General features: G+C 41.4%; 2 protein-coding genes and 1 long non-coding RNA gene across 6 annotated transcripts; 2 read left to right on the top strand and 1 right to left on the bottom strand.

Moving 5' to 3' along the window:
- The first annotated feature begins 9,044 nt into the window (after nucleotides 1–9,044).
- LOC149316938 (uncharacterized) lies at nucleotides 9,045–20,241 on the top strand. 2 transcript variants are annotated; one of them, XR_016280550.1, is made up of 6 exons: nucleotides 9,045–9,154; nucleotides 10,201–10,247; nucleotides 12,653–12,711; nucleotides 13,234–13,365; nucleotides 15,454–15,530; nucleotides 20,064–20,241. It is a non-coding gene; the product is annotated as an uncharacterized LOC149316938 (long non-coding RNA). The 2 variants fall into 2 exon arrangements; XR_016280551.1 differs by lacking the exon at nucleotides 9,045–9,154 and adding an exon at nucleotides 9,169–9,513.
- Nucleotides 20,242–24,654: 4,413 nt separating this feature from the next.
- LOC149316937 (pancreatic alpha-amylase-like) lies at nucleotides 24,655–50,792 on the top strand. Of its 3 annotated transcripts, none has more exons than XM_089516566.1 (12): nucleotides 24,655–24,756; nucleotides 29,558–29,664; nucleotides 31,716–31,937; nucleotides 34,281–34,427; nucleotides 35,560–35,757; nucleotides 38,592–38,822; nucleotides 40,670–40,803; nucleotides 41,077–41,199; nucleotides 43,686–43,785; nucleotides 47,132–47,253; nucleotides 47,387–47,509; nucleotides 50,657–50,792. In XM_089516566.1, the coding sequence occupies exons 2-12, from the start codon at nucleotides 29,575–29,577 to the stop codon at nucleotides 50,703–50,705; spliced, it is 1,539 nt and encodes a 512-aa protein (XP_089372692.1). In that variant the 5' UTR covers nucleotides 24,655–24,756; nucleotides 29,558–29,574; the 3' UTR covers nucleotides 50,706–50,792. The 3 variants fall into 3 exon arrangements, with proteins under 3 accessions (XP_089372692.1, XP_089372691.1, XP_089372693.1); XM_089516565.1 differs by lacking the exon at nucleotides 50,657–50,792 and adding an exon at nucleotides 49,620–49,892; XM_089516567.1 differs by lacking the exons at nucleotides 35,560–35,757; nucleotides 50,657–50,792 and adding an exon at nucleotides 49,620–49,892.
- Nucleotides 50,793–52,599: 1,807 nt separating this feature from the next.
- On the bottom strand, nucleotides 52,600–56,390 carry LOC149316936 (uncharacterized). Its single transcript, XM_089518341.1, has 7 exons — nucleotides 56,365–56,390; nucleotides 55,233–55,316; nucleotides 54,681–54,746; nucleotides 54,522–54,585; nucleotides 54,343–54,404; nucleotides 54,107–54,188; nucleotides 52,600–52,733 (listed from the first exon to the last, which is right to left on the bottom strand). Exons 1-7 carry the CDS (start codon nucleotides 56,388–56,390, stop codon nucleotides 52,668–52,670), a joined length of 450 nt encoding a protein of 149 aa, XP_089374467.1. The 3' UTR covers nucleotides 52,600–52,667.
- Between the last annotated feature and the right edge of the window lie 1,133 nt (nucleotides 56,391–57,523).

The following is a 57,523-nucleotide window of genomic DNA, read 5'->3' as shown; positions in this document are numbered from 1 at the left end:
CTTAATTTAAAACGGAACAGAGTTAATCCATACACTGCATCAACAATAACCCTCCCATAAAGAAATAATATTATATGAATATTATAAGATTGTTTCAGTGTCTAACATTGTTACTATTCTCTTTTCAATGGCAAGTAATTACCTTCTTCTTTAAACAAGATTTCAGCTTTAAAATGGTTGCAGTAAAGCAACAGGTGTGCTGTTTCTTAATATGTGATATATTTTAATGTTTTAAACTGTTTTAATGTGTTTTCAACTGTTGTAAGTTAAAATTTTTTTAATTGAATTGTTGTTTAATGCTTTTTAAAATTCTGTATACACATTATTCTAGCTATTTTCTTTTAACCTAGAACAAAAGCTTGTCTGGGTCCCATATGGGAGACAAATAGAATAGAAAGGAAATTAATTAATTAAAGTGGCCTTAGAGGAACAGATGAGCCTATCTTATGTGAAACTACATGAAGTCCAAACGTCTACAGTTGTTGACCCTTTTACTCATTCTTATCATTTTAGGATTTTGGTTTTTGGTTTGTGTGCCAAGGGTAAATGTGTATGTAACCTCTGCCTGTCACCTTTGGGCAATGGTAACTCTTAAATGGTCAGGGAGATGAGAACAATGGAGTTGCATACATAGAACAAATGTATACAAATTTACCCTCTTTCGGATCTAAATAGGATTGGCCAATCCAGACTCTCTTGTCCTACTCTTCCAGCATGCCTTCTTATAATGTAGTGCAAACTATGGCAAGAGGCATCTCCCTACCTCAGCATCAAATGTAACAATTCATATTTATTGAGCATAACACATAAAAATAGATGATGGAAACAGGAGTCAAGCAACATCGTGTGTGTGTGTGTGTGTGTGAGAGAGAGAGAGAGAGAGAGAGAGTGACAAAGATTATGGGACAGAAACAGCTTTGGTCGCCTTGGTCGATGATCTACGCAGAGAACTGGACAGGGGGAGTGTGTCCCTGTTGGTTTTGCTGGATCTCTCAGCAGCTTTTGATACCTTCGACCATGATCTCCTTCTGACTCGCCTCTCTGGGATGGGGCTTGGAGGTTCTGTTCTACCGTGGCTCTGCTCTTTCCTGGAGGGGCACTCTCAGAAGGTGGTGCTGGGGGATACCTGCTCAACTCCTTGGCCAATGGCCTTTGGGGTCCCTCAGGGCTCAGTCCTGTCCCCTATGCTTTTTAACATCTACATGAACCACCTGGAGAGGTCAACCAGAGTTTTGGAGTAAGGTGCCATCTATATGCAGATGATATCTAGCTCTATCACTCCTTTCCACCTAATTCCAGGGAAGCTGTTTCTGTCCTAAACCAGTGTCTGGCTGCTGTAATGGACTGGATGATGGCAAACAAACTTCAAGCTCAATCCATGGAAGCTCAATCCATACAAGATGGAGGTGCTCCTGGTCAGTTGAAAGATAGATCAGAGAACTGGGAATCACCCTGTGTTAGATGGGGTTACACTCCACCTGAAAATTCAGGTTTGTAGTTTGGGGGTACTTCTGGATTCAGCGCTGAGCCTGGAAACCAAGGTATCAGCAGTGAAAAGGAATGCCTTTGCACAGCTAAAACTTGTGCGCCAACTGTGCCAGTTCCTGGAGAAGTCAGACCTGGCTACGGTAGTATATGCCTTTGTTACATCCCATTTGGATTACTGGAATGAGCTCTATATGAGGCTACCTTTGAAAAGTGCTCATAAAGTCCAGCTGGTCCAACGAGCTGCTGCCAGGCTGTTAACTAGAACTGGCTACAGGGAGCACACAACTCCTTTGTTGCAACAGCTCCATTGGCTGCCAGTCTGTTTCCAGGCACAATTCAAAGTGCTGGTTTTGACCTATAAAGCCCTATACGGCTTGAGTCCAGGCAATTTGAAGGACCTTATCTCCATTTATGAGCCCTCCAGAGCATTGAGATCATCGGGAGAGGCCCTTCTCTCTGTTTCACTACCCTCTCAGGCATGTTTTATGGGAACAACAGAAAGGGCCTTTTGAGTGGCTGCTCCCAAGCTTTGGAACTCCCTCCATAGGTAAAGACGTTTCTTTGCCACTAGGCTTTTGCATGACAGGGATGCTGTTTGTTTGTTTTTAAAGAGTTTTTAAACTGTAAATTTTAACAATGTGATGTTCTTAACTGTTTGTATTGTTTAATTGTTTTTTAAACTTGTATTTTGCATATTTATAGTGTTTTAATGTGGACTGTTTTAGATTTGTAAACCACCTTGAGTCCCTGTACTGGGAGGAAGGTGGGGTGGTAATAATAATAATAATAATTCATGCCCCTGCTATGGAAGACAAATGATACTTCCTTTTTAATATCAAAAACATCATATGCTTTAGATACAAGGTTTTATTCTGAATTCATGTGTAGACATATATTTGGTTAATGTAATTTAATCAAGAATTGAAACAACCTAGAGATTCAATAGAATTCCACTGTCACACCTATTTGAATGAGTGTTCCTTAATGCAATGGCTATTGACACCTAAGAACTGTGGTGTTTTACTGGCACTGGTAAATATATTGTAAGGATGCTATGATGTGCCACATTCCCCTTCCCCCCCCCCCCCCCAAAGATAAACTGTTGGCCTGTAATCAAGAGCTAAGCTGTTCCATAAGCTCACTGTGGCACCATGGCTATTTTAACAATATCTCCACATCCCATTCTGTGTGTGCCTTTAAGAAACGGATAAAGTTATATTGAGGGAGGTGAATAGAAAAAAAAATGAGGCGAGAAAGACAGGGTAGAAGAAGGGCAGAGGAAGAGAGAGATGATGAGAGAAATTAAAATATATCACTACTAACTGGCCTCATATGTTGGTTGGGATTTAAGGTAGATGCCTTATGAGAATATTCATGACTACTGACATTAATATAATCACAAGAGAACTGATCTTTCACAAGTTTTTTTTTTAATGCACAATTTTCTATGGGATAGACTAAAGCCTAACTCATGTGTTTAGTGATAATATACTTACACATCATATGCATCGTGGGTATTCAAATGTGCCATCTATACATTGTATTATGAATGGAGGGGAAGATGGAGCTGGATCATAAGGCCACCTACAGGTGAATTCTATTCGTTCTCCCGATTCAAAATACATTTTTTCATTTCTTGACCACTTGAACCTTATATTGTTACGTTGCATGTCTTCTTGACTTGCTATACATAGAACTGCAGAAAGATTATTTAATCTTTTAAAAATAGTAAATACATGGGTCTGAAGTCAGAAATGCAAGATAACATAAGGACAGAGTTATTCTTGTAAAATATGAGACCATTCATGGTCTTCAAGAGATGAAAAATGAGAGTCCAACCTCTGAATATATTGTACTGTGAAATAACAGCCCCCAGAAGTTGTGGTATAATTGGCCGTGTTAATAACAGCTAATTAAAGCTTCTATACAGCCTATGTCCTCCTTCTTCCAGTCCACTGAGACCTAGAGAGCCTGGTCGGAAGGCAATGGTGGGCAGTAGGCCCTTTGGGCCTGCTACACCTGGCTTTTTTTTTTTTTTTTAAATCCTGTCTTAAGGACTGGAACACTGATTTGGCATGGCTTTTACAGCTGCTTTGGAAGTGTGTATTGTCTAAACACCATGTCTCCAAAGTGGCTGGAAGCTGCTTCATTTTGACTGTCTGTTTCACCTATAAATTTCAGACTTGAACCAGTGCTGTTGTGATTATTTTCAGTTCCCAGGCCTAGCTGTTTGATGCTGAAGCCATGAAGAATAGTTGCATTTAAAAATTCTTTCAGAGGTATGACTGCTTTACTAAGTGGCAAGTAATGCAAACTAACAGTCCTTAAACATATCTCACATTTAACTAATATCAAATATAAGCCCTATTCTACATAGTCCAAGTTGTGCTAAATCAATACATAAAGCAAGGGAATGTGCTAGCCCTCCCTCTCATTTCAGTTCAGTTGCTCTCCTCATGTAGTGTCTGAACAGGAGATCATCATTAAAATAAACCAGGGTTTCTAATGGAGCTGAAAGTGTCATGTGTAGGATAAACATTCCTATCCAGTCTCTTTTTTCTTCCTATAAGAATGGAAACTAAAACCAAACAGGGGGAGGGGAGGAATCAAGAGATTCTTTCCCCTTTGGATATGGATTGAACAGGTTTTGTAATCAAATGAACAGGGCTGCAGTTAGGGTACAGTTCAGTGATCACTGAAGTCCAAAACCTGAATCCTATAAACTCAAAAAGTACTTAAAAGAAAGCCCCTTGTTGCTGTCTATCCTTTTGTGCATTCCTCCCTATGGAGAAATATAAATTTGCTGCAGATTTTATTTCCCCAGGATTACAATTGTAACCATAACATTCTGTGGAAAATGTAGAAACCATAAGAAGGAGATTGGACTATATGAACTGCAAGGGCTTTTCTAATTCTCTCTTTCTGTGTGGATGATATTAGTTGTTCATTGAGTTCTTGCAACATGGACATGGTGGCTCAGTGGTTAAGCTGTTGATTCTGATGATCGCTAGGTTGGCAGTTTGAGACCCAAGTGCCACATAATGGAGTGAACTCTGGTCACTATTCTGAGCTTCTGCCAACCCAGCAGCACAAAAGCATGTAAAAGTGCAAGAAAATAAATAAGTACCACTTCAGTGGGACGGTAAGATCATTTCATGTAGTCATGCTGGCCACATGAGCATGGAGTCATCTTTGACAACACTGGCTTCCTCCCCCTACAGTAGGACACAACTGGGCATCTTGTCAATGGGGAAATATTTACCATTTTATATCATGGGGTGGTTACTTAAAAGTTTATGTTTCAGTTATGTAGAATCCATAAACTTTTTTGAGTGAATAGATAAAACTGAAACATCTCAGCTATCAAAACCATGACTCACACATTAACTCCCCCCCTAGTTATTTAATTGTTTACTAGCCCCCTAGTTATTTAATTTGTATATAAATGACCTACCAGTACAATTGAAGAACCCAGCACTCCATATGCCCCGTGTTCTACATACTTCCTGTAACATCTTGCTCTATGCTGATGATATGATAATGTTATCATATTCACAAGTTGGCATACGAAGGTTGTTAAGAAGACTTAGCTGTTATTGCCAGAATAACTCTCTGACCATTAATAAATCTAAGTCAAACATAATGGTTTTTGGTAAAAGACAGCAGAGACACAGATGGCAACTAGAGGGTGAACCAAGTAAAACAAGTAAAGTCCTTTTCTTACCTCGGTGTAATATTCAATGAGAATGGATCCTGGTCATGCCATCACCACAGAAGCTCACTTAGAGCAAAGGCTTGTATGAATCTCATTCTTAAACTAAAAGTCAACAAGTACCCAGGCTCCTTAGCCCCAATAATTAATGTATACAAAGCTAAGGTTACACCTATGCTTTTATATGCAGCAGAAGTATGGGGTCTAAATTCCACCGCAGTTGTAGAACTAGCCCAGTCTCAACATTTGAGAAGTATTCTGGGAGTAGATAAAAGGACCTCAGCAGCTGCTGTTAGAGCCCAATTAGAAATTTACTCTCTCCACTCTCAAGCTAAAATCAGAGTGTTTAATTATTGGTGCAAAATTAATGAAATGGAGCCAGACAGACTCCCTAGATTATGCCTATTAGAACAGTTGCACTCTCATCTGTAATCTTCATGGTCTGTACAACTGTTAAACTTTATAAAGAGCTGTGGCCTCCCCGTAGCCTGCACTACAAAAGATCAAGCAAGAAACGGTTCAAGACAGAGAGTCTTGGACATTGTGGCCCAAGAAGATATAGCCACCCTCAGTAGGGTAGGCAATTTAAAATGGTTGAGCCGATACAAACGGTCCTTTCAAATGCCACCTTATCTAAAAATACAGATCCCAAAACATCTCAGAGAGGCATTCACCCAAGCAAGGTTTGACCAACTTGATATCATGTTAAGACATGGGAGATTCCAGGGTATCCCTTATAATGAACGAACTTGTATTTGTGGTGACCATGAAATTGAGGATCTAGCCCACATTTTGTTTCAATGTAATCTGTACCAACAGGAAAGGGACCAATACCTTGATCCCTATATTAAATGAACAACATTCTGGGATACTCACATCAGAATATCATACTTTATGAGTGGACAAGATTCAAAAATATCTATTGCCACAGCTCAGTTCCTTTATAAAGCATCACTGTTGAGATCTAGATATGTGGGGATGATGGGTGTTAATTGTAAGGGTGATGAAGAGATTTGACATATGATGAAGGATGTTTAATGTTGTTTCTACCTCCCATTTTAATTCTATTTTACTTCCCATGGTAACTATCTTACACATTACTGTTTGATTGTGTAAACATTTTATTCTTACCTGTTTATTTGTATATCTTTTAGTACATACTGTATATTTTTAGATTTGTATAGTATGTATATAAGCTGTGCATGTTCAGGCTATTCATACGTATCTATATTGTACTGTGGTTTATTGCACTTAGTGCACTATAATAACATTATATGTGTGTGTGTGTGTGTGTATGTGTGTGTGTGTGTGGCATTGCTTGTATTACTATGTTTTGAGTATTTTGAAACGGCCCTCGGGCTATTCAATAAACTTGTTTATGTTATGCATAGAATATGCTGTTTTTGTACAGAAAGAAACCAGGATGGATGACCAAAGAAATTTCAACTGAGCTAAGTTTTAAACGGAACATGTATAAGAAATGGAAAAATGGGGAAATCACCAAAGAGGAATTCAAACAAATAGCGAGCCTGTGTAGAGATAAAGTCAGAAAAGCTAAAGCACAGAATGAACTCAGGCTTGCCAGAGAGGTTAAGAACAACAAAAAGGGCTTTTTTAGATATGTCCGCAGCAAAAGGAAGAAGAAGGAAATGGTAGGGCCACTGTGTGCAGAAGATGGCAAAATGCTAACAGGGGACAGAGAAAAGGCAGAATTACTCAACACCTTCTTTGCCTCAGTCTTCTCAGAAAAGGCAAAGGGTGCTCAACCTGAGGATAATGGAGCTGAGGACAGATTAGGGGAATTTCAGTACAGAATAAGTAAAGAGATAGTAGAGGAATACCTTGTTAATCTAAATGAATTTAAGTCTCCAGGACCAGATGAACTACATCCAAGGGTATTAAAAGAACTGGCAAATGTAATATCGGAGCCATTGGCAATAATCTTTGAGAACTCCTGGAAAACAGGAGAAATCCCAGCAGACTGGAGGAGGGCAAACATTGTCCCCATCTTCAAAAAGGGGAAAAAACAGGATCTAAACAATTATCATCCAGTTAGTCTGACATCAATACCAGGAAAAATTCTAGAGCAGATTATTAAGCAGAGGGTTTGTGAACATCTAGAAGGTAATGCCATAATCACAAAAAGTCAACACGGGTTTCAGAGAAAGAAATCATGCCAGACAAACCTGATCTCTTTTTTTGATAAAATTACCAGCTTGTTAGATGAAGGGAATGCTGTGGATATAGTATATCTTGATTTCAGTAAGGCCTTTGACAAAGTTCCCCATGATATTCTTGCAAAGAAGCTTGTAAAATGTAGGCTAGACAAGGCAACTGTTACATGGATTTGTAACTGGTTGACCGACCGAACGCAAAGTGTGCTCAACAATGGCTCCTTTCATCCTGGAGAGAAGTGACCAGTGGGGTCCCACAAGGCTCTGTCCTCGGGCCAGTTCTATTCAACATCTTTATCAATGACTTGGAGGACAAAATTGGGGGAATACTTATCAAATTTACAGATGACACCAAATTAGGAGGAGTAACTAATACTCCAGAGGACAGGACCAAGATTCAAAATGACCTGAACAGATTAGAAAACTGGGCCAAAGCTAACAAAATGAAATTCAACACAGAGAAATGTAAGGTACTGCACTTAGGGCAGAAAAATGAAAAGCACAGATATAGCATGGGGGACACCTGGCTGAATGAAACTACGTGTGAAAGGGATCTAGGAGTCCAAGTAGACCACAAGTTGAACATGAGTCAACAGTGTGATGTGGCAGCTAACAAGGCCAATGCGATTTTAGGCTGCATCAATAGAAGTATAGTGTCTAGATCCAGAGAAGTAATAGTGCCACTCTATTCTGCTCTGGTCAGGCCCCACCTGGAATACTATGTCCAGTTCTGGGCACCACAATTAAAAAAGGACATTGAGAAACTGGAGCGTGTCCAAAGGAGAGCGACTAAAATGGTGAAAGGTCTAGAAACCATGCTCTATGAGGAACAACTTAGGGAGCTGGGGATGTTTAGCCTGGAGAAGAGAAGGTTAAGAGGTGATATGATAGCCCTGTTTAAATATTTGAAGGGATGTCATATTGAGGAGGGAGCAAGCTTGTTTTCTGCTGCTCCAGAGAACAGGACCCGGAACAATGGATGCAAGCTACAGGAAAAGAGATTCCCCCTCAACATTAGGAAGAACTTCCAGACAGTAAGGGCTGTTCGACAGTGGAACACACTCCCTCGGAGTGTAGTGGAGTCTCCTTCCTTGGAGGTCTTTAAACAGAGGCTGGATGGCCATCTGTCAGGGATGTTTTGATTTGGATTTCCTGCATGGCAGGGGTTGGACTGGATGGCCCTTGCGGTCTCTTCCAACTCTATGATTCTATGATTCTACTTAGTAAGTACTAAGTACAATAAATAAATTGCAGGTCCATCCTGTGAGTAGTTTTACAAGGCCTTTGGGTGTTTTTTCCTGCCCCACCCCCCCAAAAATGCTGGTGTCTCCCAAAACCACAAACCCTAGGCTCCTGTAGGATGGAGCCATGGCACTGCAAGCGGTGTCACATTGTGTTATTTCCACACTTTAGAGCAGTGTAGGTCCCCCCACATTGTGCCCTTTAAGGGATTGTGGACTTCACCTCCCAGAATCCCAGGCTATTGGCCAACATGGCTGAGGCCTCTATGAGAGGAAGTCCAAAATTCTCTTAAAGCCGGGCACAGTTTGGGGACCACCACTGCTTTAGATTACACCTTAAGTTCCTTTTTGGGCTTCAGTGTCTCTATTGTCGCGAGATTTTGTCGCCTTCTTCTAGGGAGGTGTCCTCGGACGCAGCGAAATCTCGCGAGATTTTTCCTCCAATGGAGCTGGCGGCCGGAGGCACATGCGCGTTGTCACCTCCGTCGCCTGGGCGACCTCTACAAAATGGCGGCGCCCAGCGCTGAGGAGATTTCCAGGTAGCTGAGGCCCGGGAGGAGCAGCTGCATTCTCTTGGTGCGACGCCTGCCTTCCATCTTGATGGCGGCAGAGGAGGAGGATCTCCTCAGGCACTTCAGGGCCTCGTCGGTCCAAGTCCTGTCCGACCATGGCAGGCTGGTAGGGAAGCTCTTTGGGAGAGAGGAGAGGAGAGGAGCCATAGCCTGCATCCAGACTGGAGAAATGACCCGGTTTGGCCCCGCTTTAACTCTGTTGTCTGGCTCTTTGCTATGGAATTCTGGGAGCTGAGTTTGTTGCTCTGTATAACTATTACAATACAAAATACTAAAATGCGTTCCACAAAGTGCAGTTTCTTTCAACTTTGCTTGCTGTCGTGCAGGTAATAATAATGTTGGAAAATGCAGCTCAAGTTGGTTAAGATGACCTTAGATTCTGGGTAGAATACAACACAGTTATGTTCTGGGCTCATGATGCTGCCTTCCCCCTGCTTCAGATGAAAGGATGGCATAAGAGTTGGATGATCTAATATAAGAAGAGACAGCGAATGGTTTAGGAGGCGTGTGAGGGTGATAATGGATTTAAAATGGAATGGAAAGCTGAACAAATGAAAAGAAATTCAGTAGAGGGCAATTCAAAACATAGGCAAAAACAAACAAAACCCTGCAATTTGGCTCAGCAGTCGATCCTAAAAACCATGTAGGAGTCTAGATGATCGCAAGGGGGGCATGATAAAGCAGCAGATGCCCTTCCCACTAGAGTCCATTGGGGCTGTGGTTGAACAAGTTAAAATGTGTTGCTAACAAGTCTACAAGTGGTTCTTTTTGGCTGAGGAATTGCTACTGTCGCCTAGAAGATAAACCGTCCGGTCCATGCACCAGAAGGAAGGAATTCTGCTTTGGTCCTCCGTCGTCTTGTTTGCTTCCATTCTAACAGGCATCTGCTTGGTGGGATTATGTCCCTTGCTTCATTTCTGTTGGTACTCAGAAATTCTCCAGTACAGTGTACTGTGTATTTTAGGTATTAAAAGCGTTTGTGCTAACGAATCTACGTTTGACTTGTTTTCCAGAAACATACACTTTTGCTACTTTCCCCGATGAAAATGCAACAGCCCAAGTATGTATCATTGTTACTTATTTTTTTTTCATTTTGATTTTTTGATGACTGTAGGTCAATACATTTCTCAATACATACAGTATTAAAGGTTTATATTCAACCAGCTCTTTGAATAAGGATAGTGGGTAAAATTGTCCTTTTATGTATACAGTTTCACTCCAATCCTATCCTCAACAATATAACTGCATTTATACCTAAGGCTGCAATATTGTGCTCTTATCAGCACATTCTGAGGAAGCAGATTGCAATCCATAAAGGTTCATGCTAAAATCTGTTAGTGTCAAAGATGCTCCAGGACTCCTGTTCCCTCTTCCCTTCCTTTTATACTGAAGCAGATTAACACAACTGTCTCTGGGGAAAAAAATACAGTCCACCCTCCATATCCGCAGACTTGCCATCTGTGGATTTCAGCATCCGTGGACAGCAAGCCAACATGGGAGGAGGTGTTGGAAAGAAAAGGAAGGAAGAGGCAGAAGAAGAGGCGGAAGCAAGGGAGGGAAGATGAGGGAGGAGGAAGAGGCGGTGGCAGCCACATTGAGGGGGAGAAGGAAGAAGAAGGAGGAGGGAGAGCAGTAGCGGAAGAGTAGGAAGAGCAGAGGCGGCGGGGGTAAGAGGAGAAGGAGAAAGAGGAGGAGGAGCAAGGAAGAAGAGAGAGGAAAAAGAGCAGCGGTAGCGGGGGTAAGAGGAGGAGGAGGAAGAAGGAAGAGGAGCAGGAAGAGAAGAAAGAGTGATGGTGATGGCGGAGGAGAAGAGGAGGAGGAAGGAGGGAGGAAGAGATGGTGGGGTGATGGGGGTAAGAGGAGGAATGAGGAGAAAGAGTGGCAGTGGTGGTGGAGGAGGAGTGAGGCAACCACCTTCCACAGGGAGGCAGGCTTTGGGAGGGCAGGTTGGCAAAGTCCCATTGTCCCCAGTGGTGGCTGCACCACTATTGAGGACAGTAGGACTTGAGCATCTGTGGATTTTGGTGTCAGCTGTGGAATCCAAAATGGATTCCCCATGGATACTGAGGGCCCACTGTATTAAAGGAAAATATTAAGATTATTGTCATTTGTATGACCCACTGGAAAAAGTGGAGGTTGAGAGCACGCATACATATTCTTCTATAAAGAATCAGACACTTAAATTTTAGCTTTGCCAGAAAAAAGTAGAGGTACTTCTTTGAAAGGTGAGAAACTTTTTTCCAGCAAACAAGATGTCATACACAAAGGTTAGTTTCAATTTTTTATTGCAATTCCAGTAGAGTTGCTTTTTTTAAAAGAAATTGTTTTGAAGGGAGGGTATATCATTAAGTAATCATTAGGGAAACAGAAGATTCAGTTCTTCACAAAGAACTGACAAAGTGTGTCAGAAAGCTGTAGATATTCTGCCCTGCACTTGTGAAATGCTAATGTTGGCATTACTGAAACATTAAGAAAGATTAGGGGGAAGAGATTGGCCTCATTCGATTTAACTCGGTTTGCAAACCGGATTATAGGTGCCTCATTCACACTGGAGCCGATTACAACCATAAGTGTGTTCGGGGTGAATCGACACAAGTCCGCAAGAGCGAGTTCTTTTGAATACGGAGTTGTCACAAATGTGAACACGCTCCCAATCAGATTTGGGGCATCAAGGAAGGAGGGGCAATGGGCAGAGGGTGGGCAGAAGGGTGGAACATACCCAAAGGTCTGGCCAAGCATTCTTTGTTCCCTCTCAATGCTTGTGGTTCTGTGGAGCTCTTTGTGATTTCAAATTTCCAGCGCTGTCAAAGTGATCTATTTAAATCACCACGCAGCTATTTTCTGCTTCTGTCGATGAATTGGTTCCCTTTTACCCTGTGGGCCAGAGGTACGTGAAGTTCGGGGGATGTCCTTGGGGGGACATGGTGTGGCGTGTGTGTGTGTGTGTGTGTGTGTGTGTGTGTGTATTTAAATATTTAAAAATACTTTGACAGATTCTGTACATCGTTGCATTTGCATGAATTCATGGGGGGAGTCATGGGTGCTGTGGAGGGATTCTTCCCTGGCATGCATGGATCCATGGGTGCCTCGGGGAGATGCTTTCCTGGCATGCATGGAAGAATCCCCCCCACGGCACCCATGGATTCATGCATGCCAGGGAAGAATCCCCCAATGGCATCTATGACTCTCCCACCCCGTGAACCTATGCAAATGCAACAGTGTGCAGAAGCTGTCAATTTTTTTTAAAAAAAGAAACACGCTGCACCATCCCCCCCCCCCCCCCCAGGAACCTCCCTCCCTGTCTTCAAGAACTATGAGCCTGGTGATCCAAATTGTAGAATATATGTGAAGAATCTCTCTAAACAGGTTCAGGAAAAAGTAAGTAGGAATTGCTCAAAAATAATTTTGCTTAATTTGTCTAGGACTCTGCTAGCTTTTCTTTACAAGCTTGTTTTTTCATTCCAGGACTTGAAGTTTATTTTTGGAAGATATGTTTATTTTTCATCAGAGGTTGAACGAATAATGTAAGTAATGGCTCTATGACTTTTTGAATAGGTTGGACTAGGGTTGGTTACTTGGGCTGTGATACATTTGTGAACTTCACATATTTCTCCTACTTTCTTCTCTTTATCTGTTTAACTCTTTATCTGTAAAAGTTATTTTCTTTATCTGTTTAACCCTTATCCCAGTGGTTAAAAAAAAAATCAACATTTGCATTGAATTACTTTTGGAGTATTTTTACAGTTTGTGGGAGTTGTAGTGTGTTTCAGGGAAAATACCTGAGGAGAAGAGCATGGAAGGTAAATAACCACTGAATCTGTTGAAAAATCCTTTGAATCCACAGACTTTTTATTCCATCACTCATCTGTTGGGAAACTGGTGTGGACAGTGTGAATTTGTTTCTGACTAGAAGAAAGTTCTGTTGGCTCTGCTTCTATTCCAAGAAAATGATTTAATGAATCATCACTGTGGCCTGTTTACATGAATGATCTGTTGTGGTACTTAATGGACATATAAAGAACCCTGTGTCTGTTGACTTATCCTAGGTTTGATATATGCTTGATGAAAGAAGGCCGCAGAAAGGACAAGCATTTATTGGGTTTTCTGATGAGAAAGCAGCTGCAAAAGCCTTGAAGGAAGTAAATGGATATGTTTTGTTTGACAAGCCCATGATGGTTGTATCCTTTCCTGAAGGTCTTTCTTTTTATTTAAATGTTGCCATCTGAAGGTGGGTTGGATCATCTCCTTGTATGTATTGGGGAATCTCTTCTTGGAAAGCACACCGTTCTGAAAGTTAATACCTTGCATCCATTTTGTTAATACCTTGCATCCATTTAGTACTTCAAAGCTCTTGAAAAATCAGTTTTCTCTAGTGTTTATATCTCTCAGGAGTCTTGCAGTGTTAAGAGCTGATACAGTCTGCCTATGAATAGTAAACACATGTATAAATAGGGAAAAGGAGTTAAAAAGGCCATGCAATGTGCCTTCCCCCCTAATGTTCAAATAGTCTGACCTGACACCAGTTAAAGACTTCTAAGATAGGTCCAAAACTCTGTGTGCAGCTTTCTAATGACAGGTCTTTTTAGGAGTGATTGAGATTGCTTTGAGAGCCCATCAGTGTTTCACAGTCTTAAATTACTTTTTGTTTGCCTTGTAATGAAATATACATTAACACTTCTTGTGTAGTTTGTGTGTTAAACACTTTACAATATAGTCTCACTCCTTTTGCTTCTGATTGTATGCATTACACAATACAAATGAATTCAAAGACATAGCCATGTTAGTCTGGAAAACCAGTATGCAGTATGTGGCACCTTTGGGACAAACTGAAAGAAAGAAGCTGGTCGCATGGGCTTTCATAGACTTGTGCCTACTTCCACCACATACATCTGAAGAAGTAGGCTCAAGTCTATGAAAACTCATGCTAATAACGTCTCTCTTTCATTTAGTCTCAAAGGTGCTGCAAGATCCCTTTTCAAAATGTAAATGTACATTGAATTAGGAGCATAGTTTGTTTGACATATTAACAAACAAGTCATTCCACAATAACAACAACAACAACAACAACTTATTTATTTATAGCCTGCCCAATCATGAGGAATCCGCGTATGTTACAATAGTAAAAATATATGGAATATAATAAAATCCAAATTTAGTCCCTTCCCAACCCTCCTCCCAATACTAAAATTACAATTACACAATTTAAAAACAGTTAAATACAATAATTTAAAAATCGGAAATAATAGGTAGGCAACCGACATAGATCATAGTATGCGGGGAGAGGAATTAAGTTAGGAAGACCTGCCAGAAGAGATTCAGCTTCTTAAAGGCTGCAAGAGTGGAAATATGACATATCTCCTCTGGCAGGTCATTCCATAGCTTGGGAGCAACAGTAGAGAAGGCCCTCTGGGTTACTGAAATCAGTCTAGATTTTTTCGGCTGAAGTAGGTTCTTTCCTGAGGACCTTAGTGTGTACAGTGTGTACAGGAGAAGGTGACCCCTTAAGTATTCTGGTCCCATGTATGGCTTTAAAGGTAATCAACACCTTGTACCTCCCCAGAAACTAATTGGCAGCCAGTGAAGGGACTTCAAGACCCGTGTTATATGGTCATTACGAGAAGTTATTAGTCATGTCTCCAAAAATCCAGTTCTTCTTTCTTATAGAGGCAGTATTATTTACATAATATTATTTACATAATAACTTAAAATAGCCTGGACCATAATCATTGAATCATTCAGTTAATAAATCAGAAGTGCTGTTCTACTAATTTTGGTTGTATCAACATACAGTCTTCCCTGTGTATCCACGGAGGATTTGTTCTGGATTTCCCCCCCCCCCCCCCCCCCCCCGGAAAAAGAAAAACATGGTACCTCAAGCCCTCATTGATTTCAAACATGTGTGCAGCCACTAACATGGATGTGTGCACATGCCCCCACTGAAAGCAACAAGGATTGCCTTCTGCGGATGGTTAAATTCATGGATGGCAAGCCCACTAATATTGACAGCCTTCTGTAATATCTCTTTGCAAAACAAATTATCTTTGGAAGTCTAACAGACCAAAGTAGTGTTAGATTGTGTCAAGCTGTGGAACAATTTGTTCTAAAAATGATGAGTTTTTTTTTATTTGTAATAAATGACTAAGATAGTAGTTATGCACTGGGAAGTGTCATAATTTTCCATAGTATTTTATTTCCACATTCTCTGTTGTTGGTGAATCACAGTTGCAATCACTTGCTTCTCTTCCTTTTCTTAATAAAAATCTCAGCAATTTGCCCGATCAGCAAGGCCTAAGCCAGATTCCAAAGAAGAAAAAAGAAAAGACAAGTTGAAAAAACCCTGAAGGCAAGTAATTCTTTAACATACCACTTTCCCTGAATAATCTTTTTTGTAAAAATTGCAGAAGTTATGAATTTGTTTTCATTGAGGTAATAAATCTTTTTTTTTAGACTGTCCATACTGTAAATTCAGACTTCAATAAATGAAAACTCTTGTAAGTTTCACATGGAAAGGTAGAAGTTGGGAAGTATAGTAATAAGACTCATTTTCTATATCTCTAGTTTGACATCTTTTTTTAAGCTTGTAGAGAAGCTGCGAGACACCACTTCAGCTCCATTTTCTTCATGCTTGACTCTCCCATACACTTTACTATTATGGATTATTTGCAGAATTTGTCCAGGAACACAGGGAAGCTGGGAGTAGAGAGGGTGGGGTTCGAACATGCACCTCTGACACAATGTAGCATTAATAAGTCATCAGTGTAAGGACAAATCTTTCTATTGGGAACTAACTTAGCATGTGGCCTTACACTTCCAGTATGATATGATATAATCCAGACATAGCTTCATTGTTATCTTGGTTATAACTACACTAGGCCTTGACATCAATGCTAGCTGGTTTATTAAGCTACTTCTTAACTAGTTGCAGCAATATGTTTTTTTACATTGGAATGAAAATACTTTATAGTCTTTTAGATGTCTTATTTTCTCCACTTAGAATATAAGATCACAAATAAATCAGTTCCTGGTGTTTTAAGGCAGGATTCTAGATTTACCTCTTAAGAAGGTTCACCTTGTACCTAAAATGTTGTGCTTTTATTAGGGGGTACAAGCCTTCTGCCCATTTTAATTGTTTAAACACTTTCTTGAAGCAGGATGTTACCCACCCTGATGATTTGATTGCTAGAGATGCAGTACATGAACATAAGTAAATAACAGGCTACATTTCAGATGAAGGAACAGACAAAACTATAAATTTTTCCTGCCCGTGAAAACTCTATGAAATTCATGGGGACACCATTAGTCAAAAGGCAACTTGAAGGCACATTTACCAAATAGGTCATGGCCCCAGCTATTCACTTGTTTTTTAAAAAAATGTACATATCCATCCATTGCAACCTACTGGTCTCCATATGTTTTGAACCACTGCTTCCATAATTCCTTACTGTTGGTCATGTGAGAAGATGGAGTTCAAAATATTTGAGTGATAGCAGATTACTTAGTCTACAGTAGAGTTTGAATATATATTGTAATTTAGATGGCATCCTAAAATGCACACCAACAATATGTCTAGAAAGTTTTTCTTCTGGCCAGATCTGGAGTGTTTGATCCTCAGATTCTGTAATTACTCTCCTTGCGCTGAGGTCCGTTCTGGATCCCCCCATGTAAGGGAAAATCTGCCTATGCTCGAGCCCCATAGGAAATAATGGGGCACATGCATGTGGCAGAGCGGCGCGCGTGCCCCATGGGCGCACACACCACTTTCCCTCCTCACGCGGCTTTTGCGTAAGCTGGAAGCAGTGTAAAATGCATCCACGCATGGCGCAGTCGCACTGTACCTAACTGATTAAGGTGTGCAGTTTCTAGCATTTTGATTATTTTGATCACATTTGTCATTGGTGTTCCTTTAAATGTCTGGTAATGCATGTTACCTCTGGTAATGCATGTTCAAAATAGTTGAGTGGTAGCAGATTACTTAGTCCACAGTTGAGTTTGAATATATATTGTAATATAGATGGCAGCCTAGAATGCACACCAACAATATGTCTAGAAAGTTTTTCTTCTGGCCAGATCTGGAGTGTTTGATCCTTAGATTCTATAATTACCTAACTAATCAAGGTGTGTAGTTTCTAGCAGTTTGATTATTTTGATCACACTTGTCATTGGTGTTCCTTTAAATCTCTGGTAATTCATGTTACAATATATTCCAGATAGTTAGTAATAGGTTTTTGTTTTTGTATTTTACATATCCCAAACCCTCAGTTTGGGACACTAAAGCACTGACTGGAAGAGAGCTTTCTGTGTATGCACACAGTCCTTCCTTCACTCACACATCGCTCTGTGTTTAATGCTATACAGCTGCTTTATGATAGAACAAAATATATGTAGACCTTTACCTCCCCGTTGCCTGTACTCAGCAAACAACTGAACAGCATTGAAGAATAAGCTGCTTCGCGAGCTCAGTTGTCTTTGTAGGGCTGTGGAGCACTCTGTCCCTTGCTTAGCCAATATGGAAGCTGACTGGGGTCATGTGGCAGGTTGTTTTACCTTTTAATCCCATTTCTGTAAGATTAAAACATTAGTCTGGATCCAACACTACAAAAAAAGAGCTAGGTTGGGTTTAATTATTCATATTGCTTTAAAATCTAATGTTTTGATTATTCTTAACGAAAATTTATTTCCACAAATGCTGTCTAGTATAATGTTGGCTTTTGCATTTGAATTCTGTCTCCGGGGGGGGGGGGGGGGTGAGTTCTGGTCTGAGAGTGTATTCATTTATTTTATTATCCAAAATGCTTTTCTTTGTATGTCAGTCTTGAGGCAAAATTGATCATTGCCATAAGTGGAAACTGGATTGCCACAGATTGAAGAACCGATTTAAACGCTGACATTTTAAAGTCAAATTGTCTTCTGCTGTGTTAATGACCTCCGTAACTTAATCTCATGTTAAACTGATGTTATCTCATGTTCAATACTGGGAATGTTGCTTATTTGTCACCAAACATAGCTAGTACATATGGTTGCTTCCAGTATCTCTACTTTAGCACAGGTTCAGGGAAATCCTCCTCTGTCCCAGCCAGGAAATAGATCTGCCCAGCATAAATAAATGACTTTGGCAGGAGAAGATGGTCAGTACATTTTTTTCAGACCTTTTATCTGTGGCTTAATATATAACCATAGCCTGTGCAACACTCAAAGGGGAGGAATTCTCCATAGTGTCAAATAAGATGAGTGTTAGGAAAATTGCTCTCCACTCCAATTTTATTTCTGTGATTATAAGTAGCTGATGTATATTGTCCTGAGATTAATGCTTTCCTGATGTGTCATTTCATTGAAAATGTTTTGAATAGATACATTAGGCATAAATGAATAGGAAATGGATTAGAAGCTGGACCATGCTGTCTTATTCTGGCAAAAATATGAAGGTGTTGAGTAACTTCTGCCTAAAACTGCAATCTTGGGCAGAACCACACTGGAACAAGAGAGAAAAGCTTAGCTTTAGTAAATGGCATAAAAATATAATTCTGTTGTGAGCTCTGCCATTACTCTGATATCTTTGTTAAAATATATATTTGTGGTAGATTCAGAGCTGTTGTGCACATTTCTTCCTCTTTTGTTTTGTCAGAAGATTAATAAGTGACAACTTGTTTACATTAGGCAGTCTAAAGAATGAATCCTGTAACAGAGACTAAAAGGATTAAACCATATTCTGCTGTTCTTCTTTAGAAACATTCCTGCGTAAATACTGCAGTAATACTGTCATGCAAAGTGTAACCTTTCTTGTTGTATCCTTTTTTTGTGTATTTTCCCTGCATTTCTTTTCTAGAATTGCATTGGAGAGTAAATCAGTAGATCTCTAATGACACAATTTCAGTAAGCCATGCTTGTTATTTAACAGGGCCCCTATAATAGGGTGAGCCAGCAATAGCGGGGTTAGGGGGGCTGTATTAGCCCCTAAGGGGACCTTAGGGGAACCACTACACCTCATACCACTATACCTTTGAGAACTTTTTAAATGAGGGGGGCTGTGGGGCCACAAAAATGGCCACACTTTCCTTACCCTTGCTATAGAAACTCGTACAGTAAAATGTAACTTTTAAAAACTGCATTAACCAATACTTTGGCTACTAGACCTTCAGCCAGTATACATTGCTCTGCTTACATTCATAGAGCTAAAATGCTATATACTGACTGAAGGCCTGGCTTTAATTATATATACTGAAATGATTTTGTATTATACAGTCTTCCAATATGACAGTGTCTTGAGGAGACAAATTAAAGCTCTGGTAAAAAAAAACATTTTGTCTTATGAATAACAACTTTCAGGATTTTTTTTCTTTTGGATGCTTTCTCCCCATATTAATTTGAAGTAGCAGTTGAAGCAGTATTACATAAGCAGTAAATGAAATTACTGACTTCTTTTTAGCTAGACATGTTCCTAATTTGGACCAAGACTAATGTTCTGTATAAAATACTGCAAAATTTATCAGTTCAGAATCTATCAGCTGTTCGAGTTAGATCCAGAGTTGCCTTTTTGCATATGGAAAGACTCCTTCTCTTTTCATCAAGGGCCAGTCAAAAGGCATTCCTATTTGAAGAGAGAAGAAGATACTTTTCATTTATTTCCCCCTTTCTTACACTATTTGTAAAGGTTATACAGCTCTAGAGCAAATTTACAGAATACTCCAAGGGAAAAGAAGAGTCAGTAAAACTCACCTCTCCCTCCCCACTCCATCTTTCTTCAGTGGAATCAACCTGTGAGCAAAGTTTTCTCCAATAATTCTGGATCCAAAGTTTAGTTTGTCACATTATTCATAATTCTAAGCTTTCTAGTTGAGAAGTATGTGTATAGGTTTAATGTGCCTTTAAATCATTCCAGGTTCGTTTTCAGTCTCATGTCTTTCAAGCTTGTTCAAGCTCTGGACAGAAGATACAAGATCAGCTGGACTGCTAGACAGTTTGTAAAAGTACTTAAAACATTGCACATGTATGTTATGTACTTTTAAACAATAAAGGCTTTTCAATGTGCTACATAGCTGTGGAATATGTTGTAACTAAAGAACTAATAAACTTTTTCAAATAGTGCCTATTTTTTTTTTATAATGCTTTCGTTCCCATTGCTAGAAAAATGCAAGCACTGAACAACCAAATTTTCCCAAGTGGCGTGCATTTTGTCCTGTTCCAGTACATACATATGAACACTTTCCTGTAGATGCTGAAGCCTTTGATGACGAGGGTAGAACTTATGCCTATGTATTTCACTAGCAGGATGCCAGCCTTGGTTTGAAAGTAGAGTGAAGCAGAAAGCCTCTTGTTCCTCAGTTGAAGTGCATTCTAGAATTTTATGCTTCTTGAGATACACGAAAGTCACTTCCTTGTCTCTTTGCAGACTTTCCTCAATGCCATGCTTTTCTCTGTCGTATCTCATGTGAAATTGGCCTCAATCTTAACTGGAGATGAATTGAAAAGATGAGGAAAAGTAGCAGAGAGACCAGTTAATATGAGTGGATTATGGAGAAAAGCATGGAAAAGAGAACTGGGCCCGAAGCTGTCATCTGAATCACTTAAAAAGCCCCATTCCCTCAGAGCCTGTTCATTAGAAATCCTTTGGAGACAAGTTGAAAACAGAAGCAGTGTTTTGTGCAATGTAAGCATTCTCCAGAATTTGAGAATCTAACCTGTGCACACAGTTCCACAGGGGAGAACAACAGAACTTCAAAGGTGAGCTTATAGTTAGAATAAATCCCTCATTGTTTCATACCTCACCATCACCAAATGTAAACATGTTAAGAGTGTACTATAACTCACTAAATAAGCTTTTAGTTCAGTGGTTCCTAAAGTGCACTGATGTATGTTGTTATGATGTAAGAGGCCGAAGCTGAACTTAGTAAATCTGTGGAAACATTATTTTCCTTTTAAGTGTGAGGCCGAGAATGTTGTTTAGTAATGGGTGTAAGCAGGCTGACTGTGCATCCCTAGTCAGTAATGGAGCAGGTGCGATAGCAGGATACGATAGACTTTTTAAGTAAGTGGGACTGCATTATGCTTAAAGGGCTTCATTTATTCAGATTAATGCATCTATGAGTAGCCTTATAGTTGAAGCTCTCCGGGCAGCATACATAAATGAGCAGGATAAAACAATCATGAAGCCAAGAAGCTTTCAAAATATTTAATAATAAAAAGCAGCAGCAAAAGCATAGTAGAAGCCACAAATATCAAATAAATGTAATCAGAATTTAGTTACACTAGAACAAACAAATTGGGATTAGGGAAAGATTTAGGCAGAAATGAAAACTGCCAGGAATGGTGTAGCATTTAGCATTCTGGTGCTCTTAGAAAAGTGCAGTACGTGAACAAACAATGTATAGACTGGATAGGCTAAAGCTAAACCATTTCTTGCATGCATCAAGCACTATCAGCATTTTTTAAATACTATTTTTTTACAGACGAGTAAGCCGCAGGAAATCTGCTATAGCTTTAAAATGACACACATTCTACATAAGCCTTAGCAGGAGGTGAGAGCAGAATACTTAAGTGCTACTGTTGAAGTCCTGGTGTCAAGGGAAAGAGACCCTGAATGCCTTCTTTAGTTAGAAAAATAGCTACCATCTGTTCCATGTTGGAACCTGCGAAAAAAGGTTCTGAAACCAGATGTATCGACCAACTTCGTCTAGATAAGTGTTTGATTTTACTTTAACTATCCAAGTCAGAGGGCTAGTTCACGTATCCAATATTTATCAAACATTAGCTTGCCTGTGAGCCCAGTTTATCACACTTTTTTATTTTGATACTACTTCGAGCATTGCTCTTTACTAGATGTAGTAGCAACCTGCTTTGTACATACACTAGGCTTCTAGAGAGGCTGTTCCATGTGATATAATGAGATTATGCATACACCTTATTTGTGCAACCTCTTTCTGGAGATAAAGGGTATAGTAATTCCATTTGTTATTTATGTGTGCATTGACCTACCATGAAGAGGGTTTATTCAGAAGGGCGGGGGGAGGGAAGGGGTGAACTTTTTTCTTGCACTGCATTGATATTTTTAAAAACCTCAGGCTCTTTGGCCTAGATCTAGCAAAATCTACTCTTCTTGAAAAGTACTGAGATATTGATAGCTTCTGTTTTTCTTGGAGAGTCAAAACAAATGCCTTTAAGTTAGGAGTGGGGATGCCTATTCCACTGCCTTTTGGGACTTCTGTTCCCTGAAGTTCTAGCCAAGGACTATGGGAGTTGCAGCCCAAAAAAATCTAGAGAGCCAAATGTTTCTGCTCTTGTTTTGTACAAGGAGTAGTGGGGAATCCCCCAACTGTTCTCATTGTGTGTGTGTGTGGGGGGGGGGATGACAAAATCTAGAATCCATCCCGTGGTGACACCTTTGCAGAGGCAACTAAAAGGTGCTAGCTTTTGAAATTTCATCAAGCAAAATAGTGCAATAGCAGATAGGGGGAAAGAAAGTGGCAGTGTTGTGGTCACAGCATCTACATAGGGATGTAAAGACATCAGCAAAGCCTCTGACAAGCTCCTTTGTACAAAGTTTTTTTTTTAATGCCCTTTTTTCCTTTATCTAGCTGGATTTTTAAAAGTCATATCAGGATTGCAAGAGATGATGAAGGAGCACTAGGGAAATGCAGACCTTTAGTTCTGAGTTGCAATAGTGTCTCTGGAGTAAACAGTGCAAGAAAGCTTGAGCTGGGAAAGAATGGGATTCTGCTTTAGCCTGTCCTAAAGTAACTGTGCTTGCAACTGGCAAGGGAAAGAGTAGCTGCCTCTAGACACCTCAGCATGTGTGAACAGCGAAACAGAAAGAAAAGAAGAAAGTAGATGAATCTTGGCTCACCAGTTACTCCTAGAATGTTTTAATACAAACAACTCTGATAAGTGGGCACCAAAATGGGACAAGCAAGAAAAGTCACTTTCAATTGGTCTCCAGAAAGTTTGAGAAATGTTTTTTGTTTACTTATGCACAGGTTACCTGAACTAGGCATTTCAAACGTATGTACTGTTTTGAGTAAAGTTTGATGTACCATGTTGCACTGCTCTTTTACTGGACTTCAAGAACTTATTCTTTCCATGTTATTTCTGCCACTGGTACTAAATTTTCTGTTAAAGAAATGCCCAGAAACACATCAACTCCATTCATGGTGGTATTCCTGTATAAGAAAAATGGAATTTGGCTTCTTCCTCTGAGATTACAAAGAACCCTCCATCCTAAGAATTGTATTTGCACCACTCCAGAATGATTTGTTTCCTTTTTTCCCTCTCAGTTTACAGCTATGAGGGCCATCACCTTTCATCGGCATATGCTTCCCATAATGTCCAATATAGAGACCTCTAGTGATGTCATTAAGTATCAGTCATGGTTGCACAGACTCCACTGATCTGCTTAAGTCCTGCAGGTTCAGGCCCATGGCCTCTTGAGTCCAGCCGTCTGGCATATGGTCGCTCTCTTTCTACATTTCTGACTTAGGGTGAACCTAAGACAAACCTATTATGGGATTTTCTTGGCAGGATATGTTCAGAGGAGGTTTGCCATTGTTTTCCTCTGAGGCTGAGAGCATGTGACTTTCCCAGGATCACCCAGTGGGTTTCATGGCCAAGCTGGGAATCGAACCCTGGTCTGGAGCTGTAGTCCAACACTGAAACCATTATGCCATGCTGGCGTTCTTTCTACTATCCTCTATGTTGCTTAGCATTATTGCCTTTTCTAATTATTCATTTTTCTCATGATGTGGCCAAAGTACAACAGCCTGAATTGGATCATCATGGCTTCCAGGGAAAGTTCAGCTTTGATTTGTTCAGGGATCCGTGTGTTTGTCTTCTTGGTCGTCCTCAGGATTCTCAGCACTTTTCTCCAGCACCACATCTCAAATGAGCTGATTTTGTTTCTGTTGGCTTTCATCTCAGTCCAGCTCTCACATCCGTACATGGTGAGGGGAAATATGATGGCTTGAAAGTATATTTTATTGTAAATATAAACATTTCAACCCATGACCCTGAGATCCTTCCCTTGGCCTTAAGACTCAGGGTCACACAGGGAACAGTATTAATGGCCAGCAAGGCTGCCCTGAAAAGGTTTGGTGGTCTGCATCCACATTGCAGAAATAATCCAGTTTGACACGACTTTCACTGTCATGGCTCAAGGCTATGGAATTCAGGGAATTATAGTTGGTCGTGGCACCAGAACTCTGTCAGAGAAGGTTAAGTGCCTCAGAAAACTACAATCCCCAGATGTCCATTGCATTGAGCCAGGGCAGTTAACCTGGTGTCAAACCAGATTATTTCTGCAGTGAGGATGCAGCCTGGGATGGCTATTGTGCCTCAAAGCAGATCTGGCAAAGCAAAGTGTGATGAGATTCGACCGGATGGCCACAAGAGGGCAGCCTCCGAATACAGTACTTGTACTGGCTGGGAGGCTGGAAAGTGACCTTTTAGCCATAGAGCTGGATTGCAGAGCGGGAGCCCCTGTCTTCGCAGAGAAGGTCATGCTGCATTCAGCCCATGGAGCAGCCAGGCAAGGATGCATGCCATTCCTAATTTATTTGCATAGGCTGCCTTTCATCAGATGCCAGGTACAATGTAATGGCTTCCCTTTTCCCGGGAATGGGCCTCCTTTAAAGTTTGTGTTTTTAATTTTCATTCTGCTTTTAAATTGCAAGCCACTTTGAGTCCCAATTTTGGGGGGAAAGTGGTATATAAATAAATATGATTATGGTGGTGATGATGATGATGACAATAATAATAATAATAATATAATTGTGCTTCTTTAAATCCAGGTTAATCATACAGTGACCAGGGTTCAGTTTGGTCATGGAAACCCACCCTTAGCAAGTCACACTCTCTCAGCCTCGGGAAGGGAATGACAAACCTCCTACAAAGAAATCTTGCCAAGAAAACCCCATCATAGGTTTGCCTTAGGGATGCCATAAGTAGGAAAGGACTTGAAGGCACACAACAACAACATTAGTTCATGGTGGAAGCAGCCTCCAGTCCCACTGCAAACCTAGCTTAGTCCCTGTTTCAGTGAGCATGGGTCCAAAACACACTGCAGAAATAATCCAGTTTGAGACCACTTTAATTTCCCTGGCTCAGTGCTAGGGAACCCTGGCAATTGGAGTTTATTGTGGCACCAGAGCTCTCTGACAGAGAAGGCTAAAGGTCTCAGGGTCATCTGCTGGGGGTGCTTAGATTATGTATGGGAGGGATTTGGATCAGATGGCCTTTGAGATCCCTTCTAACTCTATGATTCTACTTCCTCAGATGCAAAAATACCTAGTCTATAAAATTTTATGCTGCAATGTCTTTTGAATGGTTAGTCTCAAATGTGCTACAAGGTCCCTTTGCATTTAATATGCCATATTAACATGGCTACGTCCCTGAATTCTCTTCCAGCTTTTTAGGATTGCGACCACTTGTGAGCCCCCTGTTCTCGAATCCTGCTCTAGAATCAACAGTGCTTGGTGGTGATGGCTCAAGCAATTCTTCCCACCCTTCTCCACCCTCTCTGGGAAGATAAAAGAAGTAGCCCAGCCTAACACCCCTCTTTACTTGTCAGGGAAGGTAAAAGTAATATTCAAGCCAGATCCAACATCTGAGAGCTGTGCATGCAGTCATTGTTTTGGAAAAGGCAGCCCATAAGGCAGGGTAGTGAATTTATGGCCAATCAGATTTTGGTGAAGTACAATCCCCATTGTGTCTCTCCTTTGTTTGGCAGTGGCTGATGGGCACTGGAGCCCTATAATATTTGGAAGGACACAAGTTCTCTAGCCCTGCATATTTTGCTTACCTTGGTGGGGATTTTATGTTCTCTCCGCCCCATCCTGACATGCCTTTTTAAAAACATATAGTGCTTCCCAAGCGATCTGATATCGGGACCTAGTAATTTTTTTCCTCCATAGTGCTGTGGATTGCTGCCACATTTGTGCTCATTGACTACATTTTTGCTTTCTTTCTTTACTGAAAATGTCACTAGGGACCAACAGCCAGCACTAGTCCTTAGACTACCACTTTGACTAGTATTAATACAAATCAAGGGTGAGAAACCTATGGCCCTCCCAGTGTTTTGGAACTCCTGTTTCCATGAGCCCTTGTCAGCCTGGGCGTTTGTGAGGCATGATGCGAATAGCAAGTAGTTCATAAACGCTTGGCAGGCTGAAGGGTCCCTATACTTGTTATAGAGAGATGCATTGTGCACCTGTGATGTCTTATTTTCTTCAGCATTGAAAGTATTGGTAATGCTGACATACCTTGTGAATTCTCAGCAAGTATTGCATTGTCTGGAAACTAAATGATATGTCCGTGAAATTCCTATATGTTAGGAGCCAAAGACAGTTTCAAATTTGCATTGCAGTGCAGCAGGTTTGGTGACCAATCTGTCTTTTCCAGCGATGTTTGTAAGGCCTTTGGGAATGCTGGCAGCGGCTTTGGAGATACATCTCACCTAACAAAGTTTTAATCGCAGTTGACAGCCGTAATAACAGCTGTGTTTGTGCTCAGCTCTCTCCATTTCAGAGACACACTTCACTGCCTATTGATTATGGTCTTTTATCTATAGCTTGAAACAATCATTGGCAAAACTTTTATTAGGACATAAAAATAGAGAATTGGAAGGTAGAAGCTGCTTCCTATAAAACGTTGCTGGGATAGGGACTATAAAACCCATGTTAATTGTAACAGTGTTTCCTCTCTTCTTTGGTATGCTACCATGTTTGTTTCTGTACATGGAAATTGTGAACATGGTATGCAATTTAATATTATAAATGACTGGATTTTAAAATTACTTCCGGTTTTATGAAATACTAATTTTCTCTCAAGAAAGCACAGAAGCAGAAGCAAGGCAGGAATGGACCTCATTATTGTTACTACTAATCTCTGGTACAAGTTACCTTGAAAATAGCTGGTGCAGGTATATTCAATGGTAGGCTTGTGAGTCTCCATTTTCCTAGTTACAGCTGGTGAGTCAAAACCGTCTCCAGGTGAAAAACCAGGAATACAAAAGTGATGTGACATAGTTCTTGTATATTTATTTAGGCCTTTTTAAAGTGCCACAAATGGTTGATCTAGCCATGCCTCTTTGAAACAGTTAATAATTTATTTATTTTGACCAATAATATTCATGGGTGAGTTCTCAAGGCTGCTCTAAGGTCACATATGATATAGATAGCTTTCACTGTGTTCTGTTTTGGTTTTTGGTTTGTTGTTTTTTCTAAAGTCTTACTGGCTAATTCAGGAAACAACACAGCTTCCACTTTCCCATGGGAAAGCATTAAAAAGGCAGCCATATCTTACAGGAGAATAACAATAATAATTCTTTAATTAGGTTGGCTCAACTTTCTAGAGGGCAGAGCTCATTAAACATATCCTAGGCTGCTGTACTATTGCCATACGACCAGATCTGCTGCCAGTTCAGAACTTGATTTCTTCCCTGAAATGGGGCTTTGTCAGATGTGTTCATTCCAAAGTTGTTCTGCTTCCAGTTATGACTGTGAAATAGTGCGACAGCTGGTAGAGACTGTATCTGGCAACCTGCATTCTAAAAACTGGCGCACTGAAACAGGCTGCAAAAGAGCACATCAACTCACAACCAAAATTCTTCTCTTCCTTTGGGTTTTTGGATTTGAGGCAGCAGGAGGATATTGCTTTGAAGTAAAAGAAAGAAAAGGCAAAATATGAAATGGATTGTGACTCCCATCCAGATAGGGGATACATATGCAGAAGGAGGCTTCTCTGCAAGTAGCTCTGGTTCAGTGAGAAACCACACGCAAAAATAAATCCTGAATATGAGCTTCCCAGTCTTGGTCCAACAACTAAGAAGACTTATGTGCATGAAATCCTTGTGTTGCTGCTGTTGTTCCTCTGATCAGATGGGTGGAACAGGAACATAGAATCACAGAATTATAGAGTTGGAAGAGATCCCAAGGGCCATCCAGTCCAACCCCCTGCCATGTAGGAAATCACATTCTGCACTCCCAGCAGATGGCCATCCAGCCTCTGTTTAAAGATCTCAAAGAAGACAACTCCATTACACTCTGAGGGAGTGTGTTCCACTGTAGAACAGCTCTTACTGTCACGAAGTTCTTCCTAATGTTGAGGTGGAATACGAACACCCATGTTGGGTCACACCAAAGGCCTTTTTAGTCCAACATTCATGGGCAACCAGTTGCCTGTGAGAAGTCATCAAGCAAGAGCAGCTTTGAATTCCATTTTGGGAGAAAGGTGGGCTATAAACTCAATAAATAAACAAATAAACAAGAGGTGACTACCACAACACTTTCTTTCTTTCTTTCTTTCTTTCTTTCTTTCTTTCTTTCTCTCTCTCGTTGAATTCTGTCCTGCTCTTCTTCCAATATGGGACTCAAAGGGGCATGCAATATAAGTTAAAACAATATAGCTTAAACAACATAGAATTAAAACAACATTAAACTGTCACTCCAGTTAGAACATGAATTTAAAACAATGAATATCACATAAATACCCAGTGAAGCTTCCATGACTGAGCAGGGATGCAATCCCTAGTTACCTGAAGTCCTTGTTCAGCACTCAAACCACTGCACCATGATGACTCCCAGTATTACCGAAGAGGGAAAAATTAAATCCACTTTCTCCAGATGATGTGTACATTCTTTATACCTCTAATCTATTTTATCCATAGTCACCTTGCTCTGCCCACACATTGTAATCCCTTTTCATAGGGGGGAGTGTCTACAGCCCCCGTATCATTTTTACCACATTTCTATAACTTTTCCCACTCTTCCATATCCTTTTTTCAGGTGCAGGGACCAGAATGAAGACTTCTTCCATCTTTCCTGCTAAACAGCAGACTGATGGAGCTTTTGTCATTGTTGTGTGCCTTCAAGTCATTTCCAGCTTATGGTGACCCTAAGATAAACCTTTCATGTGGTTTTCCTGGCAAAATTTATTCTGAGGAGGTTTGCCATTGTGTTCCTCTGAGACTGAGAGACTGTGACTTGCCCAAGATCAGCCAGTGGGTTTCATGGCCAAACTGGAAATCGAACCCTGGTCTCCAGAGTCCTAGTACAACTCAAACCACTACACCAGGGGCTGGCTTTTAAAAGGGTTCCTTGGGCATTTGTTTGAATTAGATCCTTTATGTACAGGCCCTCCATATCTGATTGCCAAAGACATGGGCTCAGACTCAGCCGAGGTCTGCCTTCTAATCCCAGGTTATCATTTGAAGAATGAAACTTTCTCCCTCTAAGAATTGAATGTAGTTTAGGCAGGACAGCCTGGGTTCCCTTGCTATTCCTTGAAGCATTCACGGTCATTTTGTGGCCTGTCATGCTTGCGAGGAGTCTTTATGCATTACCTGTGAGATTCCACTCTAACATCACTATTGCACTATTGCAAAATCAGGTTCATAGAAGCCTACAATGAATGCCGGACTCCAAGCAATCTCAGGGACCTTGCAAAGAGTGACTCAGCTGCATTTGATGAAAAAAACACAAGCCCTTTTCTCTAAGGTATTTCATACAATTTTTGTATATATTTTTCTCAGTCTTCTGGAGTGATATACATTTAAAAAAATACATTTTGAAGCAGCCTCTTCCCCCCCCCCCCCCTGCAATTTTTAGCTGGTGGATGGGATTCTGGGTGTTGTAATCTAACACATCTGGAAAAGAAGTGGTTTAGAGCAGACTGGAATAAAACAGAAGAATCTGTGACTGTCCAGATGCTGGGCTGCAGTTCCCATCAGTGAGTAGTGTTGGTGGGAACTGCAACTTATCAACAGTCTGAATGACCATATGTTCACTATTCTTTCTTTAGAGTTCTGATTGGGCAATGAGGAGTGTTAACTTGAAATGGATTATGACTTCTTCCTGCCATCAAAATGTTCTGACTGTTTTCATAAAGGATACAGTATAAGCATATATTGCTCCAAAACACACAAGGAAGAGCAGAATTATGAGCTGATTAACAAGAACAGCCTGCTCTAACCAGTTGTTTGGACTAGATATCACTCTCACCAGCATATCCAATGACCAGGGATGTTATGATGTGTAGCCCAAAACATCTGAAGGGTAGTAAGTTGGGGAAGATTGGTCTACAAGGATGATGCCTTAACACAATTGCAGTATTATAGGAGTCTTCATATTCCAATGTCTTGATTTCATTTTAGCTGTCTTGCTTCTCTTACTATTATTCAGAATTTTATTGACTGCCCTTGTTTTTGTATTTTTTTGTATTTGTAAACCACCCTCAGGGGAATATCAGTTGGTGGTATGCCAGCATTTTAATTACACAGAATTCCTGCTTTGTGGGAGAGATGCCACAGGTTCAAATCCTCAATGGGCCTTGCTCAGGGAAATAGTATAGTTATTCCTTTCCAGATGGAGCACTGTCTAAAATGGTGAGATGGAATGGGGCTGCTGTGATTAACGGCATACTGGCCAGCTGGACTTTGGTCTGATTCCTCAAGGCAGTGTGTGTGTGTGTGTGTGTGTGTGTTCTTGTGGAATTGCCAAAACACCCCCATAGCGAAAGGCTAGGACCATCCAGCTAGTGATCTGTGCAACAACAACAACAAATTTTGTGTGTATGTGCCACTGTCAAGACCTATTCCTCTGGATTATTCATGCATGTTGAACTCCTAGCTTGGCTTTTTCTTACCTTTTACAGCAAGGGGAGCAACATGTTACCTTTCAGATGTTATTGGACTGCAACATCCTCAGCCCCTTCTAGAAAATCTAATAATGAATGGAAAATAAGAGTTGTGGTCAAGCAACCCATGGCGGGCAGCATAGGGTGTGTAACCAAAAACACACACACCAAGATCACCACAATTCCTGGAGGATTAACATGCTGTTATTGTTTGTCACAATTAATATGAGTAAAGAAAAAAAGTAATTTTCTATTGTTTGTCATTAAATAAATAAGACTCTGGGAGTGGGGGGGGGGGAGATATATTAAGAGGGGACCTGTGCAATTCTGGGATTTGTTAGTTGTAGTGGCTCCAGTGCTCTCTGACAAAGAAGACAAAGTATCTCATAAAACTATACACCGAGCCATGGCAGTTAAAGCAGTGTCAAACTGCATTAATTCTGCATGGTTGATGCAGCCCAAGTCTAATGAGCTGTCTTCAGTTGTGATTTCTTAGTCTTGTTATCACTGACCATCCTGGCTGTGCATTCTGAAAATAGTAGTTCAAAAATGTAGCATTTCTAAGCATAGATCTGCCTGACAATCTGCCTTTGTGTGATCCACAGGCCTTCTTTCCAATGAGCAGTGAGTATACAGTATGCCTTCTGGGTTTCCATCCCAGACTGATTTTCTTGCTACTGGTAATGGGAACTGAATACAAACTGAGTCTAGCTGTGGACTTCTGAAACTATCCAGTATATTGACCTCAACAGACAAACAGAAGTAGTGTCTTCTAGCCTATCAACATTTCTGTTATTCTATGCAGCTTGCATTGCCTCTTCCCTACAATGTGCTCCTTTAAAACAACATGCTACCACCACGGAGTTGGAAGTTCAGGTGTGCAGTTGATCACTCCTGCTTTTTTCTCCATCAGGAATGCAAAAGACTGTTGAGAAGAATATCTCCAATTGGAAGAGACAACATGAAGAGCCTGTTGCTGCTTCTCATAGCAGCCTTCGGACTTTGCTGGACCCAGTACAAATCAGATCCCAAACCTGGAAGGACATCTATAGTCCACCTCTTTGAATGGTGCTGGGCTGATGTAGCCCTTGAATGTGAACGTTATTTAGCACCAAATGGATTTGCAGCTGTTCAGGTTGGTACCTTTCCCTCTTTGATATTGGAGCAAAAACATCCCCCAAACAGTCCAGATCCATTGACTATCCAGAAGTTGCTGAACTGCAGTTTCCATTAGCCCTGGCTACGACAGTCAGTGGTGAAAGATTATGGAAGTTGCATTCTACTAGTGCTGTACTGTGCCAATAGAACAAGATTGGAGAAAATCTATAGATATTGTTGAACTTTAGCTCCTCACCTCCCCAGCCAGCATTGCCATGGCTCAGGTATGATGAGAATTGTAGTCCACTATCTGTAAGCCCACAGATTCTCGATCCTTGCAATAAATGATGGATTCTGTGACCTATATTTATAATGCAGCTGAAGATATCAAACACATAATTTGTGGGCAAGGTGAGGCAGATTTTTTTTAGGACAGTAACTACAGTTGGGCTTTTAAAGAGATAGGGACAGAAAAAAGAATGTCACTCAGGAAGGAAGTGGAACATTGCTTCTCAAGCCAGGGTCTTCATAGATAGGTTGAGCAGGAAGACCTGCCTTAATTTTCTTGTCCCTTGCTGAATGGATGTGGAGAGGTCTTCATAGATCTTGTTTGCACTAGCCAGGATATTCCAGAGGTCACCTAGAGTACCCTGGCCTACAGATGTTCTGGTTTAACCCCCATTGCTTTGGCCTCCATCCTTGCGTTGCCATAGCTGTCTGCTTGGGTGTCCCACTGGTTGCCCAGCATATCCATCACTGCTGTGGGTAACTCACTTCTGAGATCAGGATGAGGTGTCCAGCAACAGCCATATGTGGTCACTGACCTCAGCAATGGGTGAGGTTTTTATTTTACTCTGTTGTAACCTTCTTATGCCCCAGTTCTGGTGTGCAACATGTTGGGCATTGTCAGGATGGTCCACACCAGAACTAGGGTTTGGGCAATGCATAATACAAATAAGAGAATGGGAGAAAAGGGTCTTTTGGCAAATGAAGACAAGTGCCTTTTAGCAAATTTGAGAAAGTACAACAGAACAAAAGCATGTAGGAAAAATGTACTCACAGTACTAGAATAACAATTCTACCAGAAGGAATAACTGGGTACTTTGGGCCTAGTCTGCTTGGCCATAGTGATTTCCCTCAATAGGGCATTGTTGCAAGTTGCAGCCCATCATGAAGGTAAAGGCCTTGTGCTTGAAGATGCACATGCCCTATGACCTAATCAATATCTTCATATCTTTTAGAGGAGCCTTGTAAATTCCATCAGCTAATGAAGGTATATTCTTGAATCTTTTCCCATAATATTGTAGACCTGCTTGATCACTTGACTCCAGAGGTTTTTCCGGGTCACTGACTTAACCTCCTGCCTTTCCTAGAAGATTGTGATGTCCTTAGCCATCCTTCAGCTTTATCAAGCAAGTTCCAGATCTGACCAGCTCTTTTTCATGTGTCAGCTCTCATAAAAGTCTTGGTGGGACTGTTGTTCAACCTGAAGCCACTTGCCAGCAATGCCTAAGATTTTAGCCTACATCACTCCTATTCCTTTAATCTGGTTGAGGGGCCGATGAGGCCCACAACATATTGTCAGACTGCAGCTTGGTACTATCCTTCATCAATATCATCCCAGGCTAGGGTCAATACTTTATCTTTGTAACCTCAAGTGCTAGGACTATGTTTTTAAATATGAATAAAAAAAACCTGAGACTCTAAGAGCCAAACTAGACATGTGCTCTAAAAGACGTATGTACAAGTGAGGAGCAAAACATACCACACTTTCTTTAGATCACATAGAATATCCCATCACCCACCTTTGGGGATAAGGGGACTGAGAAATCACCTTTCACCTTTAGCTCTCATTGACACAATCCACCTCATTCAGCAAGATTTCCAAAACCTTGAGAGAGGCTTGGGGGTGGAAACTGCAGAGACAAAGCTGAGAAAGTCACTTTCTATCCATTCCCTTCTGAGAGCCTTTCTCCAGATCCAATTCTGTATGTATTGTACCTGCAATAATCCTATTGCTATGTACATAGCTATGTTGTTATACATTGGCTGAGTCCTTTTCAAAGCCATCTATTTTAAAAAAGCAAATACTGTTGGGCTCAATCAGACTCAAAGTTTTATACTTTGATTGTCATGGCTCCTTCTTAATGAATGCTAACTTTTATAATTACTGAGGTACTTAGAATTTTCTGCTAAAGGGGACATGTGCTAGTGCTCTCTAGCAGAGACTTTTAAGTCTGTCACCAACAGCAAATGCCAGGATTCTGTAGGACAGAACCATAATAATTAAAGCGTGATCAAAATTCTGTAACTATGTAGTGCAGATAATGTTAAATGATGCTTCATCTTCAACTTGCTTGCATGCTTTTTGTATCGATAGGTTTCTCCTCCAAATGAAAACCTGGTTATTATGAATCCCTGGAGACCATGGTGGGAGAGATATCAGCCTATCAGTTACAAATTGTGTTCACGTTCAGGAAATGAAAATGAATTTAGAGACATGGTGACAAGATGCAACAATGTTGGAGTAAGTGGCTTTCAGAGACTTTTCTGGCAATGGGCTGAGCAAGAGATTTCAGGTTAAAGGCAAACCCTTATTGTATAAGTGGAACTATGTATGTTTTATTGAACTGTGTCTAATGAGATGCATGGTTCATCCAGTTCTCTGCAGGAAATTACCCCTTCCCCTTTATCTATCTGCCAGAATCTAATCTGTATAATGGAATAGACTCTAGCTATTCAAATGTCTTTCTGTAAGATAAATAAATATAATATATTAACTGTAAAAAGGAATTTTGCAATCATATATGGCTGGGCTAAGTGAAATGCTGTTGTAAGCACTATATTCTATGTAAGTCTGACCTTTTCCTCTTTTTGATCTAGTTCATGAGGCAGCAACTAAGGGCACGGATGATCAGTCTGTTCTCCTCTGCTGTGGATGTTGCTTCTATGGTTGGAGTAGTCTCACTGACAACCTGGGGCACATTCACACTAGAGAATTCTAGCATTTTTTAACCACTTTAACTGCCATGGCTCCATCCTGTAAAATCTTGGGACTGGTAGTGTATGTAGCTGCTAGATGAACATTTTAAATGTCCTTTAAAGGAATTCCCTTAAAGGAATTATCCAAGGTGCTAAACCCTGTGCTCAAAATAGTTGAATATTTTGAACAGTTTCTTTAATAGGTTGGTATAAAGCACAGAGTGGACTCACTGTTATGGGAATCACCAGTCAGTTCTGGTGGGAGCAGATCCCACACTGATCCAGTGATGGGGACAGTGGAAATTGCATGATTCCATTAAGGTATAATATAACCATCCTTCCCAAGTAAGTGTTGCTTAGCCTTCAGGGGAGTACAGTGTAGGTAAGAAGAAGGAAGTCTGCCATTTCCCCCTGCCCTTATAGTTCCCATATCCATAAGCTATTGGAGTGGCATTGGTCTTTATTGGGGCAAGTAGCTTTTGTATCAGTGTGGTAATATGTGAATTGGATCAGAGTTTACAGTATTAAGAATTATGCTCTTTAATTTGTCCTCTGTAGCAGTTTGTTAGTGCTGACAGTTTGACATTTTAAAGAAAACAAGGAAGCTAAACTCTGATCCAACTGTGTTCAGATATTTGTTTCCATGTAGCTCCTATAATCATGCGTATCTTCAACAGGTAAACATTTACGTGGACACTGTAATCAACCATATGTGTAGCTCTGGGGCTGGCTCTGGCTACCTTGGGACTTGCGGCAGCTACTTCAATGCTGGTGTGCGGTACTTCCCTGCCGTCCCATACTTTAGCTTTGATTTCAATGACCGAATTTGTAAAACACCCAGCGGGGATATTGAAAATTATAGTGATCCTATCCAGGTAAACTTAACCATCTTGCTATTTTGGTCTTTGGTTTTGGCTGGATAAGTAGTGTTGCTCCAAGGGAAGGCTGTAGACATAGCATATCTTGATTTCAGTAAGGCCTTTGACAAGGTCTCCCATGATATTCTTGCAAACGAGCTAGTAAAATGTGGCCTAGACAATGCAACTGTTAGGTAGATTAGTAATTACATACTGTATATACAGTAGTTGACTGGCTGAATCCAAAGGGTGCTCAGCAATAATTCCTCTTCATCTTGGAGAGAAGTGACTAGTGGAGTGCCACAGGGTTTTATACTGGGCCCGGTGCTATTCAACATCTTTATCAATGACTTGAATGAAAAAAATAGAGGGCATGCTTATCAAATATGCAGATGACACCAAATTAGGATGAGTAGCTAATAACCCAGAGGACAGGATGAAAATTCAAAAGGACCTAAATAGACTAGAAAGCTGGGCGAAAACTAACAACTAAAATGAACATACAACAGGTTGATGGATATTCTTATTGTTTCTATGAGCATCTTAGTTGATACAGAATGTTCACATTTTTCATTATTACAAACTGGTATCGCTAAATGTGATGCATGGTTGAAGCAACTTTGCTTGCATCTGGCAACACTTAGTTCTCTTTCACACCACACAGTTATAATTCTTTCATACCAGTCTTAACTGCCATGGCAACATCCTATGGAATCCTGGAATTTGCATTATAGGGGAACAGTAAAATTCTTAGCCAGAGAGCTCTAGTGCACAGTAAACCACAGATCCTAGGATTCTACAGGATGAATCTATGGCAGTTAAAGTTATCTTCAAATGCTGTAATTTTGTAGTGTGAAAGAGTCTTTACTCCAAACCTGTACTGGTAACTGTGCTTTGGAATGGACTTTTGTAGATCCTGGCTTGTGATTTGCAAAGATAACTCAGATGGAGTTACCAGTAGTGATGTTCATCTGAAAAGAATCAGAATCAACATAGTCCCAAAAAGTTTACTCAATGGAAAAATGTTCATGCTATAATGGGATACATTGTAGGCTGAAGGGTTCAGTAAAGCTACCCTAAATTATTCATCATGTTATTCCACAAAACTGAAATGCAGAAAAACCACACTAGAACAGCTCCACAAAGACAGATGTGTGACACTTTATATAACTATTTATTTATGCACAATTTTTGTTCACGAAATTGTTTTATTCATGATGCTATGAAGAGGGGAAGGAAAGGCCCAGAGGAGAGGGAACAAGGAGAAGAAGGCTGGAATCAGGGAAATATTTCTATGAAATTTCTCATATTGAAAAATGAAGAAAATCCATGAAGCCGTTAATTGTAGAAATCACATTTCCTACTTTTGCAAATGAGTACTGAACTTGGCTTGCCATTCTTGGGGATGATGAGAATTTCTATCTTTTGCACATCAAGTCCACACAATGAGACTATTTTTGTGTACAAGTCATTTGCCAATCTTAGGAATGTTTGATGCATCATCAAATCGTTGGAGAAGATAAAGGTCTTGCTGTGGTGTGGGTAAATGCCTTCATCCATCATGTTAGTTTGTTCTACAGTGGGATGGGGTACCTTCCAAGAGGTTACATGTACCTGCTATGAAAATGTGTGGGGCCTCAATCCCCATGCATTCCAAAATTGTGCCATCGAGAAACCTTGTGGTACAAAAATGCCAATTTTTAGACTGTCCTGATAACAAGAGCCCTTTTCCCAAAATCAGAAGTGACTAGAAGTCACTCCTGGTTTTGGAAATGCCCACTTCCTCTACTGAGTCTAAACAGCAGGATATGTTTTGTCCTTGTACACTGGACAAAACAAGGCCCAAGGCTGCCCAACCTTGGGACATGGACTGCTGACTCCCCAGTATGAGTGCTTGAATCTACACTACACAAGTATATCTGTACTACACATTTGTATCAGTTTAATACCATTTTAAACGTTATCCTGAATTTAATGAGCTGTATAGAAGTCACTGACAGAGAATTTGTCTGTCACCAGCACCAAGATACTCTGGATGTCTGTCTGCACTATAAATATAGACTGATGTAAATCCACAGTTCCCCCCTTCTCAGGGTACTTTGGGGACTGAAGTTAGGGGAGTGGACTATTTCTAGCAAAGAAGTCTAAATGCCTCACCAAACTACGAATCCTGGATTCCTTAATATGAAGCCATTGCAATTAAAGAGTACACTTTTAGGCTTCAATTGATTTATCTGATTTTTTTTTTTGATTTTTTTTGTAGTGCAGCCCAATGGATGGTATTATAGCAATCTGAACCAAAATCATGCAGGTGCCTATCAGCAGGATAGAAGGGAGTGAAGAAGAGTATTTGGCATTTTCCCTTTAGAATTTATGTTTTTTTTTATCCTTTCCCATATCCTGCTTGCAATGTGAGAAGAGTCTTCCATTCATTCTTGGGCTGTTCAATGTTTCTATATTGGGACATAGTCATGAGCTGAGAAGGCTTTGGACCTTAAGGAAGCAAGGCTCCAGTCTTTTCCTCTTCCCCATCTTGTGATTTTGGACAAGTAAAGGTCATGGCAGTTTCTACAGAGATCCAAGGAAGACCCAAGAATATCTCTCTCCCTTTGAGGCCAGAGCCCCTTCTTTCATTCAAAGAGGAGATCTGGCCTTGTTTATGGTCCCTAGGACAATAACCCAGGTGCCATGAGACAACACTTCTGATTTTGAAAACATAAAATAAAATTAGGGTCCAGCAGAACCCATGTGAGTCATTTTTTAAGGTTGGGCAGCTGCCATCCCAGATGCTTGAGGACTGGATGTCTGTATTTTGGCAATTGAATCAATAACAATTCTCCTTGTATATACAGGTTCGCAACTGCCGCCTATGTGGTCTTGTTGATCTTGCACAAAGCAGAGAGGATGTGCGTTCAAAAATTGCTGGATACATGAATCACCTGGTTGATTTGGGAGTTGCAGGTTTTCGAATTGATGCTTCTAAGCATATATGGCCCGAGGACATTAATGCAATCTTAAATAAAGTGAATAATCTAAATACACGGTGGTTTATCAAGGGTTCCCGACCTTTCATCTACCAGGAGGTAAATAATTATTAACAACAACAATAGTATAATTTTTAACATGTATGCAATGTTCAAAATATTTGAAGTATCTGACATGCATTATTGTGCAATCCTTGCTGCAATTCCATAAGGTAGGTTGCCTTTCTCCTCCAAGACATTCTGTTTTTATTATTGATATGCTGGAAGAATGAGGCTGAGAGGAGAGTGGCAGAACAATGCTATACATGTACTCTCAGGAAGAAATAAGCCCAACTGAATTCAGTGGATTTACTACCAGTTAAATTGATATGTAACTTCAGGCTTAGTGAACAAAAATACTAGATTGGATAGACCTCTTGGTCTTATCTGGAAAGGCCAATCTTATTTTCTTTTCTCAAATGAACTTCAAATTGGTGTCCAAATGACTGAAATAACAGATTGATAAGAAATAAAAAGATGCTGGAGGCAATACACTGAAGCGTTATACAAAAGAAATGAGGGAATGAATGATATTTAGAATAAGGAGCTGTACGAAGACGAGCAGTGGTCAACAGACTGGAAACAATATACATACCAATCCACAAGAAAGGAGATACAAAAGACTGCAACAACTATAGGACAATAGTACTAATCTCACATGCAGGCAAAATGATCCTCAAAATTCTGCAGCATAGACTCCAACCATGCAATGAGAGAGAAATTCCAGAGGTGCAAGCAGGATTCAGAAAAGGAAGAGACCACATTCCAAACAAGTGATGGCTAATGGAATGCACCAAAGAATTCAAAAAAAGAATCACCATGTGTTTCATGGACTTAGGACTGGAGCGTGGCTTTGGCCTCTTAGGATGCATGTATCATTTAAACAGCATACCTCCAAAGTGACCCGAAGCAGCTTTATTTTGGTCTGACTGTATGGGCTCTGCAGTATTTTGGCCACATAATGAGAACCACAAACCAGATGGATAGACTCAATCAGGGGGGTTATAGGCAAGGACTTGCAGGATTTGGGCAAGGCAGTGGAGGATAGGGATCCTTGGAGATGTCTCATCCACAAGGTCGCCATGAGTTGGAATTGACTCAAGCGCAGCTAATAACAACAAACATACATAGATACTATTTGAGTATATGGTAGGATCAGAAAATCCAAGTCTATTCAGATTAAAACATTTTTGAGGTCCATTACTTTTATTGGGAAAGCTAAATCCATTAATATTGTAAGACTGTCTAGTTAGCTGACTCATACCTTGATTTATTACCACTGTTCACACCAGTCCTTTTTGTTATAAAACAATTTCACATTGTTTTAAATTGGTGGTTGTTTTAATATAATAGTTTAATTCACTGTTTTCTGAACTTTTGTATTAGGGTTTTAACTGCATTTTGTTTTAACCTTGGTGTAAGCGACTTGGGCCCTGCATCAGGAGAAAGGCAGGATATAAAATAAATAAATAAATCTTGTTAGTGTTGTGTGCCTACAAGTCGTTTCTGACTTATGGTGACCCTAAAGTGAACCTATCACAGGGTGTTCTTGGCAAGTTCCTTTAGAAGGGATTTGCCATTGCCATCTTGTGAGGCTGAGAGCACGTGACTTCCTGAAGGTCAGCCAGTGGGTTTTTATGCTCGAGTGAGGAATCGAGCCCTGATCTCCAGAGTCGTAGGCCAATGCTCAAACCATGCAGGTACCTCAAATAAATAATGCAGAACATAAAATGAGTGAGATGCTAGAATCTCAATAATACTACACATGATCAAGTTAAGTATAGTAGAATATTCATTGTCTTAATTCAATGTGATAACTACCTACAAAATAATGCTGCTCTTGCTAGTTTTGAAGCTTATTGAAATCACAATTCTATTCCTCCCTTAGGCTTTTTCTTTTATTCCAGGTAATTGACTTAGGTGGTGAAGCAGTCCAAAGCTCTGAGTACTTCAGAAATGGCCGGGTGACGGAATTTAAATATGGCGCACAGCTTGGGAACGTCCTCCGCAAATGGAATGGAGAAAAGATGGCAAATTTGAAGTAATTGGACACCCTCCAGTTCCAAGGCTCACGCGCACAAGGCAGCTGTCTCTGTGCATGGCATCACGTTCTGTAGATGCCTCTTCCCCAGCATCAGAAACTCACCATATACCAACCCCTGGCTTGCAGCAGTTACAGGGTTTGGGCAAAAAAAACTCAACAGCTATGCTTCTCAGCTCATAATCAGCATAGATAGATCTTTTTCAACTTTCTGAGAGTATGTACATTGATATGTAGAGTCCAGAAAGTTCTAATTATTTCTTCACAATTTAGGAACTTGGGAGAAAATTGGAGTTTGATGCCTTCTGACAAAGCCATTGTCTTTGTAGATAACCATGACAACCAGAGGGGACATGGTGCTGGCGGGGCCTCCATTCTCACTTTCTGGAACCCCAGGTAAAGAACCTGTTAAAAATAGAACAGATGAAGTTGTTACATTTTCATAAGTCTGAATTTCCACATGTGTTAGAATGGTGTTCCTAAGTCAAGTTAAAAAAAAAAAAAGTCCAGTCTCTTATTAAGAGCAATTCCCAGCGGATAGAAATAACATGGAGACTTACAACTGTTTATGTAGATGCCATCTTTCCTGCCATTAACAAACATTTCAGAAAGATGGAGCTATATTGGCCCATTGCTGCTACTACATTTGCTTTAGAGGGCCAGAACAGACAGGCAGGAAAAAGTGGCCTCATCTTGCTTTTTCCAAAAGTGGGTTGAAAACCCTTGCCGCATGGCCCCCTCCCAAGGCAGGCTCAATAAGCATGGGCTGGCCCAGTAGGAAGCTGCACCACTGGGTAATTTTTGTTATTGTTGCCTTCCCACCATTCATGTGGACAAAGACACATCACCTGCAACCTCCAAGTACCTCCCATGTCTTGCCTAGATGCCATCTCATTGTATGACTGCTCCTTTGATCTGACACACAGTCGCATGCGTGATGCTTTGCTGGTAGAGGGCATCGGTGCATCAGTGTGCCAAGTGATACACTGGCAAGGCACAATCATGGAGGCTCCCCATACATCCCCTCTTCACCCCATACACTCCTGTCGGACTGTCTGGTGCATGTGTGTTTTAATGACTTCCATTGGAGTTGTCACATTTTCATTTCATTTCTTTGCTTTGCTGCAGCCCTGCACTCATGTCAGGGCATTTATATGCAGAGGTGAAGATGCGTATTTTCTGCCTTGAGTCAGACTATCCCAGCTTCTTTTTGCTCTGGTTTTTAGACCTGGAATTTGACTTCGGTCTGGTTTCCAGATGCTTTTGAAGCATGCGCTGTCTAAACATGTTGCCTTCAAAGCGTCTGGAAACTGCTTTATTTTGCCCATCTGTTTCACCCCTTAGATTCCAGTGGTGGGAACCACAGGGAAACATTGAGAAATATTGGGCATTTTCTCATTTTCCCTATGAACTGTCAAGAAACACAGTTCGGGGGAATGAAATACAAGTTATTCTACCTTCCAGATACACAAAAAGGGGCTAGATGGAGTTGTAAGGGCAATGTCGCATTTCTGTTGCTTCTGCTTTCTGTCCTTCAGCAGTGGTGCAAGGTGTTCCACTGCCTGAGATGGAATTGCTTCCATCCCATGGGTTACTTCTGTTGTTGAGTGCTTAGTACCCTGGAGATTTGTATTAACTACTTTCTACATTAGATGTGATTCTCCACAGAGCTTGCTTATCCAAATACTTGACTTTGAAGCAGGGCAAAACACTGAGTAAGCACCTGCTTTGGAACGTAGCTGGCAAGGCTTTCTGAACTATTTGCTTCAGTGTCTTGCTCCAGTGATGTGATGGCAGACAGCAGAAGCAGGGATGCCTGTTTTGATGCCTATTCTTCCTGATCCACTGCCTGGGTCAGGGAATTCATTCTGCGTCAAGGGTGGTTTGGCCCTGGAATCCTCACATGTTGTGAACAATAACCACAGTTGGTTGTTTTACCATGCAAAAGTGCAATTAATACATATTGCATCTGAAATTAGACAAGGATAACAATCTCCTGCAGGCCAGCAGCATGATCCCTGTCCAAAATGCCCAGATTTGATGGTTTTCCTTGAGTTCTCTTGCATCTCATCTGCTGTTCTGGGCCACTGGTTGCAGATATCAATGTGTTGCCCATCACTGTGTTGCAAACCGCAATGTATCTCATCTCTACTTTGTAATGATACCCCTACTGAAGGTCAATTTCTTCCATCTGTTGTAATAAGATCTTACCTACATTTTTCTCTGTTTTCACTCAAATAAATGAAATAAGCAGCATGCAGAAATGTTCACAATTAGGAAAAGGGCCAGACATTGCATTAATGCTTTGTGCTCATATGTTAGTGCATAATTATTTGTGCTGAATTATTGTCATGGATTCTATCACTGCAGAATTCTTCCATGTGTGTGTGTGTGTGTGTGTGTGTGTGTGTGTGTGTATAGAGAGAGAAATAGAGAGAGAAAATTCATTTTAGGTTCTTTAAAAGCTACCTGTCCTGGAAAATGTATTATTAGGTGGTGGTGGTGAGGAGTTGCTTTTAAAATGTTTTTGCATTACTCTTCAAAATACACTTCACAAGATTCATCCCTTCATAACTGGCTGTGCTGGTTAGAAATAGGAACTGACGTCTAGCAGCTTTTTGAGGGCCACATGTAATCTATCTTTCTTTTGGGAGGTGGCATGCCTTTTGCAGTGGAAGCTCATACAAGCTGCTTAGAAGTCAGTCCATTTATTTCAAGTAGGTTTACTCCCAGATAATTGGGCATAAGATAATTATCTGAAATTTGTATAAATTCAGTGTGCTCCTTGTCATCATACCAGGCCAGAACATGTCCTGAAACAGTATCATTTTTTGTGACTGCATATACTCTGTACCCTATTATCTCTCTAACCTATTTTACAGACTCTATAAAATGGCACTTGGCTTTATGCTTGCTCATCCCTATGGATTCACAAGAATAATATCAAGCTACAGGTGGCCAAGAGATATCCAGCATGGAAAGGTAACTTTCTTCTGGTTCACAAGAAAGATAGAGCTGTTTGTTGATTTTGTTTACTAGCCCTCCTGTCTTAAGGGATTGTATCAACACTTGGAAGAGAGACTGAAATATTATGAAATAAACTGGATTCAACCCAGATAAAGTTAGCAGTGCTTAATTTGCATTGAAATGTTTGCATCACTACATTCCATTATTTTCTTGTGACTTAATCATGACTAACTTTTCCCTGGATTGAGGCAACTGATGGCAAAGAATTCTTTCAGAACCAGAATACAGTTATTTAGACAAAGAAGTCTTACTTTGAACTTTGCAAGAAGTTCAGATTGGCAAATTTGGTGAGGGAAATCTATGGGTGTGACCAAAATGCTGCCCCACAGGCATTAAGTTATATGATATAGTTTTGTAGGTATCCAGTCTTCAAGAGTTGTTCTCCTATGACCAGTTTGGGTGTGTTTATAGAGGCCAGATCTGCATTATGGCTATGAGGAAGGTGAGTTCTTGTGTCAGAATTCCTTTGAACTAGTGAGTGAATCATTTATTTATAGGCCCTAAAGCCAGAATGGCTCTCAAAATGTCTTGCATATCAGTTGCAAAATGGCAAGAAAATCACTGCCCTGAAGCTTAGAGTTTTAAAAAAAAGGCAAGGGCAAAAAGAAATAGGAGTGGGGTGGGAAAAGAAAGCAAGAAACTTCAGGGGTAGTCGTGTTGGCCATGTAGCAAAGTACACTGTTTTGTGGATTTTGGATGTTATTGTACTAAGAAAATTCAGGCACAGGTTTTTAATATTATAAGATAGGCTGGTGGGATGATGCTGAGGAAAAGCAAAAACTGTTGGAGCTGTTCTTAAAAAGATGTTATAGGGTCCCACTGTTTTCTTCCTTTGTTCCATTTCCAGCTTAGTTCTTCTTAACCTGAGCTTAAATATTGAGTCTAGGTAGGAGGGAAATTTCAGTGTGATTACCATGCTACCATACTAAATTCCATTTTCTAATAGTCAAATTATATATTACAATGAATATAAAAGCATATAGTTTTATGTTTTAAATGTGGAGGTTGATACACATTGGGAGCGCAGTGGGCAGAAAGGGGTAGCTTGATCCTTCCCTTCTTTTTTGTTGTCCTGACAATGATGATCTCTTCTTGAAAGCCAAATAGGTTTTCAAAAAGCTCTCTTTGTACCAAATCGTTGATATGTTTGGGTATGAAGACATGCTAAGCTGGACTCTTCTCCAGTTTTTGGCTACCATGTTGAAAATATTCAATGTAATCTTAATCTTGAAGATGTCTATCATTTTGCCATCAAAATCCTTCTTGGAAATTGGGTGTTCCAAATTTATATATCCCAAAAGCAAACCATGATTTTGCCATTTTATATAAGAGATTCCATTTTTCTATGCTATTGCACAGGGGTAGGCAAGCTTTTTGAGCCAGGGGCCGGGTTGCTGTCCCTCAGACAACTGGGGGGCCGAAGCCAAAAATTAAATAATTAAAATTTTTTTAAAAAAATTAAATAAATAAATAAACCAGGACAAATGTAGGACAAAATTTTCAAATGGAGGACACTTTTTTTTTTAAAAAATGGAGGACACGCAAAAAAATTGCTGATTTTTAAAAAAATGTTAATATAAATGCATGTTTCGGAGGCTTCTATAGACAATTGCCCCCCTTGCCTGCCGCTTGCCCCCCCTTGCCCACTTCCTCCCGATAGGCCAAAGGCCCCACGCCCTCACGCGAGAGGCCAAAGGCTCCGGCGGCAATCGGCAGCAGGACGGGGCGGGGGCCGGTCCCAAGGCCTTGCCGAGCCGCATTCGGCCCGCGGGCCGCAGGTTGCCTACCCCTGCTATTGCATATAATGGGACTTGAGCATATATGAATTTTGGTATACATCAGAGGGTTTTTTCCTGGAACCAATCCCCAGTGAATACCAAGGTCCTAATGCAGGGGTAGGCAACCTGTGGCCCGCGGGCCGGATGCGGCCTGGCAAGGCCTTGGGACTGGCCCCAGCCCAGTCCTGGCACCGATTGCCGCCGGAGCCTTTGGCCTCTCGCGTGAGGGCGTGGAGCCTTTGGCCTATCAGGAGGAGGCGGGCAAGGGGGGCAAGCAGCAGGCAAGGGGGGGCAAGCGGCGGGCAAGGGGGGCAATTGTCTATAGAATCCTCCGAAACGTGCATTTATGTTAACATTTTAAAAAACAAATCTGCAAATTTTTTAGCGTGTCCTCCATTTTTTTTTAAAAAAGTGTCCTCCATTTGAAATTTTTGTCCCACATTTGTCCCAGTTTATTTATTTATTTATTTTAAAAATAATTTAATTATTTATTTTTTGGCTTCAGCCCCCCAGTTGTCTGAGGGACAGCAACCCGGCCCCCGGCTCAAAAAGGTTGCCTACCCCTGTCCTAATGTATTCATTTTTAAAATTTACAGAGTAGACAGTGTGTCCTAGCCAAGTGGAATGAGGCAGTGCCTTCTAGTCGCTGACATCCTAGCTGTGGAATAGAAGTTTGCCTTATACCTTCCCTTTGTGTGTGTTTCGGTAGATGTAAAACCTTCATTTTCACCCAGACTCTTTGACTCCCTCCCTGTAGTCTTTAGTCTGAAATATGAATTGTTTTATCCTGTCCCTATTAGAAGAGAAATATATGCTACATTTAAAATTACTTGTTATATTTTACCAACATTTTATTTTGTTGGTTTTGCTTAGCAGTTACCCAGATAAGGTTTATTGCAAGCCATCTAAGATCCAAAACACCCTGCAGAAACAATCCAGTTTGAGACTGCTTTAACTGCCCTGGCTCAATAGCAAGCTACAGCAAGTACATTTCTATACTGATTATTAGTGCACTTAAGTACTCCCTAAGCGGTTTACAAAGTGTAAGCTAATTTCCCCCAACAGTGCTAGGGAATTATGGGAACTGTAGTTTTGGGAGACATTTAGCCTTCTGTATCAATTCCCAGGATTCCCCAGTACTGAGCCAGGGCAGTTAAATCAGTCTCAAACTGGATTATTTCTGCAGTGTGTTTTGGACCTATGTTAAGTAAATTAAAATAAAATATTTTAGTCTTTTTGGTAACCCATATGACACCTGGTTCACTAATTTATATATGCATGGTATAAAAATGGCAGGAACTGAATTCTGTATTTTGATTATGAATTTCAAAATTTAGAGTTAAAACAAAATTTCAATCAATATTAAATACCTAGAAACATTCCCTATAATGATTACAAGTAACACGTGGATGTGTTCTCCACCAGTTCATGGGATAGCCATTCCTAGCAGTTTCCATGTTGTAATATTTGTGTTACAATTTCATTTCTTATCTATTCAATTGAATGTCATGTTTCATTAAAAGGACTTGAATGACTGGATTGGACCACCAAGCAATAGTGATGGAACAATTAAACCTGTTACAATTAACCCAGATGGCAGTTGTGGCAATGGCTGGGTCTGTGAACATCGTTGGAATCAAATAAGGTGAGTATCAGTAGCTTATCAGCATTAAATGTGTTCTGACACTACTTGAGAATAAATCTGTTTTGTAACTATTACGATTCAAATAACTAATACTACAGTTCATCATGGTGATCCAATTTCTTTCCATTTCTAGGAACATGGTGATGTTCCGAAACGTTGTTCATCGCCAGCCTATTACAAACTGGTGGGACGACAACAACCAGGTGGCATTTGGACGTGATGGCAAAGGATTTATTGTGTTTAATAATGATGACAGGTACATTCACTTAGGGACAGAGGAATTTAGAAATGTGTATGGCAGATGAAAGTAATTTATTCTGCATCCTTAGATAGTCTGTGGTGCCCTAGTGTGTATTTAAAGCTGATTCTCTCTTTTGTGCGTATATTAATTTTGTTCGTTGTCTGTTGCATGTCTACTTGATATTTGACTGTGCCAGGGCTGCAGCCTTCCAGGTGACATTGGACTGCACCTCCCATCTGCCAGCATAACCAGTGGCCAAAGCTGATGAGATTTGCCGTACAATAGAGCAAACATCTGGAGGGCCATGTATAGTTCCCCCGATGTGTACTAAGAAAAGGGGTATCTGTGTATGACTCTGCCATAGGTCTAAGATGAGGAAACCTAGACCTCTGAAATGTGGCATGCATGCTAAAGGTTTTCTGTGGGTGTGTGCCTCATGGTTATTTTTTAAAAATAGATTAACATTTTTAAATACACAGTGTTTCATCTTCAGTTGCTAGATAGCAGGTTTTACTTCCTTGCAAAGAAGAAAAAGCTCCAGGATGAGGAGAGAAAATGATCACATGGGTGGGTGGGTCTGTGTGAGACAGACTAAGAAGCTGGTTGCCTAAGGGAGAGGGACTACTTAGCTCTTTGGGAGGGACACTGAGCACCGAGATGGGCAGGGGAAAGAAAGACAGAATTTATGTGAATGAGAGGAAACAATATGGGTGGGACTAACCTTGGCTCCTGCTTTCTAAGTTCATTCTGTTGAAGTGGAGAGATTTGTCAGTAAACAAACTTTGGATGCCATAGTCAATTCTTGCTCCTCAGTGTATGTCCACCATATATCTCTGTGCTTACACAAATTTTACTTGAATAGCTGGCTGCTAGAGATAAAGCTTGTCAAATATTTTATACCTTGGTCATGGAACAGTTATGTATTTATGTTATGGCAGGTGCCTTAATTTAAATATACCCAGAGTATATGAATGGGTGCATGGACCTCTAGGAACTCGACCTAAGATAATTTCCACCCATCCAGGTGGTGATGCTAATCGTTATAAATCTAATCAGCACAGATCTAACAAGTTTGATCACATAATAAACCATTTGTCACATGGCAGGTGCCTTAACTTAAATATATCCAGGGAAGCAAACGCTCTTGATCTTCCAGGTTACCTGCTGCCTTTCAGTGATGAGAGTGCTGAAAAGCTTGTGAAAAGCCGAAAACAGTAAGGAGACAAGCTCCACATGCTCAGTGTAATTACCTGAATAGATTGCAGCAGATGCCCTTGTGACTGATTCCAACATATATAATTGCTTCTTCCTTTTCAAGGACTATCTGGAAAATGTATATATACCAAAATACTGTACAGTAGACCCTGTTCTTTTAATACTTAATGGCCCTGTGTTTTGGAGAGTGTTTATAACTCCAGTAATTTCTGCTGCAGTGTATGTATGTTAATGATACAAAAAATATTGTATGTGGTTTTATGGGATATACCTGTAGTTAATTTAGGCCCAAAGCAGACAGACCAAAAGGACCATGCTGGCTCTGATCACACTGGGACTACAGCAACCCAATCCTGATCCAAGCTGCTGCCACAATCCTAAACCGGGCTGTCGGAAGAAGCGGATTATATCTGCTCCTTTTTGGCCCAGTTCTTCTTGCTTGGCACAGCATCAACATGGCTTCCAGCAACATTTGGGGTATGCGTTGTCTAAATGCCATGCCGCCAACCTGGCCCAAAGCTGCATCATGTTGCATGTGTGTTTTGGGCCTCAGTGTTGTCTTGTCTTAATACCTATCATATATTTGCATTTGTTTTTAATCCCTGAAGAAGTCCTTTTCTCATATAGGCAGAAATTCATTGGGCTATTTTAAAAGAAATAAACAGTTGACCATCTTTGATCATGTGGAATTTGTCTCCTTACTGTTTTGTTCATTTTATTCGGGGCTTTAGTTCCCATAATCTGTGATCAATGGCCATGTTGGATAGGGATTGTGACAGTGCTTGTCCAAAACACTAGATCCCTTATCCCTTATTTAGATCTTTGCCTGAGGGCAAGAAGGCAACCATTACCATGTAAACCCTGTTTATCGAAAAGCACAAATTCAGAGAAAATCTATTTCTTTGTACAGGAACTTGTCGATAAGCCTCCCAACGGGTCTTCCTCCTGGCATTTACTGTGATGTTATTTCTGGACAAAAGGACGGCAACCTCTGCACTGGAATTCAAATCCATGTTGCTGCTAATGGCATTGGTGATTTTCAGATTAATAGTCAAGCTGAAGATCCATTCATTGCAATTCATGTTGAAGCCAAATTGTAGTCAACACTGAATTTTCTCTGTGTATTAAAAAGCTATTTAATATTAATATGTATGCACTCAAGAACTTTCTCATATTAATCATTTCAACCTTCTCTTCTTTGTCCTTACAAATAAAAAAAGATGCCCAGTATTATGAGTCAAACATAGTGCAGGTTTTCAGCTGCTAGAACTGCTTCTGTTAGCACAAGATTGGGAATCATGCATCATTGGGCTATAGTTCTTATCTGCTTCTAGCTAATGGAGAGGGATGATGAGGTTCACGAACATCTGAAGTGCTAGACATGGATCACTGTCGGCCCCAGTTTCTTCTGGGTCTTCTTGCAGGTGCCACTTTTGGGGGGTTCTAGTTTCAGGGTGCCAACTTTGGGGCTTCCCTAGGGACCTAAACGATACGAAATTGGCTGGTTCCTGACACACTCTGCAGGCCAGCCTGATGGTAGTAGGGGGAGGTTTACCCTAGTGCCAAGGGGTCCAATGAGCAGGGAAGAGGAGAAGACCCAGGCAAGCATGTGGGAGCAAGAGGTGGATGGGTCTCTATCCCACTACTGCCTCTGCCACTTCCAGGCCTCCTCCTCCTCCATTACTCTCCAGCACCAGAAGGGCCTTGGGCACAGCACCAGGGAGCTGCTTCCAGAGGCTCTCTGCAGGCCAGCCTGATGATACTACTGCTGGTGGTAGTAGTAGTAGGGGAAAGGACATTGCCACCTGAGACTGGAGCGTTGCTGGGCTGCCCTCCTCTTTGCCCAGGTGAATGGTCCTAGGAGAAGCCTTCCTGAGAGGGACCTGCAGCAATCTTCTGGTGGGTTCTCTCAGCCAGGTATTAAGACTTACATATCTTCCCTTTCAGGAGCAGATGGTCCTTCGGTCCTGCAGGAGCAGTGGGATCATCTTCCTGAAAGAGAACAGAGAAAGCAGAGATGTTTTTGATTTTCCATTTGAAGCCCACTGGTTGTAATATCACAAATGGACATTCTCCAACTGATATAGACTTCCTTTATTGTTTCCTCAGTAAAGCTGCAAATAATCCTATTCTCTCCCTTTATTTTGGGGTTGAGGGATCACCGCGGCTCAGGGGTTGGGGAAAGGGGAAATCCAAGGCCCTCTCCCCCAGAGAGAGGGAACCAAGACTCACCATGATGGGTGGCATCAAGGAAGGTCTGAATCGTGGCAGTCATGTCGGGTAAGAACCTGGTCCACAGGGCATTAATGATGTGAATTAATACCCTTGCAGAGAAGAGAGAGGCCAGAGGTGACAGAAAATCTTGTTTGTTCAGAAGAGAGATTTGCATTCTTCCATCTAACCGCATCCAGTGGATTAGAAACTCCACTGACCATTTCTCCCTCAGCTTGTCCTTGTAACACAACTTACTCTAGTGACATGTAGTCTTTGAAGTTCTTGCAGGTCTCATCATGGGGACTGGATTCATACATGACCACGACATACAACAAGGTGTTAGAAATGAATGGGACCCAGATCATCCACTTCTCTTCATCAGCGATGTCTGTTATTATCTACCCAATGGCTTTGATCGCCCTCACCTGAGTTGAGAAGGAGATTCTGGCCTCAATAAGAGGACTGATTGCAGACAATCAGGAAAGAGGGAGGGTCACCCGGCCCTTCTCCCCAACTCTCAAAGACAAGGGGCAGATGGGACCCCTTTGAATTTGCTCAGTGTGGAGCAGCCATGTAAGGATCAGCAGGAAGGACCTCCTTCTGGGTGATGTCATTACCTTCCCTGCAAAGTAATCCTCTTTCTGCTGAGCCAACCAAGAGCACTTACTCATCTTGTCCAAGAGCAAGAACAGGGCATGAGGAGAGGACACTGCATGAGTGTATAACAGATGCTGTCAAGAGAATCAGGGAAGGAGAGGGAAGTCACATCCTTACTGGACTTTCAGCCCCAGAGAGGGAAAATAGGCTCAGGGCCCAGGGATGCATGGGACAATAAGAGACAATCAGCCTACCTTTTTGGATCTTCCCAAGGTGATTCTAAATAATGGTCCAAGACGAGTTCCATATGCCCTTGGGCCAATGTGTCTGCAACTTTCTCGGCCTCTGAAGGGTCCAGATGGCAGAACGTCTTGCAAAGATGATGCAGAGCCTTCTTTTCTGGGGGGGGGGGGGGGAGGTGGGAAATTAGCTAACTGCCATCTACTGTATGTGACAAGCCTTGAAACATGCTGAGCAAGTTTATTTGTTTGGGTGTGCATTGGCTTTATTATGGTTTTATTTATTATGATGGAAGCGGATCCATTCGCACGCTCTCCTCCTGGTCAGGAGGTTGAAATGTAGGGCGTGTCCTGGAAGGTGTCATGGCCACCCTGCTCAATGGGCCTCTTCGTCATGCTCATAATGGAGGACATTGGGATTCCTCCTGGTCAAAGGGCTGAAAAATCCTGGAAAAGGAGGAGGCCAGAATCCTTCACTGCCTGACTACAGATCATGGTCCCTTCTCAGGACACTATTGGGCATCCTGCAGTAAGTACAGGAGATCAAAAGATGAGAACTCTCTGTGGTCTGCAAGACTCTTTCCTTACTGGCTTAAAGCGAATCTCCTCCATGCCAAACCTCTGAGAGGTGCTCTTCTTAGCACAGGCCCCTTATGGCTCCATAAGTCTGAAATGAGGACAGGAAAAAGCCATGAAACGTGACACCTTCTGTCCACCAATGGGGCCAGAATGATGCTCCAAACAGCCCACTGAGGGTACCACAAGGGCATCCTTATGGAAGCCCATGGACTGTGGATGAGAGTGCTCCTTCCAGAAGCATCTAGCCACGTCCCCAAGGTGAAGCACCACAACAGCCATCCTCCCATTTGTTGTTGTTATCTGCCCTCAGAGTAACTGCCCAAAGTGGACTAAGGGCAAAGTTCCTCATTCTCCTCTCTACGGATGTCATCATCTAAGGCCCAGTCTTCGGTATCCTGGAAATAAGTGGCGCAGAGAGAAGAGAAGTAAAAGCCATCAAGACTCTCTTTATATATAGATGTGCGTGTGTACAGTTGACCCTCCTTGTTCGTGGATTTTTTTATTCATGGATTCAAGCATCCATGGCTTGAAAATATTCTAAAAAAAGTATAAATTCCAAAATATCAAGCCTTGATTTTCCATTTTATATAAGGGACACCATTTTGCTCTGCCATTATATTCAATGGGACTTAAGCACCCATGGATTTTGTTATCCGCTGGGGATCCTGGAACCAAACCCCAGGGGATTACAAGTGTAGCGAAAAAATACATTAGCCTAGCATAGCAACAAGCAATCACGATCCTGAAAGTGTCAGCCAATGAGATGCTGACAGAGAAATGGTTGAAAAATCTGTTTTGGCAGTTGGGATTTCAGTTAGGGATCTAGTTTAGTGAGTTCCAGAGTGGAACTGAGGTTATAGTCCAGTGTGAAGAGATTATAACCTAGGTCCTAATAGATACTCCAGGTTAGGGAGTTACCTTGTGGAAATAATGTGCGGGTTATACTTTGCCTGAGTAGCAGAATTATTTTAGGGCTTAAGAAAGCTAAGCAAAAGGGGGAAAAGGACAGTTTTAGTCCTTGCAAACCAGTAACAGTGATACTCTGTGGAGAGTTGATTTGTAACCAGGGCTGCATCCACACTGGAGAAATAACCCGGTTTGGCACCGCTTTAACTGCCCTGGATCAAGACTCTGGAATTCTGGGAGCTGGAGTTTGTTGTGGGACCCAGATCGGTGCTCTGCTTCACTCTGGGCCTACAACAAACTCCAACTTCCAAGAATTCCAGAGCCTTGAGCCCAGACACACTTAAAGCGATACCAAACAGGGTTATTTCTCCAGTGTAGATGCAGGCAAAGTTGACGTTAGGAAAGTAACTTTACCAACCAAACCAAGAAATACAAGTCCATGAACATATGTTTATACTGAAGATATTCAAGTAATGTCTGTTTGAAACCCCTGTTTAATAAATTTCATATTTTATTTTTAAATAAAGCTTGTCTTCATTTTCAATCCCATCCATGTTACCATCCTTATCAATACACAGTCCTTTTAAAACAGTGATTTTTATAAGGGTCCATCTTAGTATGGGGACCCAGTGTCACATAAGAATATTTTGGTGACAGAAGAGTGTGTGTGTCACATAAATTAATATGGTGACAGCGGTGGGATAAGAAAAACCCATGGGGCTGCTATCTTAAGGAGAAGAAATAAGGTGAAGAAGTGTTCTCTTCACAAGGTCCCACTGTATGTATGTGTGTATCTATACATATCTATATAATTAAATAATAATAGGATCCCCTCTGGGGGTCAGCCAGACTCTTTCCTTACCGACAAAGAGCGAATATTCTCCATGCCAAACCTCTGAGAGATGTCCTTCTCCTCAGCGCAGGTCCCCTGTGGCTCCAGAAGTCTGGAATGAGGGCAGGAAAAGGCCATGAGGACCACAAGGGCATCCCTATGAAGCCCATGGACTGTGGATGGGAGTGCTCCTTCCACAAGCACCTGGCCACATCCCCAAAGTGAGGCGCCATAGCAGCCATCCCTCCCAGGTGAGAACAAATTACCTGTCTGAAGCAGAAGAGGGGTCACACTCATCCTCCATTCTCCAGGTATCACCTTCCAAATCCTGTGAAAAAAGTCGAGGGAGGGGGGAATGAAAGGGGGTACATGAGGCCCTGATCCCAAATAACTTTCCCTAAGAAAAGGGAGAAGGGGATCCCCCGCTTTCCCCCCACTAACTTACCCATAAGATGGCAGGTTCATTGACATTATGGGTGACGTTCTTCTCCAACGGTTCTTTTTGGCAGCTGGGAGGAGAGACAATACAAAGGTCTGAATAGAAGCCCCTCCATGGTTCCTCCTGGGCCCACATGCCCATTGGAGATGGAATGAAAGGCAATACCTCTGATCCCCTTCTTCCTCCTCAATTTTTGGCCTCTGTGGGTGCCTCCTCCATTTGTGGGGGATCCTTTAAATGGAAAGGAAGAATGAATGTGGACACTCCTCCACTGAAGGGCTGGCTTTCCATCTCTGTCTCTCAGGAGCAGGGGAATTTGCACTTGAAGGCAAGCCAATGCAGAGCAATCGGGTGACATTATACTATTAGAACGAGTGCAGCTCAGCTATTGTTGGACTGCTTGGGACAGTTGAGCCACATTGGACAAGGCACCATGAAGTGCAGTACATTCATGCAAAAATGTAGGACATTACAAAACAGAAGCCAAACCAAAAATCAATGTAAATCCATGCTTCTTAGCCATGCTCGTAACAGAGTACATTTGGAATTCCTCCTGGTCAGGAGGTTGAAACGTCCTGGAAAAGGAGGACGCCTGGTCACCCTCGAGGGAAGGGGTCAGGGCCCTTCACTGCTTGACCACAGGTCATGGTCCCTTCTCAGGACACTATTGGGCAAAAGAGGAGGCCCCTCTGTGGGTCTGAAAGACTCTTTCCTTACCGACAAAGAGGGATGGACCTCCACAGCAAACGCCTGAGAGGCAACTTCCTCCTTCTCCTCCTCCTTGGTGCAGGTTCCTTGTGGCTCCGAAGGACCGAAATGGGGACAAGAAAAGGCCATGAATCGTGACTCCTTCAGAGCATCCCTAGCACCACTGGCCATCCCTCTTGTCCACCGATGTGCCCAGAGAGGTGCTCTGGAAAGCCCACTGGGGGACACAAGAGTGGTATCCTAAAGTGGATCTCTGATCGCTTCCGTAAAGCTGTAGCATGGAGACAGGAGAAGACCTTAGAGCCCAGGAGAGAGGTCAGGGACCATTCCCCAAAGACGCCACCCAAAACCCTGACCCATTCAGCCCTTTCCCACTTCCCAAAGGCAGATATGAAAACGCCAGCAGGCCTAGCTCTCCCTGGCAAACAACAACTCCAAGAGATCCCCAAAAGGCCTCCTTTCCCAGGGCCCTATACAGGAAACTCCCCAGAGAGCATCCGTGATGCAAGCCCTCATGGCCCAAACCTAAAGGCAAAACATGAAGACCCCTGCTGCTGCTGTTTGGACTACTGTCCCTAAAAAAACAAAATCAGAGCAATGCCCTAAAATCAACCCCAGCCCTAGGTCCATGGAATGACTTGCCTTTGGAAAAGCAGAAAGAGGGGAGATGGAGATGACCCTGGCAAAAGGGAGGGAGGAGCCTTCCTTTTGAGAGTCTGGAGGTCCACTCACATTGATGTTTATCACACTATACTCTTATAGTGCTACTATTCCACTTTGACTCCTCTAGCTGCCTCCTGTTGCATTCTGGGATTTGCAGTTTTAAGGAGGGGTATTTAGAATTCTCAGGCAGAATTCTCTCTGCCTGGGGGGCCTGGGGCGGAGAATGGGGCTGCCCACTGCTGCCGTTTATCCTTGGGCCAGTCACACTGTCTCAGCCTCAGAGGATGGTAAGGGCAAACCCCCTCTGAACAAACCTTGCCAACAAAACCCCATGATAGTTTATTTCACTTAAGGTTTGCCATACGTTGGAAATGACTTGAAGGCGCAGCAACAACATATAAGTGGATTTAGTCATTCATCATGCAAACTTTTGCGTTGTGTAAGGGCCAGTGTGGTTTGAACCAGGTCATGGGGAGACCAGGGCTTGAGTGCCAGCTCAGCCATGTCAACTCACTGGGTGACCTGGGGCAAGTTACACTCTCTCAGCCTCAGAGGATGGCGATAGCATTCCCGTTTGAAGAAACTTGCCAAGAAAACCCCCTGATGGTGGGAGACCCAGAGCCCAGTAAGACCTGCCATCCCCTGAGGTTCAGAGAGTGTGACTCACCAAAGTGGATGTTTAATGCTTAAGCTGGGAATTGAACCCTGGTCCCAGGGTTGTAGTCCAACGAAGCTAATACTACTCCATCATGCTGGCTCTCTCACTGTAACAGTGATGATGATGATGATGATGATGATGATGATGATGATGATGATGAATATGATGATATTATCATGGGGGGCGGGGGATTAAGGCCACCACTGCCGCACATTCTTGTTTGGCACCACTGTAATTGCCCTGGCTCTATGCTATGGGATTCTGGGAATGCAGTTTTGTTTTGGCACCCAAACAGTCTGAGCTATGTGCAGAATAGTGAAATATTAAATGTTAAATGTTAGACCATGTTAAACCCAAAGGGACTGTTATGGAATAAGCAACTGAAATATGCAATAAGCCTATTTAAACGTCAAAAGGCGGTGTGTGTTTTTGGGTTTTAAAGTAACAAACAAACAAAACTGAAATATACATTAAAGCCATGTTAAATGCCAAAATGTGGTGTGCGCTTGTGTGTGTTTTGGATATTTTGGGGGGTGGGTCTTTGATAGTTGTATGTTGGCCAAAAAGAGGAGCTAAATTTCTGCCTGCTGTCCAGGAAGAATGCCATTTTTCTTAAATGTCCTACATTTTTTCTGCATTTTGCCCCGGTTTGGTGGTAGAGAATTATGGCACCCCTGCCTGGAGTGGATTGGGGTGCTACAGATAACACTAATATACTCTGCTTTTGCTTTTCTGAGTGAGCTGTGTGTGGTTCTAGGACATTATTCTGGACCTTGCTGAATGGACTGGACAAACAGAAAAGAAACATGGGAAAATTCTATTATATATGATCACAGCTCCTGGAATAATCTATGCTAGGAAATGGAAAATCAACAAAATACCAATGACAGAAGAGGAATGGACAAATTAACAATTCATCTTAATGATAAGACTGTGAAGCATTTTGATGACAACCGGAAATGTGTAACACCTCCATGGA

Source organism: Sceloporus occidentalis, unplaced genomic scaffold (assembly GCF_023333645.1).
Source record: "Sceloporus occidentalis isolate IW3139 unplaced genomic scaffold, rSceOcc1.0.p SCAF_3, whole genome shotgun sequence".
In the NCBI taxonomy this organism is placed as follows: Eukaryota; Metazoa; Chordata; class Lepidosauria; order Squamata; family Phrynosomatidae; genus Sceloporus; species Sceloporus occidentalis.
Note: the sequence above shows the minus strand (reverse complement) of the source record. Positions and strands in the feature narration are given on the sequence as shown.

Coding starts and splice junctions, on each gene's coding strand:
- LOC149316937 (XM_089516565.1), top strand. CDS start 29,575: ATGAATGCCGGACTCCAAGCAATCTCAGGGACCTTGCAAAGAGTGACT. Junction 40,804..41,076: donor GAAAAGATGGCAAATTTGAA/GTAATTGGACAC, acceptor TTCACAATTTAG/GAACTTGGGAGAAAATTGGA. Junction 47,510..49,619: donor GTGTTTAATAATGATGACAG/GTACATTCACTT, acceptor TTCTTTGTACAG/GAACTTGTCGATAAGCCTCC.
- LOC149316936 (XM_089518341.1), bottom strand. CDS start 56,390: ATGGCTGAGCTGGCACTCAAGCCCTG. Junction 55,317..56,364: donor GAGCTGGCACTCAAGCCCTG/GTCTCCCCATGA, acceptor GGTCCTTCGGAG/CCACAAGGAACCTGCACCAA. Junction 54,747..55,232: donor AGGTCCATCCCTCTTTGTCG/GTAAGGAAAGAG, acceptor TTCCATTTAAAG/GATCCCCCACAAATGGAGGA.